Source organism: Patagioenas fasciata, chromosome Z (genome assembly GCF_037038585.1).
Source record: "Patagioenas fasciata isolate bPatFas1 chromosome Z, bPatFas1.hap1, whole genome shotgun sequence".
Taxonomy (NCBI): domain Eukaryota; kingdom Metazoa; phylum Chordata; class Aves; order Columbiformes; family Columbidae; genus Patagioenas; species Patagioenas fasciata.
This window is the reverse complement of record NC_092560.1, coordinates 41,760,292-41,831,648: the sequence shown is the minus strand read 5'-3', so window position 1 is coordinate 41,831,648 and position 71,357 is coordinate 41,760,292.

Genomic DNA, 71,357 nt, shown 5'->3' with positions numbered 1-71,357 from the left:
GTGCCTCAATGCGGTCACAGAGGCAGCAGCTTTTGCACAGATGCTCTGGTGATTCTGGCACTTTCCACGCACACTCCTGAAAGTCGCGCACACTGCTGTTCACTCGCTAAACGACCTCTTGGGAAACACGTCTCCGGTCGATGGACCGCTCAGATTGCTTCTCGTGTAACTGTGAACTGTGTCAGCGCAGGGAATCCGTCTCTGTTGAGCAGATGTCAATCCTGCCTCGCTTTTGCTTTGTTGCCTCTACCAAGATGATTTCCCGTTTCTCTCTTCACTGGAGCACGCAGACACAGCCAACGCACATCAAGTGTCAAGAGACACGCTCTGCTGAGCTCAACACTTGTGCAGATGCACATGTGCGACGAAGTCAACACACGTGCTTGTGGAGAGAAAGAAAGGGACTCCCAGGCGTGTGGAGCGACGGGGAGAAAGAGCGGGCGCTGAGGAACACAGTTTCAAACAGACTGTCTCCACACAAACAGGCACCTGTCTGCAGGTATCCTAGATCTTGATTCTTGAACTTGAGGAAACACGCGTCTGAGCAAAACTCCCAAACGCTTCCAGGAAAGACACAGGCTCTCCCACAAGCACACAAGTGTTTGCCCTCAGCTATAGATCAGGGACAAGCTTGTGAAGAGATGCCCTGCTATTCTTTCGCCTTATGGCATCATGTGTTTCGTTTCTCTTGGAGATCGATTGTTAAACGTCTTTCCTCGGGCGACTGTGAAGCATTTGCCAGCGGAGGAGAAGTAGCACGGAGCAGCATTCAGTACTGCCTACGAGTGTCTTTGCTACCCTACTAGCGGAGCTCCAAGAACAGGCACACATCTTCAGGTACCTTCCAAATGTGGATTCCCCTGCAGCCCCGTAGGCGGGCGTGCAGTACGCCAACCATCAACGGACGTTTTTCCCCTCAAGCCTGTCAGGACGTTGCTCGTCCGTCTTTCCCTCAATAGATGGGAGTAGGCGCGCTTGCGGATGTGTGCGTGTGTGTGGCCACGCGTTTGCTTAGGCATCAGTGTGTGAAAAGGTAGGTGCTTTTCTCTAGCTGCGTGTGCGTGCACGTGGTGCTGGGTGCACATCCCTGGGTGCTCGAGGTAAGGTTTCTGCATGGTTTTCGCTGAGGAATCGTGTGTGTGCACATGGACAAAGAGAAGGCGCAGCAACCAGGTTCCAGCGCCGAAGAAGGCAAAAGGCAAGGTTTCCGGCGCTATCTCCTTCACTCCCCAGTCCTAGTCGCGCAAAGCAAGCCGCTAAGCCGGCGACCGGCAAGAGAGCTACAACGAAGCATGCCGAACGGAGAAAATAGCAGCAGCTCATCTGTTCACACCTTGTTTCTGCCATGTGCTTGAACGCCAAGACGTTCGCGCTTCTGTGAGATGAAAGACGTCCTTCTGCATATGTGGTTGCTCACACCGGTGCACTTGTTAGTGTATCCATTCAGTCCTGGGCTGCGGGGCATTCAGAAGTGGCTCTGTGGAGACGTCTGCATAGAGGCAGCTGTCAGAACACGCACACTCGATTGTTCACCAAAACATATGCAGACGCGTCCTTAGCCTGTAGATTTGGATGCACAGAGTTCCCTGTGTTCGCAAGAGACAAGGGAATCGCGTCTGTACGCACAGAAGCAATAGCGGACCGTTTCCCTCGGAGCGAACGCGAAAGAGCCGTCTATATACTCGCAGACACGGGAACGTGCCTCAATGCGGTCACAGAGGCAGCAGCTTTTGCACAGATGCTCTGGTGATTCTGGTACTTTCCACGCACACTCCTGAAAGTCGCGCACACTGCTGTTCACTCGCTAAACGACCTCTTGGGAAACACGTCTCCGGTCGATGGACCGCTCAGATTGCTTCTCGTGTAACTGTGAACTGTGTCAGCGCAGGGAATCCGTCTCTGTTGAGCAGATGTCAATCCTGCCTCGCTTTTGCTTTGTTGCCTCTACCAAGATGATTTCCCGTTTCTCTCTTCACTGGAGCACGCAGACACAGCCAACGCACATCAAATGTCAAGAGACACGCTCTGCTGAGCTCAACGCTTGTGCAGATGCACATGTGCGACGAAGTCAACACACGTGCTTGTGGAGAGAAAGAAAGGGACTCCCAGGCGTGTGGAGCGACGGGGAGAAAGAGCGGGCGCTGAGGAACACAGTTTCAAACAGACTGTCTCCACACAAACAGGCACCTGTCTGCAGGTATCCTAGATCTTGATTCTTGAACTTGAGGAAACACGCGTCTGAGCAAAACTCCCAAAACGCTTCCAGGAAAGACACAGGCTCTCCCACAAGCACACAAGTGTTTGCCCTCAGCTATAGATCAGGGACAAGCTTGTGAAGAGATGCCCTGCTATTCTTTCGCCTTATGGCATCATGTGTTTCGTTTCTCTTGGAGATCGATTGTTAAACGTCTTTCCTCGGGCGACTGTGAAGCATTTGCCAGCGGAGGAGAAGTAGCACGGAGCAGCATTCAGTACTGCCTACGAGTGTCTTTGCTACCCTACTAGCGGAGCTCCAAGAACAGGCACACATCTTCAGGTACCTTCCAAATGTGGATTCCCCTGCAGCCCCGTAGGCGGGCGTGCAGTACGCCAACCATCAACGGACGTTTTTCCCCTCAAGCCTGTCAGGACGTTGCTCGTCCGTCTTTCCCTCAATAGATGGGAGTAGGCGCGCTTGCGGATGTGTGCGTGTGTGTGGCCACGCGTTTGCTTAGGCATCAGTGTGTGAAAAGGTAGGTGCTTTTCTCTAGCTGCGTGTGCGTGCACGTGGTGCTGGGTGCACATCCCTGGGTGCTCGAGGTAAGGTTTCTGCATGGTTTTCGCTGAGGAATCGTGTGTGTGCACATGGACAAAGAGAAGGCGCAGCAACCAGGTTCCAGCGCCGAAGAAGGCAAAAGGCAAGGTTTCCGGCGCTATCTCCTTCACTCCCCAGTCCTAGTCGCGCAAAGCAAGCCGCTAAGCCGGCGACCGGCAAGAGAGCTACAACGAAGCATGCCGAACGGAGAAAATAGCAGCAGCTCATCTGTTCACACCTTGTTTCTGCCATGTGCTTGAACGCCAAGACGTTCGCGCTTCTGTGAGATGAAAGACGTCCTTCTGCATATGTGGTTGCTCACACCGGTGCACTTGTTAGTGTATCCATTCAGTCCTGGGCTGCGGGGCATTCAGAAGTGGCTCTGTGGAGACGTCTGCATAGAGGCAGCTGTCAGAACACGCACACTCGATTGTTCACCAAAACATATGCAGACGCGTCCTTAGCCTGTAGATTTGGATGCACAGAGTTCCCTGTGTTCGCAAGAGACAAGGGAATCACGTCTGTACGCACAGAAGCAATAGCGGACCGTTTCCCTCGGAGCGAACGCGAAAGAGCCGTCTATATACTCGCAGACACGGGAACGTGCCTCAATGCGGTCACAGAGGCAGCAGCTTTTGCACAGATGCTCTGGTGATTCTGGCACTTTCCAGGCACACTCCTGAAAGTCGCGCACACTGCTGTTCACTCGCTAAACGACCTCTTGGGAAACACGTCTCCGGTCGATGGACCGCTCAGATTGCTTCTCGTGTAACTGTGAACTGTGTCAGCGCAGGGAATCCCTCTCTGTTGAGCAGATGTCAATCCTGCCTCGCTTTTGCTTTGTTGCCTCTACCAAGATGATTTCCCGTTTCTCTCTTCACTGGAGCACGCAGACACAGCCAACGCACATCAAGTGTCAAGAGACACGCTCTGCTGAGCTCAAGGCTTGTGCAGATGCACATGTGCGACGAAGTCAACACACGTGCTTGTGGAGAGAAAGAAAGGGACTCCCAGGCGTGTGGAGCGACGGGGAGAAAGAGCGGGCGCTGAGGAACACAGTTTCAAACAGACTGTCTCCACACAAACAGGCACCTGTCTGCAGGTATCCTAGATCTTGATTCTTGAACTTGAGGAAACACGCGTCTGAGCAAAACTCCCAAACGCTTCCAGGAAAGACACAGGCTCTCCCACAAGCACACAAGTGTTTGCCCTCAGCTATAGATCAGGGACAAGCTTGTGAAGAGATGCCCTGCTATTCTTTCGCCTTATGGCATCATGTGTTTCGTTTCTCTTGGAGATCGATTGTTAAACGTCTTTCCTCGGGCGACTGTGAAGCATTTGCCAGCGGAGGAGAAGTAGCACGGAGCAGCATTCAGTACTGCCTACGAGTGTCTTTGCTACCCTACTAGCGGAGCTCCAAGAACAGGCACACATCTTCAGGTACCTTCCAAATGTGGATTCCCCTGCAGCCCCGTAGGCGGGCGTGCAGTACGCCAACCATCAACGGACGTTTTTCCCCTCAAGCCTGTCAGGACGTTGCTCGTCCGTCTTTCCCTCAATAGATGGGAGTAGGCGCGCTTGCGGATGTGTGCGTGTGTGTGGCCACGCGTTTGCTTAGGCATCAGTGTGTGAAAAGGTAGGTGCTTTTCTCTAGCTGCGTGTGCGTGCACGTGGTGCTGGGTGCACATCCCTGGGTGCTCGAGGTAAGGTTTCTGCATGGTTTTCGCTGAGGAATCGTGTGTGTGCACATGGACAAAGAGAAGGCGCAGCAACCAGGTTCCAGCGCCGAAGAAGGCAAAAGGCAAGGTTTCCGGCGCTATCTCCTTCACTCCCCAGTCCTAGTCGCGCAAAGCAAGCCGCTAAGCCGGCGACCGGCAAGAGAGCTACAACGAAGCATGCCGAACGGAGAAAATAGCAGCAGCTCATCTGTTCACACCTTGTTTCTGCCATGTGCTTGAACGCCAAGACGTTCGCGCTTCTGTGAGATGAAAGACGTCCTTCTGCATATGTGGTTGCTCACACCGGTGCACTTGTTAGTGTATCCATTCAGTCCTGGGCTGCGGGGCATTCAGAAGTGGCTCTGTGGAGACGTCTGCATAGAGGCAGCTGTCAGAACACGCACACTCGATTGTTCACCAAAACATATGCAGACGCGTCCTTAGCCTGTAGATTTGGATGCACAGAGTTCCCTGTGTTCGCAAGAGACAAGGGAATCGCGTCTGTACGCACAGAAGCAATAGCGGACCGTTTCCCTCGGAGCGAACGCGAAAGAGCCGTCTATATACTCGCAGCCACGGGAACGTGCCTCAATGCGGTCACAGAGGCAGCAGCTTTTGCACAGATGCTCTGGTGATTCTGGCACTTTCCACGCACACTCCTGAAAGTCGCGCACACTGCTGTTCACTCGCTAAACGACCTCTTGGGAAACACGTCTCCGGTCGATGGACCGCTCAGATTGCTTCTCGTGTGACTGTGAACTGTGTCAGCGCAGGGAATCCGTCTCTGTTGAGCAGATGTCAATCCTGCCTCGCTTTTGCTTTGTTGCCTCTACCAAGATGATTTCCCGTTTCTCTCTTCACTGGAGCACGCAGACACAGCCAACGCACATCAAGTGTCAAGAGACACGCTCTGCTGAGCTCAACGCTTGTGCAGATGCACATGTGCGACGAAGTCAACACACGTGCTTGTGGAGAGAAAGAAAGGGACTCCCAGGCGTGTGGAGCGACGGGGAGAAAGAGCGGGCGCTGAGGAACACAGTTTCAAACAGACTGTCTCCACACAAACAGGCACCTGTCTGCAGGTATCCTAGATCTTGATTCTTGAACTTGAGGAAACACGCGTCTGAGCAAAACTCCCAAACGCTTCCAGGAAAGACACAGGCTCTCCCACAAGCACACAAGTGTTTGCCCTCAGCTATAGATCAGGGACAAGCTTGTGAAGAGATGCCCTGCTATTCTTTCGCCTTATGGCATCATGTGTTTCGTTTCTCTTGGAGATCGATTGTTAAACGTCTTTCCTCGGGCGACTGTGAAGCATTTGCCAGCGGAGGAGAAGTAGCACGGAGCAGCATTCAGTACTGCCTACGAGTGTCTTTGCTACCCTACTAGCGGAGCTCCAAGAACAGGCACACATCTTCAGGTACCTTCCAAATGTGGATTCCCCTGCAGCCCCGTAGGCGGGCGTGCAGTACGCCAACCATCAACGGACGTTTTTCCCCTCAAGCCTGTCAGGACGTTGCTCGTCCGTCTTTCCCTCAATAGATGGGAGTAGGCGCGCTTGCGGATGTGTGCGTGTGTGTGGCCACGCGTTTGCTTAGGCATCAGTGTGTGAAAAGGTAGGTGCTTTTCTCTAGCTGCGTGTGCGTGCACGTGGTGCTGGGTGCACATCCCTGGGTGCTCGAGGTAAGGTTTCTGCATGGTTTTCGCTGAGGAATCGTGTGTGTGCACATGGACAAAGAGAAGGCGCAGCAACCAGGTTCCAGCGCCGAAGAAGGCAAAAGGCAAGGTTTCCGGCGCTATCTCCTTCACTCCCCAGTCCTAGTCGCGCAAAGCAAGCCGCTAAGCCGGCGACCGGCAAGAGAGCTACAACGAAGCATGCCGAACGGAGAAAATAGCAGCAGCTCATCTGTTCACACCTTGTTTCTGCCATGTGCTTGAACGCCAAGACGTTCGCGCTTCTGTGAGATGAAAGACGTCCTTCTGCATATGTGGTTGCTCACACCGGTGCACTTGTTAGTGTATCCATTCAGTCCTGGGCTGCGGGGCATTCAGAAGTGGCTCTGTGGAGACGTCTGCATAGAGGCAGCTGTCAGAACACGCACACTCGATTGTTCACCAAAACATATGCAGACGCGTCCTTAGCCTGTAGATTTGGATGCACAGAGTTCCCTGTGTTCGCAAGAGACAAGGGAATCGCGTCTGTACGCACAGAAGCAATAGCGGACCGTTTCCCTCGGAGCGAACGCGAAAGAGCCGTCTATATACTCGCAGCCACGGGAACGTGCCTCAATGCGGTCACAGAGGCAGCAGCTTTTGCACAGATGCTCTGGTGATTCTGGCACTTTCCACGCACACTCCTGAAAGTCGCGCACACTGCTGTTCACTCGCTAAACGACCTCTTGGGAAACACGTCTCCGGTCGATGGACCGCTCAGATTGCTTCTCGTGTAACTGTGAACTGTGTCAGCGCAGGGAATCCCTCTCTGTTGAGCAGATGTCAATCCTGCCTCGCTTTTGCTTTGTTGCCTCTACCAAGATGATTTCCCGTTTCTCTCTTCACTGGAGCACGCAGACACAGCCAACGCACATCAAATGTCAAGAGACACGCTCTGCTGAGCTCAACGCTTGTGCAGATGCACATGTGCGACGAAGTCAACACACGTGCTTGTGGAGAGAAAGAAAGGGACTCCCAGGCGTGTGGAGCGACGGGGAGAAAGAGCGGGCGCTGAGGAACACAGTTTCAAACAGACTGTCTCCACACAAACAGGCACCTGTCTGCAGGTATCCTAGATCTTGATTCTTGAACTTGAGGAAACACGCGTCTGAGCAAAACTCCCAAAACGCTTCCAGGAAAGACACAGGCTCTCCCACAAGCACACAAGTGTTTGCCCTCAGCTATAGATCAGGGACAAGCTTGTGAAGAGATGCCCTGCTATTCTTTCGCCTTATGGCATCATGTGTTTCGTTTCTCTTGGAGATCGATTGTTAAACGTCTTTCCTCGGGCGACTGTGAAGCATTTGCCAGCGGAGGAGAAGTAGCACGGAGCAGCATTCAGTACTGCCTACGAGTGTCTTTGCTACCCTACTAGCGGAGCTCCAAGAACAGGCACACATCTTCAGGTACCTTCCAAATGTGGATTCCCCTGCAGCCCCGTAGGCGGGCGTGCAGTACGCCAACCATCAACGGACGTTTTTCCCCTCAAGCCTGTCAGGACGTTGCTCGTCCGTCTTTCCCTCAATAGATGGGAGTAGGCGCGCTTGCGGATGTGTGCGTGTGTGTGGCCACGCGTTTGCTTAGGCATCAGTGTGTGAAAAGGTAGGTGCTTTTCTCTAGCTGCGTGTGCGTGCACGTGGTGCTGGGTGCACATCCCTGGGTGCTCGAGGTAAGGTTTCTGCATGGTTTTCGCTGAGGAATCGTGTGTGTGCACATGGACAAAGAGAAGGCGCAGCAACCAGGTTCCAGCGCCGAAGAAGGCAAAAGGCAAGGTTTCCGGCGCTATCTCCTTCACTCCCCAGTCCTAGTCGCGCAAAGCAAGCCGCTAAGCCGGCGACCGGCAAGAGAGCTACAACGAAGCATGCCGAACGGAGAAAATAGCAGCAGCTCATCTGTTCACACCTTGTTTCTGCCATGTGCTTGAACGCCAAGACGTTCGCGCTTCTGTGAGATGAAAGACGTCCTTCTGCATATGTGGTTGCTCACACCGGTGCACTTGTTAGTGTATCCATTCAGTCCTGGGCTGCGGGGCATTCAGAAGTGGCTCTGTGGAGACGTCTGCATAGAGGCAGCTGTCAGAACACGCACACTCGATTGTTCACCAAAACATATGCAGACGCGTCCTTAGCCTGTAGATTTGGATGCACAGAGTTCCCTGTGTTCGCAAGAGACAAGGGAATCGCGTCTGTACGCACAGAAGCAATAGCGGACCGTTTCCCTCGGAGCGAACGCGAAAGAGCCGTCTATATACTCGCAGACACGGGAACGTGCCTCAATGCGGTCACAGAGGCAGCAGCTTTTGCACAGATGCTCTGGTGATTCTGGCACTTTCCACGCACACTCCTGAAAGTCGCGCACACTGCTGTTCACTCGCTAAACGACCTCTTGGGAAACACGTCTCCGGTCGATGGACCGCTCAGATTGCTTCTCGTGTAACTGTGAACTGTGTCAGCGCAGGGAATCCCTCTCTGTTGAGCAGATGTCAATCCTGCCTCGCTTTTGCTTTGTTGCCTCTACCAAGATGATTTCCCGTTTCTCTCTTCACTGGAGCACGCAGACACAGCCAACGCACATCAAGTGTCAAGAGACACGCTCTGCTGAGCTCAAGGCTTGTGCAGATGCACATGTGCGACGAAGTCAACACACGTGCTTGTGGAGAGAAAGAAAGGGACTCCCAGGCGTGTGGAGCGACGGGGAGAAAGAGCGGGCGCTGAGGAACACAGTTTCAAACAGACTGTCTCCACACAAACAGGCACCTGTCTGCAGGTATCCTAGATCTTGATTCTTGAACTTGAGGAAACACGCGTCTGAGCAAAACTCCCAAACGCTTCCAGGAAAGACACAGGCTCTCCCACAAGCACACAAGTGTTTGCCCTCAGCTATAGATCAGGGACAAGCTTGTGAAGAGATGCCCTGCTATTCTTTCGCCTTATGGCATCATGTGTTTCGTTTCTCTTGGAGATCGATTGTTAAACGTCTTTCCTCGGGCGACTGTGAAGCATTTGCCAGCGGAGGAGAAGTAGCACGGAGCAGCATTCAGTACTGCCTACGAGTGTCTTTGCTACCCTACTAGCGGAGCTCCAAGAACAGGCACACATCTTCAGGTACCTTCCAAATGTGGATTCCCCTGCAGCCCCGTAGGCGGGCGTGCAGTACGCCAACCATCAACGGACGTTTTTCCCCTCAAGCCTGTCAGGACGTTGCTCGTCCGTCTTTCCCTCAATAGATGGGAGTAGGCGCGCTTGCGGATGTGTGCGTGTGTGTGGCCACGCGTTTGCTTAGGCATCAGTGTGTGAAAAGGTAGGTGCTTTTCTCTAGCTGCGTGTGCGTGCACGTGGTGCTGGGTGCACATCCCTGGGTGCTCGAGGTAAGGTTTCTGCATGGTTTTCGCTGAGGAATCGTGTGTGTGCACATGGACAAAGAGAAGGCGCAGCAACCAGGTTCCAGCGCCGAAGAAGGCAAAAGGCAAGGTTTCCGGCGCTATCTCCTTCACTCCCCAGTCCTAGTCGCGCAAAGCAAGCCGCTAAGCCGGCGACCGGCAAGAGAGCTACAACGAAGCATGCCGAACGGAGAAAATAGCAGCAGCTCATCTGTTCACACCTTGTTTCTGCCATGTGCTTGAACGCCAAGACGTTCGCGCTTCTGTGAGATGAAAGACGTCCTTCTGCGTATGTGGTTGCTCACACCGGTGCACTTGTTAGTGTATCCATTCAGTCCTGGGCTGCGGGGCATTCAGAAGTGGCTCTGTGGAGACGTCTGCATAGAGGCAGCTGTCAGAACACGCACACTCGATTGTTCACCAAAACATATGCAGACGCGTCCTTAGCCTGTAGATTTGGATGCACAGAGTTCCCTGTGTTCGCAAGAGACAAGGGAATCGCGTCTGTACGCACAGAAGCAATAGCGGACCGTTTCCCTCGGAGCGAACGCGAAAGAGCCGTCTATATACTCGCAGACACGGGAACGTGCCTCAATGCGGTCACAGAGGCAGCAGCTTTTGCACAGATGCTCTGGTGATTCTGGCACTTTCCACGCACACTCCTGAAAGTCGCGCACACTGCTGTTCACTCGCTAAACGACCTCTTGGGAAACACGTCTCCGGTCGATGGACCGCTCAGATTGCTTCTCGTGTGACTGTGAACTGTGTCAGCGCAGGGAATCCGTCTCTGTTGAGCAGATGTCAATCCTGCCTCGCTTTTGCTTTGTTGCCTCTACCAAGATGATTTCCCGTTTCTCTCTTCACTGGAGCACGCAGACACAGCCAACGCACATCAAGTGTCAAGAGACACGCTCTGCTGAGCTCAAGGCTTGTGCAGATGCACATGTGCGACGAAGTCAACACACGTGCTTGTGGAGAGAAAGAAAGGGACTCCCAGGCGTGTGGAGCGACGGGGAGAAAGAGCGGGCGCTGAGGAACACAGTTTCAAACAGACTGTCTCCACACAAACAGGCACCTGTCTGCAGGTATCCTAGATCTTGATTCTTGAACTTGAGGAAACACGCGTCTGAGCAAAACTCCCAAACGCTTCCAGGAAAGACACAGGCTCTCCCACAAGCACACAAGTGTTTGCCCTCAGCTATAGATCAGGGACAAGCTTGTGAAGAGATGCCCTGCTATTCTTTCGCCTTATGGCATCATGTGTTTCGTTTCTCTTGGAGATCGATTGTTAAACGTCTTTCCTCGGGCGACTGTGAAGCATTTGCCAGCGGAGGAGAAGTAGCACGGAGCAGCATTCAGTACTGCCTACGAGTGTCTTTGCTACCCTACTAGCGGAGCTCCAAGAACAGGCACACATCTTCAGGTACCTTCCAAATGTGGATTCCCCTGCAGCCCCGTAGGCGGGCGTGCAGTACGCCAACCATCAACGGACGTTTTTCCCCTCAAGCCTGTCAGGACGTTGCTCGTCCGTCTTTCCCTCAATAGATGGGAGTAGGCGCGCTTGCGGATGTGTGCGTGTGTGTGGCCACGCGTTTGCTTAGGCATCAGTGTGTGAAAAGGTAGGTGCTTTTCTCTAGCTGCGTGTGCGTGCACGTGGTGCTGGGTGCACATCCCTGGGTGCTCGAGGTAAGGTTTCTGCATGGTTTTCGCTGAGGAATCGTGTGTGTGCACATGGACAAAGAGAAGGCGCAGCAACCAGGTTCCAGCGCCGAAGAAGGCAAAAGGCAAGGCTTCCGGCGCTATCTCCTTCACTCCCCAGTCCTAGTCGCGCAAAGCAAGCCGCTAAGCCGGCGACCGGCAAGAGAGCTACAACGAAGCATGCCGAACGGAGAAAATAGCAGCAGCTCATCTGTTCACACCTTGTTTCTGCCATGTGCTTGAACGCCAAGACGTTCGCGCTTCTGTGAGATGAAAGACGTCCTTCTGCATATGTGGTTGCTCACACCGGTGCACTTGTTAGTGTATCCATTCAGTCCTGGGCTGCGGGGCATTCAGAAGTGGCTCTGTGGAGACGTCTGCATAGAGGCAGCTGTCAGAACACGCACACTCGATTGTTCACCAAAACATATGCAGACGCGTCCTTAGCCTGTAGATTTGGATGCACAGAGTTCCCTGTGTTCGCAAGAGACAAGGGAATCGCGTCTGTACGCACAGAAGCAATAGCGGACCGTTTCCCTCGGAGCGAACGCGAAAGAGCCGTCTATATACTCGCAGACACGGGAACGTGCCTCAATGCGGTCACAGAGGCAGCAGCTTTTGCACAGATGCTCTGGTGATTCTGGCACTTTCCACGCACACTCCTGAAAGTCGCGCACACTGCTGTTCACTCGCTAAACGACCTCTTGGGAAACACGTCTCCGGTCGATGGACCGCTCAGATTGCTTCTCGTGTAACTGTGAACTGTGTCAGCGCAGGGAATCCCTCTCTGTTGAGCAGATGTCAATCCTGCCTCGCTTTTGCTTTGTTGCCTCTACCAAGATGATTTCCCGTTTCTCTCTTCACTGGAGCACGCAGACACAGCCAACGCACATCAAGTGTCAAGAGACACGCTCTGCTGAGCTCAAGGCTTGTGCAGATGCACATGTGCGACGAAGTCAACACACGTGCTTGTGGAGAGAAAGAAAGGGACTCCCAGGCGTGTGGAGCGACGGGGAGAAAGAGCGGGCGCTGAGGAACACAGTTTCAAACAGACTGTCTCCACACAAACAGGCACCTGTCTGCAGGTATCCTAGATCTTGATTCTTGAACTTGAGGAAACACGCGTCTGAGCAAAACTCCCAAACGCTTCCAGGAAAGACACAGGCTCTCCCACAAGCACACAAGTGTTTGCCCTCAGCTATAGATCAGGGACAAGCTTGTGAAGAGATGCCCTGCTATTCTTTCGCCTTATGGCATCATGTGTTTCGTTTCTCTTGGAGATCGATTGTTAAACGTCTTTCCTCGGGCGACTGTGAAGCATTTGCCAGCGGAGGAGAAGTAGCACGGAGCAGCATTCAGTACTGCCTACGAGTGTCTTTGCTACCCTACTAGCGGAGCTCCAAGAACAGGCACACATCTTCAGGTACCTTCCAAATGTGGATTCCCCTGCAGCCCCGTAGGCGGGCGTGCAGTACGCCAACCATCAACGGACGTTTTTCCCCTCAAGCCTGTCAGGACGTTGCTCGTCCGTCTTTCCCTCAATAGATGGGAGTAGGCGCGCTTGCGGATGTGTGCGTGTGTGTGGCCACGCGTTTGCTTAGGCATCAGTGTGTGAAAAGGTAGGTGCTTTTCTCTAGCTGCGTGTGCGTGCACGTGGTGCTGGGTGCACATCCCTGGGTGCTCGAGGTAAGGTTTCTGCATGGTTTTCGCTGAGGAATCGTGTGTGTGCACATGGACAAAGAGAAGGCGCAGCAACCAGGTTCCAGCGCCGAAGAAGGCAAAAGGCAAGGTTTCCGGCGCTATCTCCTTCACTCCCCAGTCCTAGTCGCGCAAAGCAAGCCGCTAAGCCGGCGACCGGCAAGAGAGCTACAACGAAGCATGCCGAACGGAGAAAATAGCAGCAGCTCATCTGTTCACACCTTGTTTCTGCCATGTGCTTGAACGCCAAGACGTTCGCGCTTCTGTGAGATGAAAGACGTCCTTCTGCGTATGTGGTTGCTCACACCGGTGCACTTGTTAGTGTATCCATTCAGTCCTGGGCTGCGGGGCATTCAGAAGTGGCTCTGTGGAGACGTCTGCATAGAGGCAGCTGTCAGAACACGCACACTCGATTGTTCACCAAAACATATGCAGACGCGTCCTTAGCCTGTAGATTTGGATGCACAGAGTTCCCTGTGTTCGCAAGAGACAAGGGAATCGCGTCTGTACGCACAGAAGCAATAGCGGACCGTTTCCCTCGGAGCGAACGCGAAAGAGCCGTCTATATACTCGCAGACACGGGAACGTGCCTCAATGCGGTCACAGAGGCAGCAGCTTTTGCACAGATGCTCTGGTGATTCTGGCACTTTCCACGCACACTCCTGAAAGTCGCGCACACTGCTGTTCACTCGCTAAACGACCTCTTGGGAAACACGTCTCCGGTCGATGGACCGCTCAGATTGCTTCTCGTGTGACTGTGAACTGTGTCAGCGCAGGGAATCCGTCTCTGTTGAGCAGATGTCAATCCTGCCTCGCTTTTGCTTTGTTGCCTCTACCAAGATGATTTCCCGTTTCTCTCTTCACTGGAGCACGCAGACACAGCCAACGCACATCAAGTGTCAAGAGACACGCTCTGCTGAGCTCAAGGCTTGTGCAGATGCACATGTGCGACGAAGTCAACACACGTGCTTGTGGAGAGAAAGAAAGGGACTCCCAGGCGTGTGGAGCGACGGGGAGAAAGAGCGGGCGCTGAGGAACACAGTTTCAAACAGACTGTCTCCACACAAACAGGCACCTGTCTGCAGGTATCCTAGATCTTGATTCTTGAACTTGAGGAAACACGCGTCTGAGCAAAACTCCCAAACGCTTCCAGGAAAGACACAGGCTCTCCCACAAGCACACAAGTGTTTGCCCTCAGCTATAGATCAGGGACAAGCTTGTGAAGAGATGCCCTGCTATTCTTTCGCCTTATGGCATCATGTGTTTCGTTTCTCTTGGAGATCGATTGTTAAACGTCTTTCCTCGGGCGACTGTGAAGCATTTGCCAGCGGAGGAGAAGTAGCACGGAGCAGCATTCAGTACTGCCTACGAGTGTCTTTGCTACCCTACTAGCGGAGCTCCAAGAACAGGCACACATCTTCAGGTACCTTCCAAATGTGGATTCCCCTGCAGCCCCGTAGGCGGGCGTGCAGTACGCCAACCATCAACGGACGTTTTTCCCCTCAAGCCTGTCAGGACGTTGCTCGTCCGTCTTTCCCTCAATAGATGGGAGTAGGCGCGCTTGCGGATGTGTGCGTGTGTGTGGCCACGCGTTTGCTTAGGCATCAGTGTGTGAAAAGGTAGGTGCTTTTCTCTAGCTGCGTGTGCGTGCACGTGGTGCTGGGTGCACATCCCTGGGTGCTCGAGGTAAGGTTTCTGCATGGTTTTCGCTGAGGAATCGTGTGTGTGCACATGGACAAAGAGAAGGCGCAGCAACCAGGTTCCAGCGCCGAAGAAGGCAAAAGGCAAGGCTTCCGGCGCTATCTCCTTCACTCCCCAGTCCTAGTCGCGCAAAGCAAGCCGCTAAGCCGGCGACCGGCAAGAGAGCTACAACGAAGCATGCCGAACGGAGAAAATAGCAGCAGCTCATCTGTTCACACCTTGTTTCTGCCATGTGCTTGAACGCCAAGACGTTCGCGCTTCTGTGAGATGAAAGACGTCCTTCTGCATATGTGGTTGCTCACACCGGTGCACTTGTTAGTGTATCCATTCAGTCCTGGGCTGCGGGGCATTCAGAAGTGGCTCTGTGGAGACGTCTGCATAGAGGCAGCTGTCAGAACACGCACACTCGATTGTTCACCAAAACATATGCAGACGCGTCCTTAGCCTGTAGATTTGGATGCACAGAGTTCCCTGTGTTCGCAAGAGACAAGGGAATCGCGTCTGTACGCACAGAAGCAATAGCGGACCGTTTCCCTCGGAGCGAACGCGAAAGAGCCGTCTATATACTCGCAGACACGGGAACGTGCCTCAATGCGGTCACAGAGGCAGCAGCTTTTGCACAGATGCTCTGGTGATTCTGGCACTTTCCACGCACACTCCTGAAAGTCGCGCACACTGCTGTTCACTCGCTAAACGACCTCTTGGGAAACACGTCTCCGGTCGATGGACCGCTCAGATTGCTTCTCGTGTAACTGTGAACTGTGTCAGCGCAGGGAATCCCTCTCTGTTGAGCAGATGTCAATCCTGCCTCGCTTTTGCTTTGTTGCCTCTACCAAGATGATTTCCCGTTTCTCTCTTCACTGGAGCACGCAGACACAGCCAACGCACATCAAGTGTCAAGAGACACGCTCTGCTGAGCTCAAGGCTTGTGCAGATGCACATGTGCGACGAAGTCAACACACGTGCTTGTGGAGAGAAAGAAAGGGACTCCCAGGCGTGTGGAGCGACGGGGAGAAAGAGCGGGCGCTGAGGAACACAGTTTCAAACAGACTGTCTCCACACAAACAGGCACCTGTCTGCAGGTATCCTAGATCTTGATTCTTGAACTTGAGGAAACACGCGTCTGAGCAAAACTCCCAAACGCTTCCAGGAAAGACACAGGCTCTCCCACAAGCACACAAGTGTTTGCCCTCAGCTATAGATCAGGGACAAGCTTGTGAAGAGATGCCCTGCTATTCTTTCGCCTTATGGCATCATGTGTTTCGTTTCTCTTGGAGATCGATTGTTAAACGTCTTTCCTCGGGCGACTGTGAAGCATTTGCCAGCGGAGGAGAAGTAGCACGGAGCAGCATTCAGTACTGCCTACGAGTGTCTTTGCTACCCTACTAGCGGAGCTCCAAGAACAGGCACACATCTTCAGGTACCTTCCAAATGTGGATTCCCCTGCAGCCCCGTAGGCGGGCGTGCAGTACGCCAACCATCAACGGACGTTTTTCCCCTCAAGCCTGTCAGGACGTTGCTCGTCCGTCTTTCCCTCAATAGATGGGAGTAGGCGCGCTTGCGGATGTGTGCGTGTGTGTGGCCACGCGTTTGCTTAGGCATCAGTGTGTGAAAAGGTAGGTGCTTTTCTCTAGCTGCGTGTGCGTGCACGTGGTGCTGGGTGCACATCCCTGGGTGCTCGAGGTAAGGTTTCTGCATGGTTTTCGCTGAGGAATCGTGTGTGTGCACATGGACAAAGAGAAGACGCAGCAACCAGGTTCCAGCGCCGAAGAAGGCAAAAGGCAAGGTTTCCGGCGCTATCTCCTTCACTCCCCAGTCCTAGTCGCGCAAAGCAAGCCGCTAAGCCGGCGACCGGCAAGAGAGCTACAACGAAGCATGCCGAACGGAGAAAATAGCAGCAGCTCATCTGTTCACACCTTGTTTCTGCCATGTGCTTGAACGCCAAGACGTTCGCGCTTCTGTGAGATGAAAGACGTCCTTCTGCATATGTGGTTGCTCACACCGGTGCACTTGTTAGTGTATCCATTCAGTCCTGGGCTGCGGGGCATTCAGAAGTGGCTCTGTGGAGACGTCTGCATAGAGGCAGCTGTCAGAACACGCACACTCGATTGTTCACCAAAACATATGCAGACGCGTCCTTAGCCTGTAGATTTGGATGCACAGAGTTCCCTGTGTTCGCAAGAGACAAGGGAATCGCGTCTGTACGCACAGAAGCAATAGCGGACCGTTTCCCTCGGAGCGAACGCGAAAGAGCCGTCTATATACTCGCAGCCACGGGAACGTGCCTCAATGCGGTCACAGAGGCAGCAGCTTTTGCACAGATGCTCTGGTGATTCTGGCACTTTCCACGCACACTCCTGAAAGTCGCGCACACTGCTGTTCACTCGCTAAACGACCTCTTGGGAAACACGTCTCCGGTCGATGGACCGCTCAGATTGCTTCTCGTGTGACTGTGAACTGTGTCAGCGCAGGGAATCCGTCTCTGTTGAGCAGATGTCAATCCTGCCTCGCTTTTGCTTTGTTGCCTCTACCAAGATGATTTCCCGTTTCTCTCTTCACTGGAGCACGCAGACACAGCCAACGCACATCAAGTGTCAAGAGACACGCTCTGCTGAGCTCAACGCTTGTGCAGATGCACATGTGCGACGAAGTCAACACACGTGCTTGTGGAGAGAAAGAAAGGGACTCCCAGGCGTGTGGAGCGACGGGGAGAAAGAGCGGGCGCTGAGGAACACAGTTTCAAACAGACTGTCTCCACACAAACAGGCACCTGTCTGCAGGTATCCTAGATCTTGATTCTTGAACTTGAGGAAACACGCGTCTGAGCAAAACTCCCAAACGCTTCCAGGAAAGACACAGGCTCTCCCACAAGCACACAAGTGTTTGCCCTCAGCTATAGATCAGGGACAAGCTTGTGAAGAGATGCCCTGCTATTCTTTCGCCTTATGGCATCATGTGTTTCGTTTCTCTTGGAGATCGATTGTTAAACGTCTTTCCTCGGGCGACTGTGAAGCATTTGCCAGCGGAGGAGAAGTAGCACGGAGCAGCATTCAGTACTGCCTACGAGTGTCTTTGCTACCCTACTAGCGGAGCTCCAAGAACAGGCACACATCTTCAGGTACCTTCCAAATGTGGATTCCCCTGCAGCCCCGTAGGCGGGCGTGCAGTACGCCAACCATCAACGGACGTTTTTCCCCTCAAGCCTGTCAGGACGTTGCTCGTCCGTCTTTCCCTCAATAGATGGGAGTAGGCGCGCTTGCGGATGTGTGCGTGTGTGTGGCCACGCGTTTGCTTAGGCATCAGTGTGTGAAAAGGTAGGTGCTTTTCTCTAGCTGCGTGTGCGTGCACGTGGTGCTGGGTGCACATCCCTGGGTGCTCGAGGTAAGGTTTCTGCATGGTTTTCGCTGAGGAATCGTGTGTGTGCACATGGACAAAGAGAAGGCGCAGCAACCAGGTTCCAGCGCCGAAGAAGGCAAAAGGCAAGGTTTCCGGCGCTATCTCCTTCACTCCCCAGTCCTAGTCGCGCAAAGCAAGCCGCTAAGCCGGCGACCGGCAAGAGAGCTACAACGAAGCATGCCGAACGGAGAAAATAGCAGCAGCTCATCTGTTCACACCTTGTTTCTGCCATGTGCTTGAACGCCAAGACGTTCGCGCTTCTGTGAGATGAAAGACGTCCTTCTGCATATGTGGTTGCTCACACCGGTGCACTTGTTAGTGTATCCATTCAGTCCTGGGCTGCGGGGCATTCAGAAGTGGCTCTGTGGAGACGTCTGCATAGAGGCAGCTGTCAGAACACGCACACTCGATTGTTCACCAAAACATATGCAGACGCGTCCTTAGCCTGTAGATTTGGATGCACAGAGTTCCCTGTGTTCGCAAGAGACAAGGGAATCGCGTCTGTACGCACAGAAGCAATAGCGGACCGTTTCCCTCGGAGCGAACGCGAAAGAGCCGTCTATATACTCGCAGACACGGGAACGTGCCTCAATGCGGTCACAGAGGCAGCAGCTTTTGCACAGATGCTCTGGTGATTCTGGCACTTTCCACGCACACTCCTGAAAGTCGCGCACACTGCTGTTCACTCGCTAAACGACCTCTTGGGAAACACGTCTCCGGTCGATGGACCGCTCAGATTGCTTCTCGTGTGACTGTGAACTGTGTCAGCGCAGGGAATCCGTCTCTGTTGAGCAGATGTCAATCCTGCCTCGCTTTTGCTTTGTTGCCTCTACCAAGATGATTTCCCGTTTCTCTCTTCACTGGAGCACGCAGACACAGCCAACGCACATCAAGTGTCAAGAGACACGCTCTGCTGAGCTCAAGGCTTGTGCAGATGCACATGTGCGACGAAGTCAACACACGTGCTTGTGGAGAGAAAGAAAGGGACTCCCAGGCGTGTGGAGCGACGGGGAGAAAGAGCGGGCGCTGAGGAACACAGTTTCAAACAGACTGTCTCCACACAAACAGGCACCTGTCTGCAGGTATCCTAGATCTTGATTCTTGAACTTGAGGAAACACGCGTCTGAGCAAAACTCCCAAACGCTTCCAGGAAAGACACAGGCTCTCCCACAAGCACACAAGTGTTTGCCCTCAGCTATAGATCAGGGACAAGCTTGTGAAGAGATGCCCTGCTATTCTTTCGCCTTATGGCATCATGTGTTTCGTTTCTCTTGGAGATCGATTGTTAAACGTCTTTCCTCGGGCGACTGTGAAGCATTTGCCAGCGGAGGAGAAGTAGCACGGAGCAGCATTCAGTACTGCCTACGAGTGTCTTTGCTACCCTACTAGCGGAGCTCCAAGAACAGGCACACATCTTCAGGTACCTTCCAAATGTGGATTCCCCTGCAGCCCCGTAGGCGGGCGTGCAGTACGCCAACCATCAACGGACGTTTTTCCCCTCAAGCCTGTCAGGACGTTGCTCGTCCGTCTTTCCCTCAATAGATGGGAGTAGGCGCGCTTGCGGATGTGTGCGTGTGTGTGGCCACGCGTTTGCTTAGGCATCAGTGTGTGAAAAGGTAGGTGCTTTTCTCTAGCTGCGTGTGCGTGCACGTGGTGCTGGGTGCACATCCCTGGGTGCTCGAGGTAAGGTTTCTGCATGGTTTTCGCTGAGGAATCGTGTGTGTGCACATGGACAAAGAGAAGGCGCAGCAACCAGGTTCCAGCGCCGAAGAAGGCAAAAGGCAAGGTTTCCGGCGCTATCTCCTTCACTCCCCAGTCCTAGTCGCGCAAAGCAAGCCGCTAAGCCGGCGACCGGCAAGAGAGCTACAACGAAGCATGCCGAACGGAGAAAATAGCAGCAGCTCATCTGTTCACACCTTGTTTCTGCCATGTGCTTGAACGCCAAGACGTTCGCGCTTCTGTGAGATGAAAGACGTCCTTCTGCATATGTGGTTGCTCACACCGGTGCACTTGTTAGTGTATCCATTCAGTCCTGGGCTGCGGGGCATTCAGAAGTGGCTCTGTGGAGACGTCTGCATAGAGGCAGCTGTCAGAACACGCACACTCGATTGTTCACCAAAACATATGCAGACGCGTCCTTAGCCTGTAGATTTGGATGCACAGAGTTCCCTGTGTTCGCAAGAGACAAGGGAATCGCGTCTGTACGCACAGAAGCAATAGCGGACCGTTTCCCTCGGAGCGAACGCGAAAGAGCCGTCTATATACTCGCAGACACGGGAACGTGCCTCAATGCGGTCACAGAGGCAGCAGCTTTTGCACAGATGCTCTGGTGATTCTGGCACTTTCCAGGCACACTCCTGAAAGTCGCGCACACTGCTGTTCACTCGCTAAACGACCTCTTGGGAAACACGTCTCCGGTCGATGGACCGCTCAGATTGCTTCTCGTGTAACTGTGAACTGTGTCAGCGCAGGGAATCCCTCTCTGTTGAGCAGATGTCAATCCTGCCTCGCTTTTGCTTTGTTGCCTCTACCAAGATGATTTCCCGTTTCTCTCTTCACTGGAGCACGCAGACACAGCCAACGCACATCAAGTGTCAAGAGACACGCTCTGCTGAGCTCAAGGCTTGTGCAGATGCACATGTGCGACGAAGTCAACACACGTGCTTGTGGAGAGAAAGAAAGGGACTCCCAGGCGTGTGGAGCGACGGGGAGAAAGAGCGGGCGCTGAGGAACACAGTTTCAAACAGACTGTCTCCACACAAACAGGCACCTGTCTGCAGGTATCCTAGATCTTGATTCTTGAACTTGAGGAAACACGCGTCTGAGCAAAACTCCCAAACGCTTCCAGGAAAGACACAGGCTCTCCCACAAGCACACAAGTGTTTGCCCTCAGCTATACATCAGGGACAAGCTTGTGAAGAGATGCCCTGCTATTCTTTCGCCTTATGGCATCATGTGTTTCGTTTCTCTTGGAGATCGATTGTTAAACGTCTTTCCTCGGGCGACTGTGAAGCATTTGCCAGCGGAGGAGAAGTAGCACGGAGCAGCATTCAGTACTGCCTACGAGTGTCTTTGCTACCCTACTAGCGGAGCTCCAAGAACAGGCACACATCTTCAGGTACCTTCCAAATGTGGATTCCCCTGCAGCCCCGTAGGCGGGCGTGCAGTACGCCAACCATCAACGGACGTTTTTCCCCTCAAGCCTGTCAGGACGTTGCTCGTCCGTCTTTCCCTCAATAGATGGGAGTAGGCGCGCTTGCGGATGTGTGCGTGTGTGTGGCCACGCGTTTGCTTAGGCATCAGTGTGTGAAAAGGTAGGTGCTTTTCTCTAGCTGCGTGTGCGTGCACGTGGTGCTGGGTGCACATCCCTGGGTGCTCGAGGTAAGGTTTCTGCATGGTTTTCGCTGAGGAATCGTGTGTGTGCACATGGACAAAGAGAAGACGCAGCAACCAGGTTCCAGCGCCGAAGAAGGCAAAAGGCAAGGTTTCCGGCGCTATCTCCTTCACTCCCCAGTCCTAGTCGCGCAAAGCAAGCCGCTAAGCCGGCGACCGGCAAGAGAGCTACAACGAAGCATGCCGAACGGAGAAAATAGCAGCAGCTCATCTGTTCACACCTTGTTTCTGCCATGTGCTTGAACGCCAAGACGTTCGCGCTTCTGTGAGATGAAAGACGTCCTTCTGCATATGTGGTTGCTCACACCGGTGCACTTGTTAGTGTATCCATTCAGTCCTGGGCTGCGGGGCATTCAGAAGTGGCTCTGTGGAGACGTCTGCATAGAGGCAGCTGTCAGAACACGCACACTCGATTGTTCACCAAAACATATGCAGACGCGTCCTTAGCCTGTAGATTTGGATGCACAGAGTTCCCTGTGTTCGCAAGAGACAAGGGAATCGCGTCTGTACGCACAGAAGCAATAGCGGACCGTTTCCCTCGGAGCGAACGCGAAAGAGCCGTCTATATACTCGCAGCCACGGGAACGTGCCTCAATGCGGTCACAGAGGCAGCAGCTTTTGCACAGATGCTCTGGTGATTCTGGCACTTTCCACGCACACTCCTGAAAGTCGCGCACACTGCTGTTCACTCGCTAAACGACCTCTTGGGAAACACGTCTCCGGTCGATGGACCGCTCAGATTGCTTCTCGTGTGACTGTGAACTGTGTCAGCGCAGGGAATCCGTCTCTGTTGAGCAGATGTCAATCCTGCCTCGCTTTTGCTTTGTTGCCTCTACCAAGATGATTTCCCGTTTCTCTCTTCACTGGAGCACGCAGACACAGCCAACGCACATCAAGTGTCAAGAGACACGCTCTGCTGAGCTCAACGCTTGTGCAGATGCACATGTGCGACGAAGTCAACACACGTGCTTGTGGAGAGAAAGAAAGGGACTCCCAGGCGTGTGGAGCGACGGGGAGAAAGAGCGGGCGCTGAGGAACACAGTTTCAAACAGACTGTCTCCACACAAACAGGCACCTGTCTGCAGGTATCCTAGATCTTGATTCTTGAACTTGAGGAAACACGCGTCTGAGCAAAACTCCCAAACGCTTCCAGGAAAGACACAGGCTCTCCCACAAGCACACAAGTGTTTGCCCTCAGCTATAGATCAGGGACAAGCTTGTGAAGAGATGCCCTGCTATTCTTTCGCCTTATGGCATCATGTGTTTCGTTTCTCTTGGAGATCGATTGTTAAACGTCTTTCCTCGGGCGACTGTGAAGCATTTGCCAGCGGAGGAGAAGTAGCACGGAGCAGCATTCAGTACTGCCTACGAGTGTCTTTGCTACCCTACTAGCGGAGCTCCAAGAACAGGCACACATCTTCAGGTACCTTCCAAATGTGGATTCCCCTGCAGCCCCGTAGGCGGGCGTGCAGTACGCCAACCATCAACGGACGTTTTTCCCCTCAAGCCTGTCAGGACGTTGCTCGTCCGTCTTTCCCTCAATAGATGGGAGTAGGCGCGCTTGCGGATGTGTGCGTGTGTGTGGCCACGCGTTTGCTTAGGCATCAGTGTGTGAAAAGGTAGGTGCTTTTCTCTAGCTGCGTGTGCGTGCACGTGGTGCTGGGTGCACATCCCTGGGTGCTCGAGGTAAGGTTTCTGCATGGTTTTCGCTGAGGAATCGTGTGTGTGCACATGGACAAAGAGAAGGCGCAGCAACCAGGTTCCAGCGCCGAAGAAGGCAAAAGGCAAGGTTTCCGGCGCTATCTCCTTCACTCCCCAGTCCTAGTCGCGCAAAGCAAGCCGCTAAGCCGGCGACCGGCAAGAGAGCTACAACGAAGCATGCCGAACGGAGAAAATAGCAGCAGCTCATCTGTTCACACCTTGTTTCTGCCATGTGCTTGAACGCCAAGACGTTCGCGCTTCTGTGAGATGAAAGACGTCCTTCTGCATATGTGGTTGCTCACACCGGTGCACTTGTTAGTGTATCCATTCAGTCCTGGGCTGCGGGGCATTCAGAAGTGGCTCTGTGGAGACGTCTGCATAGAGGCAGCTGTCAGAACACGCACACTCGATTGTTCACCAAAACATATGCAGACGCGTCCTTAGCCTGTAGATTTGGATGCACAGAGTTCCCTGTGTTCGCAAGAGACAAGGGAATCGCGTCTGTACGCACAGAAGCAATAGCGGACCGTTTCCCTCGGAGCGAACGCGAAAGAGCCGTCTATATACTCGCAGACACGGGAACGTGCCTCAATGCGGTCACAGAGGCAGCAGCTTTTGCACAGATGCTCTGGTGATTCTGGCACTTTCCACGCACACTCCTGAAAGTCGCGCACACTGCTGTTCACTCGCTAAACGACCTCTTGGGAAACACGTCTCCGGTCGATGGACCGCTCAGATTGCTTCTCGTGTAACTGTGAACTGTGTCAGCGCAGGGAATCCGTCTCTGTTGAGCAGATGTCAATCCTGCCTCGCTTTTGCTTTGTTGCCTCTACCAAGATGATTTCCCGTTTCTCTCTTCACTGGAGCACGCAGACACAGCCAACGCACATCAAGTGTCAAGAGACACGCTCTGCTGATCTCAACGCTTGTGCAGATGCACATGTGCGACGAAGTCAACACACGTGCTTGTGGAGAGAAAGAAAGGGACTCCCAGGCGTGTGGAGCGACGGGGAGAAAGAGCGGGCGCTGAGGAACACAGTTTCAAACAGACTGTCTCCACACAAACAGGCACCTGTCTGCAGGTATCCTAGATCTTGATTCTTGAACTTGAGGAAACACGCGTCTGAGCAAAACTCCCAAACGCTTCCAGGAAAGACACAGGCTCTCCCACAAGCACACAAGTGTTTGCCCTCAGCTATAGATCAGGGACAAGCTTGTGAAGAGATGCCCTGCTATTCTTTCGCCTTATGGCATCATGTGTTTCGTTTCTCTTGGAGATCGATTGTTAAACGTCTTTCCTCGGGCGACTGTGAAGCATTTGCCAGCGGAGGAGAAGTAGCACGGAGCAGCATTCAGTACTGCCTACGAGTGTCTTTGCTACCCTACTAGCGGAGCTCCAAGAACAGGCACACATCTTCAGGTACCTTCCAAATGTGGATTCCCCTGCAGCCCCGTAGGCGGGCGTGCAGTACGCCAACCATCAACGGACGTTTTTCCCCTCAAGCCTGTCAGGACGTTGCTCGTCCGTCTTTCCCTCAATAGATGGGAGTAGGCGCGCTTGCGGATGTGTGCGTGTGTGTGGCCACGCGTTTGCTTAGGCATCAGTGTGTGAAAAGGTAGGTGCTTTTCTCTAGCTGCGTGTGCGTGCACGTGGTGCTGGGTGCACATCCCTGGGTGCTCGAGGTAAGGTTTCTGCATGGTTTTCGCTGAGGAATCGTGTGTGTGCACATGGACAAAGAGAAGGCGCAGCAACCAGGTTCCAGCGCCGAAGAAGGCAAAAGGCAAGGTTTCCGGCGCTATCTCCTTCACTCCCCAGTCCTAGTCGCGCAAAGCAAGCCGCTAAGCCGGCGACCGGCAAGAGAGCTACAACGAAGCATGCCGAACGGAGAAAATAGCAGCAGCTCATCTGTTCACACCTTGTTTCTGCCATGTGCTTGAACGCCAAGACGTTCGCGCTTCTGTGAGATGAAAGACGTCCTTCTGCATATGTGGTTGCTCACACCGGTGCACTTGTTAGTGTATCCATTCAGTCCTGGGCTGCGGGGCATTCAGAAGTGGCTCTGTGGAGACGTCTGCATAGAGGCAGCTGTCAGAACACGCACACTCGATTGTTCACCAAAACATATGCAGACGCGTCCTTAGCCTGTAGATTTGGATGCACAGAGTTCCCTGTGTTCGCAAGAGACAAGGGAATCGCGTCTGTACGCACAGAAGCAATAGCGGACCGTTTCCCTCGGAGCGAACGCGAAAGAGCCGTCTATATACTCGCAGACACGGGAACGTGCCTCAATGCGGTCACAGAGGCAGCAGCTTTTGCACAGATGCTCTGGTGATTCTGGCACTTTCCACGCACACTCCTGAAAGTCGCGCACACTGCTGTTCACTCGCTAAACGACCTCTTGGGAAACACGTCTCCGGTCGATGGACCGCTCAGATTGCTTCTCGTGTGACTGTGAACTGTGTCAGCGCAGGGAATCCGTCTCTGTTGAGCAGATGTCAATCCTGCCTCGCTTTTGCTTTGTTGCCTCTACCAAGATGATTTCCCGTTTCTCTCTTCACTGGAGCACGCAGACACAGCCAACGCACATCAAGTGTCAAGAGACACGCTCTGCTGAGCTCAACGCTTGTGCAGATGCACATGTGCGACGAAGTCAACACACGTGCTTGTGGAGAGAAAGAAAGGGACTCCCAGGCGTGTGGAGCGACGGGGAGAAAGAGCGGGCGCTGAGGAACACAGTTTCAAACAGACTGTCTCCACACAAACAGGCACCTGTCTGCAGGTATCCTAGATCTTGATTCTTGAACTTGAGGAAACACGCGTCTGAGCAAAACTCCCAAACGCTTCCAGGAAAGACACAGGCTCTCCCACAAGCACACAAGTGTTTGCCCTCAGCTATAGATCAGGGACAAGCTTGTGAAGAGATGCCCTGCTATTCTTTCGCCTTATGGCATCATGTGTTTCGTTTCTCTTGGAGATCGATTGTTAAACGTCTTTCCTCGGGCGACTGTGAAGCATTTGCCAGCGGAGGAGAAGTAGCACGGAGCAGCATTCAGTACTGCCTACGAGTGTCTTTGCTACCCTACTAGCGGAGCTCCAAGAACAGGCACACATCTTCAGGTACCTTCCAAATGTGGATTCCCCTGCAGCCCCGTAGGCGGGCGTGCAGTACGCCAACCATCAACGGACGTTTTTCCCCTCAAGCCTGTCAGGACGTTGCTCGTCCGTCTTTCCCTCAATAGATGGGAGTAGGCGCGCTTGCGGATGTGTGCGTGTGTGTGGCCACGCGTTTGCTTAGGCATCAGTGTGTGAAAAGGTAGGTGCTTTTCTCTAGCTGCGTGTGCGTGCACGTGGTGCTGGGTGCACATCCCTGGGTGCTCGAGGTAAGGTTTCTGCATGGTTTTCGCTGAGGAATCGTGTGTGTGCACATGGACAAAGAGAAGGCGCAGCAACCAGGTTCCAGCGCCGAAGAAGGCAAAAGGCAAGGTTTCCGGCGCTATCTCCTTCACTCCCCAGTCCTAGTCGCGCAAAGCAAGCCGCTAAGCCGGCGACCGGCAAGAGAGCTACAACGAAGCATGCCGAACGGAGAAAATAGCAGCAGCTCATCTGTTCACACCTTGTTTCTGCCATGTGCTTGAACGCCAAGACGTTCGCGCTTCTGTGAGATGAAAGACGTCCTTCTGCATATGTGGTTGCTCACACCGGTGCACTTGTTAGTGTATCCATTCAGTCCTGGGCTGCGGGGCATTCAGAAGTGGCTCTGTGGAGACGTCTGCATAGAGGCAGCTGTCAGAACACGCACACTCGATTGTTCACCAAAACATATGCAGACGCGTCCTTAGCCTGTAGATTTGGATGCACAGAGTTCCCTGTGTTCGCAAGAGACAAGGGAATCGCGTCTGTACGCACAGAAGCAATAGCGGACCGTTTCCCTCGGAGCGAACGCGAAAGAGCCGTCTATATACTCGCAGACACGGGAACGTGCCTCAATGCGGTCACAGAGGCAGCAGCTTTTGCACAGATGCTCTGGTGATTCTGGCACTTTCCACGCACACTCCTGAAAGTCGCGCACACTGCTGTTCACTCGCTAAACGACCTCTTGGGAAACACGTCTCCGGTCGATGGACCGCTCAGATTGCTTCTCGTGTGACTGTGAACTGTGTCAGCGCAGGGAATCCGTCTCTGTTGAGCAGATGTCAATCCTGCCTCGCTTTTGCTTTGTTGCCTCTACCAAGATGATTTCCCGTTTCTCTCTTCACTGGAGCACGCAGACACAGCCAACGCACATCAAGTGTCAAGAGACACGCTCTGCTGAGCTCAACGCTTGTGCAGATGCACATGTGCGACGAAGTCAACACACGTGCTTGTGGAGAGAAAGAAAGGGACTCCCAGGCGTGTGGAGCGACGGGGAGAAAGAGCGGGCGCTGAGGAACACAGTTTCAAACAGACTGTCTCCACACAAACAGGCACCTGTCTGCAGGTATCCTAGATCTTGATTCTTGAACTTGAGGAAACACGCGTCTGAGCAAAACTCCCAAACGCTTCCAGGAAAGACACAGGCTCTCCCACAAGCACACAAGTGTTTGCCCTCAGCTATAGATCAGGGACAAGCTTGTGAAGAGATGCCCTGCTATTCTTTCGCCTTATGGCATCATGTGTTTCGTTTCTCTTGGAGATCGATTGTTAAACGTCTTTCCTCGGGCGACTGTGAAGCATTTGCCAGCGGAGGAGAAGTAGCACGGAGCAGCATTCAGTACTGCCTACGAGTGTCTTTGCTACCCTACTAGCGGAGCTCCAAGAACAGGCACACATCTTCAGGTACCTTCCAAATGTGGATTCCCCTGCAGCCCCGTAGGTGGGCGTGCAGTACGCCAACCATCAACGGACGTTTTTCCCCTCAAGCCTGTCAGGACGTTGCTCGTCCGTCTTTCCCTCAATAGATGGGAGTAGGCGCGCTTGCGGATGTGTGCGTGTGTGTGGCCACGCGTTTGCTTAGGCATCAGTGTGTGAAAAGGTAGGTGCTTTTCTCTAGCTGCGTGTGCGTGCACGTGGTGCTGGGTGCACATCCCTGGGTGCTCGAGGTAAGGTTTCTGCATGGTTTTCGCTGAGGAATCGTGTGTGTGCACATGGACAAAGAGAAGGCGCAGCAACCAGGTTCCAGCGCCGAAGAAGGCAAAAGGCAAGGTTTCCGGCGCTATCTCCTTCACTCCCCAGTCCTAGTCGCGCAAAGCAAGCCGCTAAGCCGGCGACCGGCAAGAGAGCTACAACGAAGCATGCCGAACGGAGAAAATAGCAGCAGCTCATCTGTTCACACCTTGTTTCTGCCATGTGCTTGAACGCCAAGACGTTCGCGCTTCTGTGAGATGAAAGACGTCCTTCTGCATATGTGGTTGCTCACACCGGTGCACTTGTTAGTGTATCCATTCAGTCCTGGGCTGCGGGGCATTCAGAAGTGGCTCTGTGGAGACGTCTGCATAGAGGCAGCTGTCAGAACACGCACACTCGATTGTTCACCAAAACATATGCAGACGCGTCCTTAGCCTGTAGATTTGGATGCACAGAGTTCCCTGTGTTCGCAAGAGACAAGGGAATCGCGTCTGTACGCACAGAAGCAATAGCGGACCGTTTCCCTCGGAGCGAACGCGAAAGAGCCGTCTATATACTCGCAGCCACGGGAACGTGCCTCAATGCGGTCACAGAGGCAGCAGCTTTTGCACAGATGCTCTGGTGATTCTGGCACTTTCCACGCACACTCCTGAAAGTCGCGCACACTGCTGTTCACTCGCTAAACGACCTCTTGGGAAACACGTCTCCGGTCGATGGACCGCTCAGATTGCTTCTCGTGTGACTGTGAACTGTGTCAGCGCAGGGAATCCGTCTCTGTTGAGCAGATGTCAATCCTGCCTCGCTTTTGCTTTGTTGCCTCTACCAAGATGATTTCCCGTTTCTCTCTTCACTGGAGCACGCAGACACAGCCAACGCACATCAAGTGTCAAGAGACACGCTCTGCTGAGCTCAACGCTTGTGCAGATGCACATGTGCGACGAAGTCAACACACGTGCTTGTGGAGAGAAAGAAAGGGACTCCCAGGCGTGTGGAGCGACGGGGAGAAAGAGCGGGCGCTGAGGAACACAGTTTCAAACAGACTGTCTCCACACAAACAGGCACCTGTCTGCAGGTATCCTAGATCTTGATTCTTGAACTTGAGGAAACACGCGTCTGAGCAAAACTCCCAAACGCTTCCAGGAAAGACACAGGCTCTCCCACAAGCACACAAGTGTTTGCCCTCAGCTATAGATCAGGGACAAGCTTGTGAAGAGATGCCCTGCTATTCTTTCGCCTTATGGCATCATGTGTTTCGTTTCTCTTGGAGATCGATTGTTAAACGTCTTTCCTCGGGCGACTGTGAAGCATTTGCCAGCGGAGGAGAAGTAGCACGGAGCAGCATTCAGTACTGCCTACGAGTGTCTTTGCTACCCTACTAGCGGAGCTCCAAGAACAGGCACACATCTTCAGGTACCTTCCAAATGTGGATTCCCCTGCAGCCCCGTAGGCGGGCGTGCAGTACGCCAACCATCAACGGACGTTTTTCCCCTCAAGCCTGTCAGGACGTTGCTCGTCCGTCTTTCCCTCAATAGATGGGAGTAGGCGCGCTTGCGGATGTGTGCGTGTGTGTGGCCACGCGTTTGCTTAGGCATCAGTGTGTGAAAAGGTAGGTGCTTTTCTCTAGCTGCGTGTGCGTGCACGTGGTGCTGGGTGCACATCCCTGGGTGCTCGAGGTAAGGTTTCTGCATGGTTTTCGCTGAGGAATCGTGTGTGTGCACATGGACAAAGAGAAGGCGCAGCAACCAGGTTCCAGCGCCGAAGAAGGCAAAAGGCAAGGTTTCCGGCGCTATCTCCTTCACTCCCCAGTCCTAGTCGCGCAAAGCAAGCCGCTAAGCCGGCGACCGGCAAGAGAGCTACAACGAAGCATGCCGAACGGAGAAAATAGCAGCAGCTCATCTGTTCACACCTTGTTTCTGCCATGTGCTTGAACGCCAAGACGTTCGCGCTTCTGTGAGATGAAAGACGTCCTTCTGCATATGTGGTTGCTCACACCGGTGCACTTGTTAGTGTATCCATTCAGTCCTGGGCTGCGGGGCATTCAGAAGTGGCTCTGTGGAGACGTCTGCATAGAGGCAGCTGTCAGAACACGCACACTCGATTGTTCACCAAAACATATGCAGACGCGTCCTTAGCCTGTAGATTTGGATGCACAGAGTTCCCTGTGTTCGCAAGAGACAAGGGAATCGCGTCTGTACGCACAGAAGCAATAGCGGACCGTTTCCCTCGGAGCGAACGCGAAAGAGCCGTCTATATACTCGCAGACACGGGAACGTGCCTCAATGCGGTCACAGAGGCAGCAGCTTTTGCACAGATGCTCTGGTGATTCTGGCACTTTCCACGCACACTCCTGAAAGTCGCGCACACTGCTGTTCACTCGCTAAACGACCTCTTGGGAAACACGTCTCCGGTCGATGGACCGCTCAGATTGCTTCTCGTGTAACTGTGAACTGTGTCAGCGCAGGGAATCCGTCTCTGTTGAGCAGATGTCAATCCTGCCTCGCTTTTGCTTTGTTGCCTCTACCAAGATGATTTCCCGTTTCTCTCTTCACTGGAGCACGCAGACACAGCCAACGCACATCAAGTGTCAAGAGACACGCTCTGCTGAGCTCAACGCTTGTGCAGATGCACATGTGCGACGAAGTCAACACACGTGCTTGTGGAGAGAAAGAAAGGGACTCCCAGGCGTGTGGAGCGACGGGGAGAAAGAGCGGGCGCTGAGGAACACAGTTTCAAACAGACTGTCTCCACACAAACAGGCACCTGTCTGCAGGTATCCTAGATCTTGATTCTTGAACTTGAGGAAACACGCGTCTGAGCAAAACTCCCAAACGCTTCCAGGAAAGACACAGGCTCTCCCACAAGCACACAAGTGTTTGCCCTCAGCTATAGATCAGGGACAAGCTTGTGAAGAGATGCCCTGCTATTCTTTCGCCTTATGGCATCATGTGTTTCGTTTCTCTTGGAGATCGATTGTTAAACGTCTTTCCTCGGGCGACTGTGAAGCATTTGCCAGCGGAGGAGAAGTAGCACGGAGCAGCATTCAGTACTGCCTACGAGTGTCTTTGCTACCCTACTAGCGGAGCTCCAAGAACAGGCACACATCTTCAGGTACCTTCCAAATGTGGATTCCCCTGCAGCCCCGTAGGCGGGCGTGCAGTACGCCAACCATCAACGGACGTTTTTCCCCTCAAGCCTGTCAGGACGTTGCTCGTCCGTCTTTCCCTCAATAGATGGGAGTAGGCGCGCTTGCGGATGTGTGCGTGTGTGTGGCCACGCGTTTGCTTAGGCATCAGTGTGTGAAAAGGTAGGTGCTTTTCTCTAGCTGCGTGTGCGTGCACGTGGTGCTGGGTGCACATCCCTGGGTGCTCGAGGTAAGGTTTCTGCATGGTTTTCGCTGAGGAATCGTGTGTGTGCACATGGACAAAGAGAAGGCGCAGCAACCAGGTTCCAGCGCCGAAGAAGGCAAAAGGCAAGGTTTCCGGCGCTATCTCCTTCACTCCCCAGTCCTAGTCGCGCAAAGCAAGCCGCTAAGCCGGCGACCGGCAAGAGAGCTACAACGAAGCATGCCGAACGGAGAAAATAGCAGCAGCTCATCTGTTCACACCTTGTTTCTGCCATGTGCTTGAACGCCAAGACGTTCGCGCTTCTGTGAGATGAAAGACGTCCTTCTGCATATGTGGTTGCTCACACCGGTGCACTTGTTAGTGTATCCATTCAGTCCTGGGCTGCGGGGCATTCAGAAGTGGCTCTGTGGAGACGTCTGCATAGAGGCAGCTGTCAGAACACGCACACTCGATTGTTCACCAAAACATATGCAGACGCGTCCTTAGCCTGTAGATTTGGATGCACAGAGTTCCCTGTGTTCGCAAGAGACAAGGGAATCGCGTCTGTACGCACAGAAGCAATAGCGGACCGTTTCCCTCGGAGCGAACGCGAAAGAGCCGTCTATATACTCGCAGACACGGGAACGTGCCTCAATGCGGTCACAGAGGCAGCAGCTTTTGCACAGATGCTCTGGTGATTCTGGCACTTTCCACGCACACTCCTGAAAGTCGCGCACACTGCTGTTCACTCGCTAAACGACCTCTTGGGAAACACGTCTCCGGTCGATGGACCGCTCAGATTGCTTCTCGTGTAACTGTGAACTGTGTCAGCGCAGGGAATCCGTCTCTGTTGAGCAGATGTCAATCCTGCCTCGCTTTTGCTTTGTTGCCTCTACCAAGATGATTTCCCGTTTCTCTCTTCACTGGAGCACGCAGACACAGCCAACGCACATCAAGTGTCAAGAGACACGCTCTGCTGAGCTCAACGCTTGTGCAGATGCACATGTGCGACGAAGTCAACACACGTGCTTGTGGAGAGAAAGAAAGGGACTCCCAGGCGTGTGGAGCGACGGGGAGAAAGAGCGGGCGCTGAGGAACACAGTTTCAAACAGACTGTCTCCACACAAACAGGCACCTGTCTGCAGGTATCCTAGATCTTGATTCTTGAACTTGAGGAAACACGCGTCTGAGCAAAACTCCCAAACGCTTCCAGGAAAGACACAGGCTCTCCCACAAGCACACAAGTGTTTGCCCTCAGCTATAGATCAGGGACAAGCTTGTGAAGAGATGCCCTGCTATTCTTTCGCCTTATGGCATCATGTGTTTCGTTTCTCTTGGAGATCGATTGTTAAACGTCTTTCCTCGGGCGACTGTGAAGCATTTGCCAGCGGAGGAGAAGTAGCACGGAGCAGCATTCAGTACTGCCTACGAGTGTCTTTGCTACCCTACTAGCGGAGCTCCAAGAACAGGCACACATCTTCAGGTACCTTCCAAATGTGGATTCCCCTGCAGCCCCGTAGGCGGGCGTGCAGTACGCCAACCATCAACGGACGTTTTTCCCCTCAAGCCTGTCAGGACGTTGCTCGTCCGTCTTTCCCTCAATAGATGGGAGTAGGCGCGCTTGCGGATGTGTGCGTGTGTGTGGCCACGCGTTTGCTTAGGCATCAGTGTGTGAAAAGGTAGGTGCTTTTCTCTAGCTGCGTGTGCGTGCACGTGGTGCTGGGTGCACATCCCTGGGTGCTCGAGGTAAGGTTTCTGCATGGATTTCGCTGAGGAATCGTGTGTGTGCACATGGACAAAGAGAAGGCGCAGCAACCAGGTTCCAGCGCCGAAGAAGGCAAAAGGCAAGGTTTCCGGCGCTATCTCCTTCACTCCCCAGTCCTAGTCGCGCAAAGCAAGCCGCTAAGCCGGCGACCGGCAAGAGAGCTACAACGAAGCATGCCGAACGGAGAAAATAGCAGCAGCGCATCTGTTCACACCTTGTTTCTGCCATGTGCTTGAACGCCAAGACGTTCGCGCTTCTGTGAGATGAAAGACGTCCTTCTGCATATGTGGTTGCTCACACCGGTGCACTTGTTAGTGTATCCATTCAGTCCTGGGCTGCGGGGCATTCAGAAGTGGCTCTGTGGAGACGTCTGCATAGAGGCAGCTGTCAGAACACGCACACTCGATTGTTCACCAAAACATATGCAGACGCGTCCTTAGCCTGTAGATTTGGATGCACAGAGTTCCCTGTGTTCGCAAGAGACAAGGGAATCGCGTCTGTACGCACAGAAGCAATAGCGGACCGTTTCCCTCGGAGCGAACGCGAAAGAGCCGTCTATATACTCGCAGACACGGGAACGTGCCTCAATGCGGTCACAGAGGCAGCAGCTTTTGCACAGATGCTCTGGTGATTCTGGCACTTTCCAGGCACACTCCTGAAAGTCGCGCACACTGCTGTTCACTCGCTAAACGACCTCTTGGGAAACACGTCTCCGGTCGATGGACCGCTCAGATTGCTTCTCGTGTAACTGTGAACTGTGTCAGCGCAGGGAATCCGTCTCTGTTGAGCAGATGTCAATCCTGCCTCGCTTTTGCTTTGTTGCCTCTACCAAGATGATTTCCCGTTTCTCTCTTCACTGGAGCACGCAGACACAGCCAACGCACATCAAGTGTCAAGAGACACGCTCTGCTGAGCTCAACGCTTGTGCAGATGCACATGTGCGACGAAGTCAACACACGTGCTTGTGGAGAGAAAGAAAGGGACTCCCAGGCGTGTGGAGCGACGGGGAGAAAGAGCGGGCGCTGAGGAACACAGTTTCAAACAGACTGTCTCCACACAAACAGGCACCTGTCTGCAGGTATCCTAGATCTTGATTCTTGAACTTGAGGAAACACGCGTCTGAGCAAAACTCCCAAACGCTTCCAGGAAAGACACAGGCTCTCCCACAAGCACACAAGTGTTTGCCCTCAGCTATAGATCAGGGACAAGCTTGTGAAGAGATGCCCTGCTATTCTTTCGCCTTATGGCATCATGTGTTTCGTTTCTCTTGGAGATCGATTGTTAAACGTCTTTCCTCGGGCGACTGTGAAGCATTTGCCAGCGGAGGAGAAGTAGCACGGAGCAGCATTCAGTACTGCCTACGAGTGTCTTTGCTACCCTACTAGCGGAGCTCCAAGAACAGGCACACATCTTCAGGTACCTTCCAAATGTGGATTCCCCTGCAGCCCCGTAGGCGGGCGTGCAGTACGCCAACCATCAACGGACGTTTTTCCCCTCAAGCCTGTCAGGACGTTGCTCGTCCGTCTTTCCCTCAATAGATGGGAGTAGGCGCGCTTGCGGATGTGTGCGTGTGTGTGGCCACGCGTTTGCTTAGGCATCAGTGTGTGAAAAGGTAGGTGCTTTTCTCTAGCTGCGTGTGCGTGCACGTGGTGCTGGGTGCACATCCCTGGGTGCTCGAGGTAAGGTTTCTGCATGGTTTTCGCTGAGGAATCGTGTGTGTGCACATGGACAAAGAGAAGGCGCAGCAACCAGGTTCCAGCGCCGAAGAAGGCAAAAGGCAAGGTTTCCGGCGCTATCTCCTTCACTCCCCAGTCCTAGTCGCGCAAAGCAAGCCGCTAAGCCGGCGACCGGCAAGAGAGCTACAACGAAGCATGCCGAACGGAGAAAATAGCAGCAGCTCATCTGTTCACACCTTGTTTCTGCCATGTGCTTGAACGCCAAGACGTTCGCGCTTCTGTGAGATGAAAGACGTCCTTCTGCATATGTGGTTGCTCACACCGGTGCACTTGTTAGTGTATCCATTCAGTCCTGGGCTGCGGGGCATTCAGAAGTGGCTCTGTGGAGACGTCTGCATAGAGGCAGCTGTCAGAACACGCACACTCGATTGTTCACCAAAACATATGCAGACGCGTCCTTAGCCTGTAGATTTGGATGCACAGAGTTCCCTGTGTTCGCAAGAGACAAGGGAATCGCGTCTGTACGCACAGAAGCAATAGCGGACCGTTTCCCTCGGAGCGAACGCGAAAGAGCCGTCTATATACTCGCAGACACGGGAACGTGCCTCAATGCGGTCACAGAGGCAGCAGCTTTTGCACAGATGCTCTGGTGATTCTGGCACTTTCCACGCACACTCCTGAAAGTCGCGCACACTGCTGTTCACTCGCTAAACGACCTCTTGGGAAACACGTCTCCGGTCGATGGACCGCTCAGATTGCTTCTCGTGTAACTGTGAACTGTGTCAGCGCAGGGAATCCGTCTCTGTTGAGCAGATGTCAATCCTGCCTCGCTTTTGCTTTGTTGCCTCTACCAAGATGATTTCCCGTTTCTCTCTTCACTGGAGCACGCAGACACAGCCAACGCACATCAAGTGTCAAGAGACACGCTCTGCTGAGCTCAACGCTTGTGCAGATGCACATGTGCGACGAAGTCAACACACGTGCTTGTGGAGAGAAAGAAAGGGACTCCCAGGCGTGTGGAGCGACGGGGAGAAAGAGCGGGCGCTGAGGAACACAGTTTCAAACAGACTGTCTCCACACAAACAGGCACCTGTCTGCAGGTATCCTAGATCTTGATTCTTGAACTTGAGGAAACACGCGTCTGAGCAAAACTCCCAAACGCTTCCAGGAAAGACACAGGCTCTCCCACAAGCACACAAGTGTTTGCCCTCAGCTATAGATCAGGGACAAGCTTGTGAAGAGATGCCCTGCTATTCTTTCGCCTTATGGCATCATGTGTTTCGTTTCTCTTGGAGATCGATTGTTAAACGTCTTTCCTCGGGCGACTGTGAAGCATTTGCCAGCGGAGGAGAAGTAGCACGGAGCAGCATTCAGTACTGCCTACGAGTGTCTTTGCTACCCTACTAGCGGAGCTCCAAGAACAGGCACACATCTTCAGGTACCTTCCAAATGTGGATTCCCCTGCAGCCCCGTAGGCGGGCGTGCAGTACGCCAACCATCAACGGACGTTTTTCCCCTCAAGCCTGTCAGGACGTTGCTCGTCCGTCTTTCCCTCAATAGATGGGAGTAGGCGCGCTTGCGGATGTGTGCGTGTGTGTGGCCACGCGTTTGCTTAGGCATCAGTGTGTGAAAAGGTAGGTGCTTTTCTCTAGCTGCGTGTGCGTGCACGTGGTGCTGGGTGCACATCCCTGGGTGCTCGAGGTAAGGTTTCTGCATGGTTTTCGCTGAGGAATCGTGTGTGTGCACATGGACAAAGAGAAGGCGCAGCAACCAGGTTCCAGCGCCGAAGAAGGCAAAAGGCAAGGTTTCCGGCGCTATCTCCTTCACTCCCCAGTCCTAGTCGCGCAAAGCAAGCCGCTAAGCCGGCGACCGGCAAGAGAGCTACAACGAAGCATGCCGAACGGAGAAAATAGCAGCAGCTCATCTGTTCACACCTTGTTTCTGCCATGTGCTTGAACGCCAAGACGTTCGCGCTTCTGTGAGATGAAAGACGTCCTTCTGCATATGTGGTTGCTCACACCGGTGCACTTGTTAGTGTATCCATTCAGTCCTGGGCTGCGGGGCATTCAGAAGTGGCTCTGTGGAGACGTCTGCATAGAGGCAGCTGTCAGAACACGCACACTCGATTGTTCACCAAAACATATGCAGACGCGTCCTTAGCCTGTAGATTTGGATGCACAGAGTTCCCTGTGTTCGCAAGAGACAAGGGAATCGCGTCTGTACGCACAGAAGCAATAGCGGACCGTTTCCCTCGGAGCGAACGCGAAAGAGCCGTCTATATACTCGCAGACACGGGAACGTGCCTCAATGCGGTCACAGAGGCAGCAGCTTTTGCACAGATGCTCTGGTGATTCTGGCACTTTCCACGCACACTCCTGAAAGTCGCGCACACTGCTGTTCACTCGCTAAACGACCTCTTGGGAAACACGTCTCCGGTCGATGGACCGCTCAGATTGCTTCTCGTGTAACTGTGAACTGTGTCAGCGCAGGGAATCCGTCTCTGTTGAGCAGATGTCAATCCTGCCTCGCTTTTGCTTTGTTGCCTCTACCAAGATGATTTCCCGTTTCTCTCTTCACTGGAGCACGCAGACACAGCCAACGCACATCAAGTGTCAAGAGACACGCTCTGCTGAGCTCAACGCTTGTGCAGATGCACATGTGCGACGAAGTCAACACACGTGCTTGTGGAGAGAAAGAAAGGGACTCCCAGGCGTGTGGAGCGACGGGGAGAAAGAGCGGGCGCTGAGGAACACAGTTTCAAACAGACTGTCTCCACACAAACAGGCACCTGTCTGCAGGTATCCTAGATCTTGATTCTTGAACTTGAGGAAACACGCGTCTGAGCAAAACTCCCAAACGCTTCCAGGAAAGACACAGGCTCTCCCACAAGCACACAAGTGTTTGCCCTCAGCTATACATCAGGGACAAGCTTGTGAAGAGATGCCCTGCTATTCTTTCGCCTTATGGCATCATGTGTTTCGTTTCTCTTGGAGATCGATTGTTAAACGTCTTTCCTCGGGCGACTGTGAAGCATTTGCCAGCGGAGGAGAAGTAGCACGGAGCAGCATTCAGTACTGCCTACGAGTGTCTTTGCTACCCTACTAGCGGAGCTCCAAGAACAGGCACACATCTTCAGGTACCTTCCAAATGTGGATTCCCCTGCAGCCCCGTAGGCGGGCGTGCAGTACGCCAACCATCAACGGACGTTTTTCCCCTCAAGCCTGTCAGGACGTTGCTCGTCCGTCTTTCCCTCAATAGATGGGAGTAGGCGCGCTTGCGGATGTGTGCGTGTGTGTGGCCACGCGTTTGCTTAGGCATCAGTGTGTGAAAAGGTAGGTGCTTTTCTCTAGCTGCGTGTGCGTGCACGTGGTGCTGGGTGCACATCCCTGGGTGCTCGAGGTAAGGTTTCTGCATGGATTTCGCTGAGGAATCGTGTGTGTGCACATGGACAAAGAGAAGGCGCAGCAACCAGGTTCCAGCGCCGAAGAAGGCAAAAGGCAAGGTTTCCGGCGCTATCTCCTTCACTCCCCAGTCCTAGTCGCGCAAAGCAAGCCGCTAAGCCGGCGACCGGCAAGAGAGCTACAACGAAGCATGCCGAACGGAGAAAATAGCAGCAGCGCATCTGTTCACACCTTGTTTCTGCCATGTGCTTGAACGCCAAGACGTTCGCGCTTCTGTGAGATGAAAGACGTCCTTCTGCATATGTGGTTGCTCACACCGGTGCACTTGTTAGTGTATCCATTCAGTCCTGGGCTGCGGGGCATTCAGAAGTGGCTCTGTGGAGACGTCTGCATAGAGGCAGCTGTCAGAACACGCACACTCGATTGTTCACCAAAACATATGCAGACGCGTCCTTAGCCTGTAGATTTGGATGCACAGAGTTCCCTGTGTTCGCAAGAGACAAGGGAATCGCGTCTGTACGCACAGAAGCAATAGCGGACCGTTTCCCTCGGAGCGAACGCGAAAGAGCCGTCTATATACTCGCAGACACGGGAACGTGCCTCAATGCGGTCACAGAGGCAGCAGCTTTTGCACAGATGCTCTGGTGATTCTGGCACTTTCCACGCACACTCCTGAAAGTCGCGCACACTGCTGTTCACTCGCTAAACGACCTCTTGGGAAACACGTCTCCGGTCGATGGACCGCTCAGATTGCTTCTCGTGTAACTGTGAACTGTGTCAGCGCAGGGAATCCGTCTCTGTTGAGCAGATGTCAATCCTGCCTCGCTTTTGCTTTGTTGCCTCTACCAAGATGATTTCCCGTTTCTCTCTTCACTGGAGCACGCAGACACAGCCAACGCACATCAAGTGTCAAGAGACACGCTCTGCTGAGCTCAACGCTTGTGCAGATGCACATGTGCGACGAAGTCAACACACGTGCTTGTGGAGAGAAAGAAAGGGACTCCCAGGCGTGTGGAGCGACGGGGAGAAAGAGCGGGCGCTGAGGAACACAGTTTCAAACAGACTGTCTCCACACAAACAGGCACCTGTCTGCAGGTATCCTAGATCTTGATTCTTGAACTTGAGGAAACACGCGTCTGAGCAAAACTCCCAAACGCTTCCAGGAAAGACACAGGCTCTCCCACAAGCACACAAGTGTTTGCCCTCAGCTATAGATCAGGGACAAGCTTGTGAAGAGATGCCCTGCTATTCTTTCGCCTTATGGCATCATGTGTTTCGTTTCTCTTGGAGATCGATTGTTAAACGTCTTTCCTCGGGCGACTGTGAAGCATTTGCCAGCGGAGGAGAAGTAGCACGGAGCAGCATTCAGTACTGCCTACGAGTGTCTTTGCTACCCTACTAGCGGAGCTCCAAGAACAGGCACACATCTTCAGGTACCTTCCAAATGTGGATTCCCCTGCAGCCCCGTAGGCGGGCGTGCAGTACGCCAACCATCAACGGACGTTTTTCCCCTCAAGCCTGTCAGGACGTTGCTCGTCCGTCTTTCCCTCAATAGATGGGAGTAGGCGCGCTTGCGGATGTGTGCGTGTGTGTGGCCACGCGTTTGCTTAGGCATCAGTGTGTGAAAAGGTAGGTGCTTTTCTCTAGCTGCGTGTGCGTGCACGTGGTGCTGGGTGCACATCCCTGGGTGCTCGAGGTAAGGTTTCTGCATGGTTTTCGCTGAGGAATCGTGTGTGTGCACATGGACAAAGAGAAGGCGCAGCAACCAGGTTCCAGCGCCGAAGAAGGCAAAAGGCAAGGTTTCCGGCGCTATCTCCTTCACTCCCCAGTCCTAGTCGCGCAAAGCAAGCCGCTAAGCCGGCGACCGGCAAGAGAGCTACAACGAAGCATGCCGAACGGAGAAAATAGCAGCAGCTCATCTGTTCACACCTTGTTTCTGCCATGTGCTTGAACGCCAAGACGTTCGCGCTTCTGTGAGATGAAAGACGTCCTTCTGCATATGTGGTTGCTCACACCGGTGCACTTGTTAGTGTATCCATTCAGTCCTGGGCTGCGGGGCATTCAGAAGTGGCTCTGTGGAGACGTCTGCATAGAGGCAGCTGTCAGAACACGCACACTCGATTGTTCACCAAAACATATGCAGACGCGTCCTTAGCCTGTAGATTTGGATGCACAGAGTTCCCTGTGTTCGCAAGAGACAAGGGAATCGCGTCTGTACGCACAGAAGCAATAGCGGACCGTTTCCCTCGGAGCGAACGCGAAAGAGCCGTCTATATACTCGCAGACACGGGAACGTGCCTCAATGCGGTCACAGAGGCAGCAGCTTTTGCACAGATGCTCTGGTGATTCTGGCACTTTCCACGCACACTCCTGAAAGTCGCGCACACTGCTGTTCACTCGCTAAACGACCTCTTGGGAAACACGTCTCCGGTCGATGGACCGCTCAGATTGCTTCTCGTGTAACTGTGAACTGTGTCAGCGCAGGGAATCCGTCTCTGTTGAGCAGATGTCAATCCTGCCTCGCTTTTGCTTTGTTGCCTCTACCAAGATGATTTCCCGTTTCTCTCTTCACTGGAGCACGCAGACACAGCCAACGCACATCAAGTGTCAAGAGACACGCTCTGCTGAGCTCAACGCTTGTGCAGATGCACATGTGCGACGAAGTCAACACACGTGCTTGTGGAGAGAAAGAAAGGGACTCCCAGGCGTGTGGAGCGACGGGGAGAAAGAGCGGGCGCTGAGGAACACAGTTTCAAACAGACTGTCTCCACACAAACAGGCACCTGTCTGCAGGTATCCTAGATCTTGATTCTTGAACTTGAGGAAACACGCGTCTGAGCAAAACTCCCAAACGCTTCCAGGAAAGACACAGGCTCTCCCACAAGCACACAAGTGTTTGCCCTCAGCTATAGATCAGGGACAAGCTTGTGAAGAGATGCCCTGCTATTCTTTCGCCTTATGGCATCATGTGTTTCGTTTCTCTTGGAGATCGATTGTTAAACGTCTTTCCTCGGGCGACTGTGAAGCATTTGCCAGCGGAGGAGAAGTAGCACGGAGCAGCATTCAGTACTGCCTACGAGTGTCTTTGCTACCCTACTAGCGGAGCTCCAAGAACAGGCACACATCTTCAGGTACCTTCCAAATGTGGATTCCCCTGCAGCCCCGTAGGCGGGCGTGCAGTACGCCAACCATCAACGGACGTTTTTCCCCTCAAGCCTGTCAGGACGTTGCTCGTCCGTCTTTCCCTCAATAGATGGGAGTAGGCGCGCTTGCGGATGTGTGCGTGTGTGTGGCCACGCGTTTGCTTAGGCATCAGTGTGTGAAAAGGTAGGTGCTTTTCTCTAGCTGCGTGTGCGTGCACGTGGTGCTGGGTGCACATCCCTGGGTGCTCGAGGTAAGGTTTCTGCATGGATTTCGCTGAGGAATCGTGTGTGTGCACATGGACAAAGAGAAGGCGCAGCAACCAGGTTCCAGCGCCGAAGAAGGCAAAAGGCAAGGTTTCCGGCGCTATCTCCTTCACTCCCCAGTCCTAGTCGCGCAAAGCAAGCCGCTAAGCCGGCGACCGGCAAGAGAGCTACAACGAAGCATGCCGAACGGAGAAAATAGCAGCAGCGCATCTGTTCACACCTTGTTTCTGCCATGTGCTTGAACGCCAAGACGTTCGCGCTTCTGTGAGATGAAAGACGTCCTTCTGCATATGTGGTTGCTCACACCGGTGCACTTGTTAGTGTATCCATTCAGTCCTGGGCTGCGGGGCATTCAGAAGTGGCTCTGTGGAGACGTCTGCATAGAGGCAGCTGTCAGAACACGCACACTCGATTGTTCACCAAAACATATGCAGACGCGTCCTTAGCCTGTAGATTTGGATGCACAGAGTTCCCTGTGTTCGCAAGAGACAAGGGAATCGCGTCTGTACGCACAGAAGCAATAGCGGACCGTTTCCCTCGGAGCGAACGCGAAAGAGCCGTCTATATACTCGCAGACACGGGAACGTGCCTCAATGCGGTCACAGAGGCAGCAGCTTTTGCACAGATGCTCTGGTGATTCTGGCACTTTCCAGGCACACTCCTGAAAGTCGCGCACACTGCTGTTCACTCGCTAAACGACCTCTTGGGAAACACGTCTCCGGTCGATGGACCGCTCAGATTGCTTCTCGTGTAACTGTGAACTGTGTCAGCGCAGGGAATCCGTCTCTGTTGAGCAGATGTCAATCCTGCCTCGCTTTTGCTTTGTTGCCTCTACCAAGATGATTTCCCGTTTCTCTCTTCACTGGAGCACGCAGACACAGCCAACGCACATCAAGTGTCAAGAGACACGCTCTGCTGAGCTCAACGCTTGTGCAGATGCACATGTGCGACGAAGTCAACACACGTGCTTGTGGAGAGAAAGAAAGGGACTCCCAGGCGTGTGGAGCGACGGGGAGAAAGAGCGGGCGCTGAGGAACACAGTTTCAAACAGACTGTCTCCACACAAACAGGCACCTGTCTGCAGGTATCCTAGATCTTGATTCTTGAACTTGAGGAAACACGCGTCTGAGCAAAACTCCCAAACGCTTCCAGGAAAGACACAGGCTCTCCCACAAGCACACAAGTGTTTGCCCTCAGCTATAGATCAGGGACAAGCTTGTGAAGAGATGCCCTGCTATTCTTTCGCCTTATGGCATCATGTGTTTCGTTTCTCTTGGAGATCGATTGTTAAACGTCTTTCCTCGGGCGACTGTGAAGCATTTGCCAGCGGAGGAGAAGTAGCACGGAGCAGCATTCAGTACTGCCTACGAGTGTCTTTGCTACCCTACTAGCGGAGCTCCAAGAACAGGCACACATCTTCAGGTACCTTCCAAATGTGGATTCCCCTGCAGCCCCGTAGGCGGGCGTGCAGTACGCCAACCATCAACGGACGTTTTTCCCCTCAAGCCTGTCAGGACGTTGCTCGTCCGTCTTTCCCTCAATAGATGGGAGTAGGCGCGCTTGCGGATGTGTGCGTGTGTGTGGCCACGCGTTTGCTTAGGCATCAGTGTGTGAAAAGGTAGGTGCTTTTCTCTAGCTGCGTGTGCGTGCACGTGGTGCTGGGTGCACATCCCTGGGTGCTCGAGGTAAGGTTTCTGCATGGTTTTCGCTGAGGAATCGTGTGTGTGCACATGGACAAAGAGAAGGCGCAGCAACCAGGTTCCAGCGCCGAAGAAGGCAAAAGGCAAGGTTTCCGGCGCTATCTCCTTCACTCCCCAGTCCTAGTCGCGCAAAGCAAGCCGCTAAGCCGGCGACCGGCAAGAGAGCTACAACGAAGCATGCCGAACGGAGAAAATAGCAGCAGCTCATCTGTTCACACCTTGTTTCTGCCATGTGCTTGAACGCCAAGACGTTCGCGCTTCTGTGAGATGAAAGACGTCCTTCTGCATATGTGGTTGCTCACACCGGTGCACTTGTTAGTGTATCCATTCAGTCCTGGGCTGCGGGGCATTCAGAAGTGGCTCTGTGGAGACGTCTGCATAGAGGCAGCTGTCAGAACACGCACACTCGATTGTTCACCAAAACATATGCAGACGCGTCCTTAGCCTGTAGATTTGGATGCACAGAGTTCCCTGTGTTCGCAAGAGACAAGGGAATCGCGTCTGTACGCACAGAAGCAATAGCGGACCGTTTCCCTCGGAGCGAACGCGAAAGAGCCGTCTATATACTCGCAGACACGGGAACGTGCCTCAATGCGGTCACAGAGGCAGCAGCTTTTGCACAGATGCTCTGGTGATTCTGGCACTTTCCACGCACACTCCTGAAAGTCGCGCACACTGCTGTTCACTCGCTAAACGACCTCTTGGGAAACACGTCTCCGGTCGATGGACCGCTCAGATTGCTTCTCGTGTAACTGTGAACTGTGTCAGCGCAGGGAATCCGTCTCTGTTGAGCAGATGTCAATCCTGCCTCGCTTTTGCTTTGTTGCCTCTACCAAGATGATTTCCCGTTTCTCTCTTCACTGGAGCACGCAGACACAGCCAACGCACATCAAGTGTCAAGAGACACGCTCTGCTGAGCTCAACGCTTGTGCAGATGCACATGTGCGACGAAGTCAACACACGTGCTTGTGGAGAGAAAGAAAGGGACTCCCAGGCGTGTGGAGCGACGGGGAGAAAGAGCGGGCGCTGAGGAACACAGTTTCAAACAGACTGTCTCCACACAAACAGGCACCTGTCTGCAGGTATCCTAGATCTTGATTCTTGAACTTGAGGAAACACGCGTCTGAGCAAAACTCCCAAACGCTTCCAGGAAAGACACAGGCTCTCCCACAAGCACACAAGTGTTTGCCCTCAGCTATAGATCAGGGACAAGCTTGTGAAGAGATGCCCTGCTATTCTTTCGCCTTATGGCATCATGTGTTTCGTTTCTCTTGGAGATCGATTGTTAAACGTCTTTCCTCGGGCGACTGTGAAGCATTTGCCAGCGGAGGAGAAGTAGCACGGAGCAGCATTCAGTACTGCCTACGAGTGTCTTTGCTACCCTACTAGCGGAGCTCCAAGAACAGGCACACATCTTCAGGTACCTTCCAAATGTGGATTCCCCTGCAGCCCCGTAGGCGGGCGTGCAGTACGCCAACCATCAACGGACGTTTTTCCCCTCAAGCCTGTCAGGACGTTGCTCGTCCGTCTTTCCCTCAATAGATGGGAGTAGGCGCGCTTGCGGATGTGTGCGTGTGTGTGGCCACGCGTTTGCTTAGGCATCAGTGTGTGAAAAGGTAGGTGCTTTTCTCTAGCTGCGTGTGCGTGCACGTGGTGCTGGGTGCACATCCCTGGGTGCTCGAGGTAAGGTTTCTGCATGGTTTTCGCTGAGGAATCGTGTGTGTGCACATGGACAAAGAGAAGGCGCAGCAACCAGGTTCCAGCGCCGAAGAAGGCAAAAGGCAAGGTTTCCGGCGCTATCTCCTTCACTCCCCAGTCCTAGTCGCGCAAAGCAAGCCGCTAAGCCGGCGACCGGCAAGAGAGCTACAACGAAGCATGCCGAACGGAGAAAATAGCAGCAGCTCATCTGTTCACACCTTGTTTCTGCCATGTGCTTGAACGCCAAGACGTTCGCGCTTCTGTGAGATGAAAGACGTCCTTCTGCATATGTGGTTGCTCACACCGGTGCACTTGTTAGTGTATCCATTCAGTCCTGGGCTGCGGGGCATTCAGAAGTGGCTCTGTGGAGACGTCTGCATAGAGGCAGCTGTCAGAACACGCACACTCGATTGTTCACCAAAACATATGCAGACGCGTCCTTAGCCTGTAGATTTGGATGCACAGAGTTCCCTGTGTTCGCAAGAGACAAGGGAATCGCGTCTGTACGCACAGAAGCAATAGCGGACCGTTTCCCTCGGAGCGAACGCGAAAGAGCCGTCTATATACTCGCAGACACGGGAACGTGCCTCAATGCGGTCACAGAGGCAGCAGCTTTTGCACAGATGCTCTGGTGATTCTGGCACTTTCCACGCACACTCCTGAAAGTCGCGCACACTGCTGTTCACTCGCTAAACGACCTCTTGGGAAACACGTCTCCGGTCGATGGACCGCTCAGATTGCTTCTCGTGTAACTGTGAACTGTGTCAGCGCAGGGAATCCGTCTCTGTTGAGCAGATGTCAATCCTGCCTCGCTTTTGCTTTGTTGCCTCTACCAAGATGATTTCCCGTTTCTCTCTTCACTGGAGCACGCAGACACAGCCAACGCACATCAAGTGTCAAGAGACACGCTCTGCTGAGCTCAACGCTTGTGCAGATGCACATGTGCGACGAAGTCAACACACGTGCTTGTGGAGAGAAAGAAAGGGACTCCCAGGCGTGTGGAGCGACGGGGAGAAAGAGCGGGCGCTGAGGAACACAGTTTCAAACAGACTGTCTCCACACAAACAGGCACCTGTCTGCAGGTATCCTAGATCTTGATTCTTGAACTTGAGGAAACACGCGTCTGAGCAAAACTCCCAAACGCTTCCAGGAAAGACACAGGCTCTCCCACAAGCACACAAGTGTTTGCCCTCAGCTATACATCAGGGACAAGCTTGTGAAGAGATGCCCTGCTATTCTTTCGCCTTATGGCATCATGTGTTTCGTTTCTCTTGGAGATCGATTGTTAAACGTCTTTCCTCGGGCGACTGTGAAGCATTTGCCAGCGGAGGAGAAGTAGCACGGAGCAGCATTCAGTACTGCCTACGAGTGTCTTTGCTACCCTACTAGCGGAGCTCCAAGAACAGGCACACATCTTCAGGTACCTTCCAAATGTGGATTCCCCTGCAGCCCCGTAGGCGGGCGTGCAGTACGCCAACCATCAACGGACGTTTTTCCCCTCAAGCCTGTCAGGACGTTGCTCGTCCGTCTTTCCCTCAATAGATGGGAGTAGGCGCGCTTGCGGATGTGTGCGTGTGTGTGGCCACGCGTTTGCTTAGGCATCAGTGTGTGAAAAGGTAGGTGCTTTTCTCTAGCTGCGTGTGCGTGCACGTGGTGCTGGGTGCACATCCCTGGGTGCTCGAGGTAAGGTTTCTGCATGGTTTTCGCTGAGGAATCGTGTGTGTGCACATGGACAAAGAGAAGGCGCAGCAACCAGGTTCCAGCGCCGAAGAAGGCAAAAGGCAAGGTTTCCGGCGCTATCTCCTTCACTCCCCAGTCCTAGTCGCGCAAAGCAAGCCGCTAAGCCGGCGACCGGCAAGAGAGCTACAACGAAGCATGCCGAACGGAGAAAATAGCAGCAGCTCATCTGTTCACACCTTGTTTCTGCCATGTGCTTGAACGCCAAGACGTTCGCGCTTCTGTGAGATGAAAGACGTCCTTCTGCATATGTGGTTGCTCACACCGGTGCACTTGTTAGTGTATCCATTCAGTCCTGGGCTGCGGGGCATTCAGAAGTGGCTCTGTGGAGACGTCTGCATAGAGGCAGCTGTCAGAACACGCACACTCGATTGTTCACCAAAACATATGCAGACGCGTCCTTAGCCTGTAGATTTGGATGCACAGAGTTCCCTGTGTTCGCAAGAGACAAGGGAATCGCGTCTGTACGCACAGAAGCAATAGCGGACCGTTTCCCTCGGAGCGAACGCGAAAGAGCCGTCTATATACTCGCAGACACGGGAACGTGCCTCAATGCGGTCACAGAGGCAGCAGCTTTTGCACAGATGCTCTGGTGATTCTGGCACTTTCCACGCACACTCCTGAAAGTCGCGCACACTGCTGTTCACTCGCTAAACGACCTCTTGGGAAACACGTCTCCGGTCGATGGACCGCTCAGATTGCTTCTCGTGTAACTGTGAACTGTGTCAGCGCAGGGAATCCGTCTCTGTTGAGCAGATGTCAATCCTGCCTCGCTTTTGCTTTGTTGCCTCTACCAAGATGATTTCCCGTTTCTCTCTTCACTGGAGCACGCAGACACAGCCAACGCACATCAAGTGTCAAGAGACACGCTCTGCTGAGCTCAACGCTTGTGCAGATGCACATGTGCGACGAAGTCAACACACGTGCTTGTGGAGAGAAAGAAAGGGACTCCCAGGCGTGTGGAGCGACGGGGAGAAAGAGCGGGCGCTGAGGAACACAGTTTCAAACAGACTGTCTCCACACAAACAGGCACCTGTCTGCAGGTATCCTAGATCTTGATTCTTGAACTTGAGGAAACACGCGTCTGAGCAAAACTCCCAAACGCTTCCAGGAAAGACACAGGCTCTCCCACAAGCACACAAGTGTTTGCCCTCAGCTATACATCAGGGACAAGCTTGTGAAGAGATGCCCTGCTATTCTTTCGCCTTATGGCATCATGTGTTTCGTTTCTCTTGGAGATCGATTGTTAAACGTCTTTCCTCGGGCGACTGTGAAGCATTTGCCAGCGGAGGAGAAGTAGCACGGAGCAGCATTCAGTACTGCCTACGAGTGTCTTTGCTACCCTACTAGCGGAGCTCCAAGAACAGGCACACATCTTCAGGTACCTTCCAAATGTGGATTCCCCTGCAGCCCCGTAGGCGGGCGTGCAGTACGCCAACCATCAACGGACGTTTTTCCCCTCAAGCCTGTCAGGACGTTGCTCGTCCGTCTTTCCCTCAATAGATGGGAGTAGGCGCGCTTGCGGATGTGTGCGTGTGTGTGGCCACGCGTTTGCTTAGGCATCAGTGTGTGAAAAGGTAGGTGCTTTTCTCTAGCTGCGTGTGCGTGCACGTGGTGCTGGGTGCACATCCCTGGGTGCTCGAGGTAAGGTTTCTGCATGGTTTTCGCTGAGGAATCGTGTGTGTGCACATGGACAAAGAGAAGGCGCAGCAACCAGGTTCCAGCGCCGAAGAAGGCAAAAGGCAAGGTTTCCGGCGCTATCTCCTTCACTCCCCAGTCCTAGTCGCGCAAAGCAAGCCGCTAAGCCGGCGACCGGCAAGAGAGCTACAACGAAGCATGCCGAACGGAGAAAATAGCAGCAGCTCATCTGTTCACACCTTGTTTCTGCCATGTGCTTGAACGCCAAGACGTTCGCGCTTCTGTGAGATGAAAGACGTCCTTCTGCATATGTGGTTGCTCACACCGGTGCACTTGTTAGTGTATCCATTCAGTCCTGGGCTGCGGGGCATTCAGAAGTGGCTCTGTGGAGACGTCTGCATAGAGGCAGCTGTCAGAACACGCACACTCGATTGTTCACCAAAACATATGCAGACGCGTCCTTAGCCTGTAGATTTGGATGCACAGAGTTCCCTGTGTTCGCAAGAGACAAGGGAATCGCGTCTGTACGCACAGAAGCAATAGCGGACCGTTTCCCTCGGAGCGAACGCGAAAGAGCCGTCTATATACTCGCAGACACGGGAACGTGCCTCAATGCGGTCACAGAGGCAGCAGCTTTTGCACAGATGCTCTGGTGATTCTGGCACTTTCCAGGCACACTCCTGAAAGTCGCGCACACTGCTGTTCACTCGCTAAACGACCTCTTGGGAAACACGTCTCCGGTCGATGGACCGCTCAGATTGCTTCTCGTGTAACTGTGAACTGTGTCAGCGCAGGGAATCCGTCTCTGTTGAGCAGATGTCAATCCTGCCTCGCTTTTGCTTTGTTGCCTCTACCAAGATGATTTCCCGTTTCTCTCTTCACTGGAGCAGGCAGACACAGCCAACGCACATCAAGTGTCAAGAGACACGCTCTGCTGAGCTCAACGCTTGTGCAGATGCACATGTGCGACGAAGTCAACACACGTGCTTGTGGAGAGAAAGAAAGGGACTCCCAGGCGTGTGGAGCGACGGGGAGAAAGAGCGGGCGCTGAGGAACACAGTTTCAAACAGACTGTCTCCACACAAACAGGCACCTGTCTGCAGGTATCCTAGATCTTGATTCTTGAACTTGAGGAAACACGCGTCTGAGCAAAACTCCCAAACGCTTCCAGGAAAGACACAGGCTCTCCCACAAGCACACAAGTGTTTGCCCTCAGCTATACATCAGGGACAAGCTTGTGAAGAGATGCCCTGCTATTCTTTCGCCTTATGGCATCATGTGTTTCGTTTCTCTTGGAGATCGATTGTTAAACGTCTTTCCTCGGGCGACTGTGAAGCATTTGCCAGCGGAGGAGAAGTAGCACGGAGCAGCATTCAGTACTGCCTACGAGTGTCTTTGCTACCCTACTAGCGGAGCTCCAAGAACAGGCACACATCTTCAGGTACCTTCCAAATGTGGATTCCCCTGCAGCCCCGTAGGCGGGCGTGCAGTACGCCAACCATCAACGGACGTTTTTCCCCTCAAGCCTGTCAGGACGTTGCTCGTCCGTCTTTCCCTCAATAGATGGGAGTAGGCGCGCTTGCGGATGTGTGCGTGTGTGTGGCCACGCGTTTGCTTAGGCATCAGTGTGTGAAAAGGTAGGTGCTTTTCTCTAGCTGCGTGTGCGTGCACGTGGTGCTGGGTGCACATCCCTGGGTGCTCGAGGTAAGGTTTCTGCATGGTTTTCGCTGAGGAATCGTGTGTGTGCACATGGACAAAGAGAAGGCGCAGCAACCAGGTTCCAGCGCCGAAGAAGGCAAAAGGCAAGGTTTCCGGCGCTATCTCCTTCACTCCCCAGTCCTAGTCGCGCAAAGCAAGCCGCTAAGCCGGCGACCGGCAAGAGAGCTACAACGAAGCATGCCGAACGGAGAAAATAGCAGCAGCTCATCTGTTCACACCTTGTTTCTGCCATGTGCTTGAACGCCAAGACGTTCGCGCTTCTGTGAGATGAAAGACGTCCTTCTGCATATGTGGTTGCTCACACCGGTGCACTTGTTAGTGTATCCATTCAGTCCTGGGCTGCGGGGCATTCAGAAGTGGCTCTGTGGAGACGTCTGCATAGAGGCAGCTGTCAGAACACGCACACTCGATTGTTCACCAAAACATATGCAGACGCGTCCTTAGCCTGTAGATTTGGATGCACAGAGTTCCCTGTGTTCGCAAGAGACAAGGGAATCGCGTCTGTACGCACAGAAGCAATAGCGGACCGTTTCCCTCGGAGCGAACGCGAAAGAGCCGTCTATATACTCGCAGACACGGGAACGTGCCTCAATGCGGTCACAGAGGCAGCAGCTTTTGCACAGATGCTCTGGTGATTCTGGCACTTTCCACGCACACTCCTGAAAGTCGCGCACACTGCTGTTCACTCGCTAAACGACCTCTTGGGAAACACGTCTCCGGTCGATGGACCGCTCAGATTGCTTCTCGTGTAACTGTGAACTGTGTCAGCGCAGGGAATCCGTCTCTGTTGAGCAGATGTCAATCCTGCCTCGCTTTTGCTTTGTTGCCTCTACCAAGATGATTTCCCGTTTCTCTCTTCACTGGAGCACGCAGACACAGCCAACGCACATCAAGTGTCAAGAGACACGCTCTGCTGAGCTCAACGCTTGTGCAGATGCACATGTGCGACGAAGTCAACACACGTGCTTGTGGAGAGAAAGAAAGGGACTCCCAGGCGTGTGGAGCGACGGGGAGAAAGAGCGGGCGCTGAGGAACACAGTTTCAAACAGACTGTCTCCACACAAACAGGCACCTGTCTGCAGGTATCCTAGATCTTGATTCTTGAACTTGAGGAAACACGCGTCTGAGCAAAACTCCCAAACGCTTCCAGGAAAGACACAGGCTCTCCCACAAGCACACAAGTGTTTGCCCTCAGCTATAGATCAGGGACAAGCTTGTGAAGAGATGCCCTGCTATTCTTTCGCCTTATGGCATCATGTGTTTCGTTTCTCTTGGAGATCGATTGTTAAACGTCTTTCCTCGGGCGACTGTGAAGCATTTGCCAGCGGAGGAGAAGTAGCACGGAGCAGCATTCAGTACTGCCTACGAGTGTCTTTGTTACCCTACTAGCGGAGCTCCAAGAACAGGCACACATCTTCAGGTACCTTCCAAATGTGGATTCCCCTGCAGCCCCGTAGGCGGGCGTGCAGTACGCCAACCATCAACGGACGTTTTTCCCCTCAAGCCTGTCAGGACGTTGCTCGTCCGTCTTTCCCTCAATAGATGGGAGTAGGCGCGCTTGCGGATGTGTGCGTGTGTGTGGCCACGCGTTTGCTTAGGCATCAGTGTGTGAAAAGGTAGGTGCTTTTCTCTAGCTGCGTGTGCGTGCACGTGGTGCTGGGTGCACATCCCTGGGTGCTCGAGGTAAGGTTTCTGCATGGATTTCGCTGAGGAATCGTGTGTGTGCACATGGACAAAGAGAAGGCGCAGCAACCAGGTTCCAGCGCCGAAGAAGGCAAAAGGCAAGGTTTCCGGCGCTATCTCCTTCACTCCCCAGTCCTAGTCGCGCAAAGCAAGCCGCTAAGCCGGCGACCGGCAAGAGAGCTACAACGAAGCATGCCGAACGGAGAAAATAGCAGCAGCTCATCTGTTCACACCTTGTTTCTGCCATGTGCTTGAACGCCAAGACGTTCGCGCTTCTGTGAGATGAAAGACGTCCTTCTGCATATGTGGTTGCTCACACCGGTGCACTTGTTAGTGTATCCATTCAGTCCTGGGCTGCGGGGCATTCAGAAGTGGCTCTGTGGAGACGTCTGCATAGAGGCAGCTGTCAGAACACGCACACTCGATTGTTCACCAAAACATATGCAGACGCGTCCTTAGCCTGTAGATTTGGATGCACAGAGTTCCCTGTGTTCGCAAGAGACAAGGGAATCGCGTCTGTACGCACAGAAGCAATAGCGGACCGTTTCCCTCGGAGCGAACGCGAAAGAGCCGTCTATATACTCGCAGACACGGGAACGTGCCTCAATGCGGTCACAGAGGCAGCAGCTTTTGCACAGATGCTCTGGTGATTCTGGCACTTTCCACGCACACTCCTGAAAGTCGCGCACACTGCTGTTCACTCGCTAAACGACCTCTTGGGAAACACGTCTCCGGTCGATGGACCGCTCAGATTGCTTCTCGTGTAACTGTGAACTGTGTCAGCGCAGGGAATCCGTCTCTGTTGAGCAGATGTCAATCCTGCCTCGCTTTTGCTTTGTTGCCTCTACCAAGATGATTTCCCGTTTCTCTCTTCACTGGAGCACGCAGACACAGCCAACGCACATCAAGTGTCAAGAGACACGCTCTGCTGAGCTCAACGCTTGTGCAGATGCACATGTGCGACGAAGTCAACACACGTGCTTGTGGAGAGAAAGAAAGGGACTCCCAGGCGTGTGGAGCGACGGGGAGAAAGAGCGGGCGCTGAGGAACACAGTTTCAAACAGACTGTCTCCACACAAACAGGCACCTGTCTGCAGGTATCCTAGATCTTGATTCTTGAACTTGAGGAAACACGCGTCTGAGCAAAACTCCCAAACGCTTCCAGGAAAGACACAGGCTCTCCCACAAGCACACAAGTGTTTGCCCTCAGCTATAGATCAGGGACAAGCTTGTGAAGAGATGCCCTGCTATTCTTTCGCCTTATGGCATCATGTGTTTCGTTTCTCTTGGAGATCGATTGTTAAACGTCTTTCCTCGGGCAACTGTGAAGCATTTGCCAGCGGAGGAGAAGTAGCACGGAGCAGCATTCAGTACTGCCTACGAGTGTCTTTGCTACCCTACTAGCGGAGCTCCAAGAACAGGCACACATCTTCAGGTACCTTCCAAATGTGGATTCCCCTGCAGCCCCGTAGGCGGGCGTGCAGTACGCCAACCATCAACGGACGTTTTTCCCCTCAAGCCTGTCAGGACGTTGCTCGTCCGTCTTTCCCTCAATAGATGGGAGTAGGCGCGCTTGCGGATGTGTGCGTGTGTGTGGCCACGCGTTTGCTTAGGCATCAGTGTGTGAAAAGGTAGGTGCTTTTCTCTAGCTGCGTGTGCGTGCACGTGGTGCTGGGTGCACATCCCTGGGTGCTCGAGGTAAGGTTTCTGCATGGTTTTCGCTGAGGAATCGTGTGTGTGCACTTGGACAAAGAGAAGGCGCAGCAACCAGGTTCCAGCGCCGAAGAAGGCAAAAGGCAAGGTTTCCGGCGCTATCTCCTTCACTCCGCAGTCCTAGTCGCGCAAAGCAAGCCGCTAAGCCGGCGACCGGCAAGAGAGCTACAACGAAGCATGCCGAACGGAGAAAATAGCAGCAGCTCATCTGTTCACACCTTGTTTCTGCCATGTGCTTGAACGCCAAGACGTTCGCGCTTCTGTGAGATGAAAGACGTCCTTCTGCATATGTGGTTGCTCACACCGGTGCACTTGTTAGTGTATCCATTCAGTCCTGGGCTGCGGGGCATTCAGAAGTGGCTCTGTGGAGACGTCTGCATAGAGGCAGCTGTCAGAACACGCACACTCGATTGTTCACCAAAACATATGCAGACGCGTCCTTAGCCTGTAGATTTGGATGCACAGAGTTCCCTGTGTTCGCAAGAGACAAGGGAATCGCGTCTGTACGCACAGAAGCAATAGCGGACCGTTTCCCTCGGAGCGAACGCGAAAGAGCCGTCTATATACTCGCAGACACGGGAACGTGCCTCAATGCGGTCACAGAGGCAGCAGCTTTTGCACAGATGCTCTGGTGATTCTGGCACTTTCCACGCACACTCCTGAAAGTCGCGCACACTGCTGTTCACTCGCTAAACGACCTCTTGGGAAACACGTCTCCGGTCGATGGACCGCTCAGATTGCTTCTCGTGTAACTGTGAACTGTGTCAGCGCAGGGAATCCGTCTCTGTTGAGCAGATGTCAATCCTGCCTCGCTTTTGCTTTGTTGCCTCTACCAAGATGATTTCCCGTTTCTCTCTTCACTGGAGCACGCAGACACAGCCAACGCACATCAAGTGTCAAGAGACACGCTCTGCTGAGCTCAACGCTTGTGCAGATGCACATGTGCGACGAAGTCAACACACGTGCTTGTGGAGAGAAAGAAAGGGACTCCCAGGCGTGTGGAGCGACGGGGAGAAAGAGCGGGCGCTGAGGAACACAGTTTCAAACAGACTGTCTCCACACAAACAGGCACCTGTCTGCAGGTATCCTAGATCTTGATTCTTGAACTTGAGGAAACACGCGTCTGAGCAAAACTCCCAAACGCTTCCAGGAAAGACACAGGCTCTCCCACAAGCACACAAGTGTTTGCCCTCAGCTATAGATCAGGGACAAGCTTGTGAAGAGATGCCCTGCAATTCTTTCGCCTTATGGCATCATGTGTTTCGTTTCTCTTGGAGATCGATTGTTAAACGTCTTTCCTCGGGCGACTGTGAAGCATTTGCCAGCGGAGGAGAAGTAGCACGGAGCAGCATTCAGTACTGCCTACGAGTGTCTTTGTTACCCTACTAGCGGAGCTCCAAGAACAGGCACACATCTTCAGGTACCTTCCAAATGTGGATTCCCCTGCAGCCCCGTAGGCGGGCGTGCAGTACGCCAACCATCAACGGACGTTTTTCCCCTCAAGCCTGTCAGGACGTTGCTCGTCCGTCTTTCCCTCAATAGATGGGAGTAGGCGCGCTTGCGGATGTGTGCGTGTGTGTGGCCACGCGTTTGCTTAGGCATCAGTGTGTGAAAAGGTAGGTGCTTTTCTCTAGCTGCGTGTGCGTGCACGTGGTGCTGGGTGCACATCCCTGGGTGCTCGAGGTAAGGTTTCTGCATGGTTTTCGCTGAGGAATCGTGTGTGTGCACATGGACAAAGAGAAGGCGCAGCAACCAGGTTCCAGCGCCGAAGAAGGCAAAAGGCAAGGTTTCCGGCGCTATCTCCTTCACTCCCCAGTCCTAGTCGCGCAAAGCAAGCCGCTAAGCCGGCGACCGGCAAGAGAGCTACAACGAAGCATGCCGAACGGAGAAAATAGCAGCAGCTCATCTGTTCACACCTTGTTTCTGCCATGTGCTTGAACGCCAAGACGTTCGCGCTTCTGTGAGATGAAAGACGTCCTTCTGCATATGTGGTTGCTCACACCGGTGCACTTGTTAGTGTATCCATTCAGTCCTGGGCTGCGGGGCATTCAGAAGTGGCTCTGTGGAGACGTCTGCATAGAGGCAGCTGTCAGAACACGCACACTCGATTGTTCACCAAAACATATGCAGACGCGTCCTTAGCCTGTAGATTTGGATGCACAGAGTTCCCTGTGTTCGCAAGAGACAAGGGAATCGCGTCTGTACGCACAGAAGCAATAGCGGACCGTTTCCCTCGGAGCGAACGCGAAAGAGCCGTCTATATACTCGCAGACACGGGAACGTGCCTCAATGCGGTCACAGAGGCAGCAGCTTTTGCACAGATGCTCTGGTGATTCTGGCACTTTCCACGCACACTCCTGAAAGTCGCGCACACTGCTGTTCACTCGCTAAACGACCTCTTGGGAAACACGTCTCCGGTCGATGGACCGCTCAGATTGCTTCTCGTGTAACTGTGAACTGTGTCAGCGCAGGGAATCCGTCTCTGTTGAGCAGATGTCAATCCTGCCTCGCTTTTGCTTTGTTGCCTCTACCAAGATGATTTCCCGTTTCTCTCTTCACTGGAGCACGCAGACACAGCCAACGCACATCAAGTGTCAAGAGACACGCTCTGCTGAGCTCAACGCTTGTGCAGATGCACATGTGCGACGAAGTCAACACACGTGCTTGTGGAGAGAAAGAAAGGGACTCCCAGGCGTGTGGAGCGACGGGGAGAAAGAGCGGGCGCTGAGGAACACAGTTTCAAACAGACTGTCTCCACACAAACAGGCACCTGTCTGCAGGTATCCTAGATCTTGATTCTTGAACTTGAGGAAACACGCGTCTGAGCAAAACTCCCAAACGCTTCCAGGAAAGACACAGGCTCTCCCACAAGCACACAAGTGTTTGCCCTCAGCTATAGATCAGGGACAAGCTTGTGAAGAGATGCCCTGCTATTCTTTCGCCTTATGGCATCATGTGTTTCGTTTCTCTTGGAGATCGATTGTTAAACGTCTTTCCTCGGGCGACTGTGAAGCATTTGCCAGCGGAGGAGAAGTAGCACGGAGCAGCATTCAGTACTGCCTACGAGTGTCTTTGCTACCCTACTAGCGGAGCTCCAAGAACAGGCACACATCTTCAGGTACCTTCCAAATGTGGATTCCCCTGCAGCCCCGTAGGCGGGCGTGCAGTACGCCAACCATCAACGGACGTTTTTCCCCTCAAGCCTGTCAGGACGTTGCTCGTCCGTCTTTCCCTCAATAGATGGGAGTAGGCGCGCTTGCGGATGTGTGCGTGTGTGTGGCCACGCGTTTGCTTAGGCATCAGTGTGTGAAAAGGTAGGTGCTTTTCTCTAGCTGCGTGTGCGTGCACGTGGTGCTGGGTGCACATCCCTGGGTGCTCGAGGTAAGGTTTCTGCATGGTTTTCGCTGAGGAATCGTGTGTGTGCACTTGGACAAAGAGAAGGCGCAGCAACCAGGTTCCAGCGCCGAAGAAGGCAAAAGGCAAGGTTTCCGGCGCTATCTCCTTCACTCCGCAGTCCTAGTCGCGCAAAGCAAGCCGCTAAGCCGGCGACCGGCAAGAGAGCTACAACGAAGCATGCCGAACGGAGAAAATAGCAGCAGCTCATCTGTTCACACCTTGTTTCTGCCATGTGCTTGAACGCCAAGACGTTCGCGCTTCTGTGAGATGAAAGACGTCCTTCTGCATATGTGGTTGCTCACACCGGTGCACTTGTTAGTGTATCCATTCAGTCCTGGGCTGCGGGGCATTCAGAAGTGGCTCTGTGGAGACGTCTGCATAGAGGCAGCTGTCAGAACACGCACACTCGATTGTTCACCAAAACATATGCAGACGCGTCCTTAGCCTGTAGATTTGGATGCACAGAGTTCCCTGTGTTCGCAAGAGACAAGGGAATCGCGTCTGTACGCACAGAAGCAATAGCGGACCGTTTCCCTCGGAGCGAACGCGAAAGAGCCGTCTATATACTCGCAGACACGGGAACGTGCCTCAATGCGGTCACAGAGGCAGCAGCTTTTGCACAGATGCTCTGGTGATTCTGGCACTTTCCACGCACACTCCTGAAAGTCGCGCACACTGCTGTTCACTCGCTAAACGACCTCTTGGGAAACACGTCTCCGGTCGATGGACCGCTCAGATTGCTTCTCGTGTAACTGTGAACTGTGTCAGCGCAGGGAATCCGTCTCTGTTGAGCAGATGTCAATCCTGCCTCGCTTTTGCTTTGTTGCCTCTACCAAGATGATTTCCCGTTTCTCTCTTCACTGGAGCACGCAGACACAGCCAACGCACATCAAGTGTCAAGAGACACGCTCTGCTGAGCTCAACGCTTGTGTAGATGCACATGTGCGACGAAGTCAACACACGTGCTTGTGGAGAGAAAGAAAGGGACTCCCAGGCGTGTGGAGCGACGGGGAGAAAGAGCGGGCGCTGAGGAACACAGTTTCAAACAGACTGTCTCCACACAAACAGGCACCTGTCTGCAGGTATCCTAGATCTTGATTCTTGAACTTGAGGAAACACGCGTCTGAGCAAAACTCCCAAACGCTTCCAGGAAAGACACAGGCTCTCCCACAAGCACACAAGTGTTTGCCCTCAGCTATAGATCAGGGACAAGCTTGTGAAGAGATGCCCTGCTATTCTTTCGCCTTATGGCATCATGTGTTTCGTTTCTCTTGGAGATCGATTGTTAAACGTCTTTCCTCGGGCGACTGTGAAGCATTTGCCAGCGGAGGAGAAGTAGCACGGAGCAGCATTCAGTACTGCCTACGAGTGTCTTTGCTACCCTACTAGCGGAGCTCCAAGAACAGGCACACATCTTCAGGTACCTTCCAAATGTGGATTCCCCTGCAGCCCCGTAGGCGGGCGTGCAGTACGCCAACCATCAACGGACGTTTTTCCCCTCAAGCCTGTCAGGACGTTGCTCGTCCGTCTTTCCCTCAATAGATGGGAGTAGGCGCGCTTGCGGATGTGTGCGTGTGTGTGGCCACGCGTTTGCTTAGGCATCAGTGTGTGAAAAGGTAGGTGCTTTTCTCTAGTTGCGTGTGCGTGCACGTGGTGCTGGGTGCACATCCCTGGGTGCTCGAGGTAAGGTTTCTGCATGGATTTCGCTGAGGAATCGTGTGTGTGCACATGGACAAAGAGAAGGCGCAGCAACCAGGTTCCAGCGCCGAAGAAGGCAAAAGGCAAGGTTTCCGGCGCTATCTCCTTCACTCCCCAGTCCTAGTCGCGCAAAGCAAGCCGCTAAGCCGGCGACCGGCAAGAGAGCTACAACGAAGCATGCCGAACGGAGAAAATAGCAGCAGCTCATCTGTTCACACCTTGTTTCTGCCATGTGCTTGAACGCCAAGACGTTCGCGCTTCTGTGAGATGAAAGACGTCCTTCTGCATATGTGGTTGCTCACACCGGTGCACTTGTTAGTGTATCCATTCAGTCCTGGGCTGCGGGGCATTCAGAAGTGGCTCTGTGGAGACGTCTGCATAGAGGCAGCTGTCAGAACACGCACACTCGATTGTTCACCAAAACATATGCAGACGCGTCCTTAGCCTGTAGATTTGGATGCACAGAGTTCCCTGTGTTCGCAAGAGACAAGGGAATCGCGTCTGTACGCACAGAAGCAATAGCGGACCGTTTCCCTCGGAGCGAACGCGAAAGAGCCGTCTATATACTCGCAGACACGGGAACGTGCCTCAATGCGGTCACAGAGGCAGCAGCTTTTGCACAGATGCTCTGGTGATTCTGGCACTTTCCACGCACACTCCTGAAAGTCGCGCACACTGCTGTTCACTCGCTAAACGACCTCTTGGGAAACACGTCTCCGGTCGATGGACCGCTCAGATTGCTTCTCGTGTAACTGTGAACTGTGTCAGCGCAGGGAATCCGTCTCTGTTGAGCAGATGTCAATCCTGCCTCGCTTTTGCTTTGTTGCCTCTACCAAGATGATTTCCCGTTTCTCTCTTCACTGGAGCACGCAGACACAGCCAACGCACATCAAGTGTCAAGAGACACGCTCTGCTGAGCTCAACGCTTGTGCAGATGCACATGTGCGACGAAGTCAACACACGTGCTTGTGGAGAGAAAGAAAGGGACTCCCAGGCGTGTGGAGCGACGGGGAGAAAGAGCGGGCGCTGAGGAACACAGTTTCAAACAGACTGTCTCCACACAAACAGGCACCTGTCTGCAGGTATCCTAGATCTTGATTCTTGAACTTGAGGAAACACGCGTCTGAGCAAAACTCCCAAACGCTTCCAGGAAAGACACAGGCTCTCCCACAAGCACACAAGTGTTTGCCCTCAGCTATAGATCAGGGACAAGCTTGTGAAGAGATGCCCTGCTATTCTTTCGCCTTATGGCATCATGTGTTTCGTTTCTCTTGGAGATCGATTGTTAAACGTCTTTCCTCGGGCGACTGTGAAGCATTTGCCAGCGGAGGAGAAGTAGCACGGAGCAGCATTCAGTACTGCCTACGAGTGTCTTTGTTACCCTACTAGCGGAGCTCCAAGAACAGGCACACATCTTCAGGTACCTTCCAAATGTGGATTCCCCTGCAGCCCCGTAGGCGGGCGTGCAGTACGCCAACCATCAACGGACGTTTTTCCCCTCAAGCCTGTCAGGACGTTGCTCGTCCGTCTTTCCCTCAATAGATGGGAGTAGGCGCGCTTGCGGATGTGTGCGTGTGTGTGGCCACGCGTTTGCTTAGGCATCAGTGTGTGAAAAGGTAGGTGCTTTTCTCTAGCTGCGTGTGCGTGCACGTGGTGCTGGGTGCACATCCCTGGGTGCTCGAGGTAAGGTTTCTGCATGGTTTTCGCTGAGGAATCGTGTGTGTGCACTTGGACAAAGAGAAGGCGCAGCAACCAGGTTCCAGCGCCGAAGAAGGCAAAAGGCAAGGTTTCCGGCGCTATCTCCTTCACTCCGCAGTCCTAGTCGCGCAAAGCAAGCCGCTAAGCCGGCGACCGGCAAGAGAGCTACAACGAAGCATGCCGAACGGAGAAAATAGCAGCAGCTCATCTGTTCACACCTTGTTTCTGCCATGTGCTTGAACGCCAAGACGTTCGCGCTTCTGTGAGATGAAAGACGTCCTTCTGCATATGTGGTTGCTCACACCGGTGCACTTGTTAGTGTATCCATTCAGTCCTGGGCTGCGGGGCATTCAGAAGTGGCTCTGTGGAGACGTCTGCATAGAGGCAGCTGTCAGAACACGCACACTCGATTGTTCACCAAAACATATGCAGACGCGTCCTTAGCCTGTAGATTTGGATGCACAGAGTTCCCTGTGTTCGCAAGAGACAAGGGAATCGCGTCTGTACGCACAGAAGCAATAGCGGACCGTTTCCCTCGGAGCGAACGCGAAAGAGCCGTCTATATACTCGCAGACACGGGAACGTGCCTCAATGCGGTCACAGAGGCAGCAGCTTTTGCACAGATGCTCTGGTGATTCTGGCACTTTCCACGCACACTCCTGAAAGTCGCGCACACTGCTGTTCACTCGCTAAACGACCTCTTGGGAAACACGTCTCCGGTCGATGGACCGCTCAGATTGCTTCTCGTGTAACTGTGAACTGTGTCAGCGCAGGGAATCCGTCTCTGTTGAGCAGATGTCAATCCTGCCTCGCTTTTGCTTTGTTGCCTCTACCAAGATGATTTCCCGTTTCTCTCTTCACTGGAGCACGCAGACACAGCCAACGCACATCAAGTGTCAAGAGACACGCTCTGCTGAGCTCAACGCTTGTGCAGATGCACATGTGCGACGAAGTCAACACACGTGCTTGTGGAGAGAAAGAAAGGGACTCCCAGGCGTGTGGAGCGACGGGGAGAAAGAGCGGGCGCTGAGGAACACAGTTTCAAACAGACTGTCTCCACACAAACAGGCACCTGTCTGCAGGTATCCTAGATCTTGATTCTTGAACTTGAGGAAACACGCGTCTGAGCAAAACTCCCAAACGCTTCCAGGAAAGACACAGGCTCTCCCACAAGCACACAAGTGTTTGCCCTCAGCTATACATCAGGGACAAGCTTGTGAAGAGATGCCCTGCTATTCTTTCGCCTTATGGCATCATGTGTTTCGTTTCTCTTGGAGATCGATTGTTAAACGTCTTTCCTCGGGCAACTGTGAAGCATTTGCCAGCGGAGGAGAAGTAGCACGGAGCAGCATTCAGTACTGCCTACGAGTGTCTTTGCTACCCTACTAGCGGAGCTCCAAGAACAGGCACACATCTTCAGGTACCTTCCAAATGTGGATTCCCCTGCAGCCCCGTAGGCGGGCGTGCAGTACGCCAACCATCAACGGACGTTTTTCCCCTCAAGCCTGTCAGGACGTTGCTCGTCCGTCTTTCCCTCAATAGATGGGAGTAGGCGCGCTTGCGGATGTGTGCGTGTGTGTGGCCACGCGTTTGCTTAGGCATCAGTGTGTGAAAAGGTAGGTGCTTTTCTCTAGCTGCGTGTGCGTGCACGTGGTGCTGGGTGCACATCCCTGGGTGCTCGAGGTAAGGTTTCTGCATGGTTTTCGCTGAGGAATCGTGTGTGTGCACTTGGACAAAGAGAAGGCGCAGCAACCAGGTTCCAGCGCCGAAGAAGGCAAAAGGCAAGGTTTCCGGCGCTATCTCCTTCACTCCCCAGTCCTAGTCGCGCAAAGCAAGCCGCTAAGCCGGCGACCGGCAAGAGAGCTACAACGAAGCATGCCGAACGGAGAAAATAGCAGCAGCTCATCTGTTCACACCTTGTTTCTGCCATGTGCTTGAACGCCAAGACGTTCGCGCTTCTGTGAGATGAAAGACGTCCTTCTGCATATGTGGTTGCTCACACCGGTGCACTTGTTAGTGTATCCATTCAGTCCTGGGCTGCGGGGCATTCAGAAGTGGCTCTGTGGAGACGTCTGCATAGAGGCAGCTGTCAGAACACGCACACTCGATTGTTCACCAAAACATATGCAGACGCGTCCTTAGCCTGTAGATTTGGATGCACAGAGTTCCCTGTGTTCGCAAGAGACAAGGGAATCGCGTCTGTACGCACAGAAGCAATAGCGGACCGTTTCCCTCGGAGCGAACGCGAAAGAGCCGTCTATATACTCGCAGACACGGGAACGTGCCTCAATGCGGTCACAGAGGCAGCAGCTTTTGCACAGATGCTCTGGTGATTCTGGCACTTTCCAGGCACACTCCTGAAAGTCGCGCACACTGCTGTTCACTCGCTAAACGACCTCTTGGGAAACACGTCTCCGGTCGATGGACCGCTCAGATTGCTTCTCGTGTAACTGTGAACTGTGTCAGCGCAGGGAATCCGTCTCTGTTGAGCAGATGTCAATCCTGCCTCGCTTTTGCTTTGTTGCCTCTACCAAGATGATTTCCCGTTTCTCTCTTCACTGGAGCACGCAGACACAGCCAACGCACATCAAGTGTCAAGAGACACGCTCTGCTGAGCTCAACGCTTGTGCAGATGCACATGTGCGACGAAGTCAACACACGTGCTTGTGGAGAGAAAGAAAGGGACTCCCAGGCGTGTGGAGCGACGGGGAGAAAGAGCGGGCGCTGAGGAACACAGTTTCAAACAGACTGTCTCCACACAAACAGGCACCTGTCTGCAGGTATCCTAGATCTTGATTCTTGAACTTGAGGAAACACGCGTCTGAGCAAAACTCCCAAACGCTTCCAGGAAAGACACAGGCTCTCCCACAAGCACACAAGTGTTTGCCCTCAGCTATAGATCAGGGACAAGCTTGTGAAGAGATGCCCTGCTATTCTTTCGCCTTATGGCATCATGTGTTTCGTTTCTCTTGGAGATCGATTGTTAAACGTCTTTCCTCGGGCGACTGTGAAGCATTTGCCAGCGGAGGAGAAGTAGCACGGAGCAGCATTCAGTACTGCCTACGAGTGTCTTTGCTACCCTACTAGCGGAGCTCCAAGAACAGGCACACATCTTCAGGTACCTTCCAAATGTGGATTCCCCTGCAGCCCCGTAGGCGGGCGTGCAGTACGCCAACCATCAACGGACGTTTTTCCCCTCAAGCCTGTCAGGACGTTGCTCGTCCGTCTTTCCCTCAATAGATGGGAGTAGGCGCGCTTGCGGATGTGTGCGTGTGTGTGGCCACGCGTTTGCTTAGGCATCAGTGTGTGAAAAGGTAGGTGCTTTTCTCTAGCTGCGTGTGCGTGCACGTGGTGCTGGGTGCACATCCCTGGGTGCTCGAGGTAAGGTTTCTGCATGGTTTTCGCTGAGGAATCGTGTGTGTGCACATGGACAAAGAGAAGGCGCAGCAACCAGGTTCCAGCGCCGAAGAAGGCAAAAGGCAAGGTTTCCGGCGCTATCTCCTTCACTCCCCAGTCCTAGTCGCGCAAAGCAAGCCGCTAGGCCGGCGACCGGCAAGAGAGCTACAACGAAGCATGCCGAACGGAGAAAATAGCAGCAGCGCATCTGTTCACACCTTGTTTCTGCCATGTGCTTGAACGCCAAGACGTTCGCGCTTCTGTGAGATGAAAGACGTCCTTCTGCATATGTGGTTGCTCACACCGGTGCACTTGTTAGTGTATCCATTCAGTCCTGGGCTGCGGGGCATTCAGAAGTGGCTCTGTGGAGACGTCTGCATAGAGGCAGCTGTCAGAACACGCACACTCGATTGTTCACCAAAACATATGCAGACGCGTCCTTAGCCTGTAGATTTGGATGCACAGAGTTCCCTGTGTTCGCAAGAGACAAGGGAATCGCGTCTGTACGCACAGAAGCAATAGCGGACCGTTTCCCTCGGAGCGAACGCGAAAGAGCCGTCTATATACTCGCAGACACGGGAACGTGCCTCAATGCGGTCACAGAGGCAGCAGCTTTTGCACAGATGCTCTGGTGATTCTGGCACTTTCCACGCACACTCCTGAAAGTCGCGCACACTGCTGTTCACTCGCTAAACGACCTCTTGGGAAACACGTCTCCGGTCGATGGACCGCTCAGATTGCTTCTCGTGTAACTGTGAACTGTGTCAGCGCAGGGAATCCGTCTCTGTTGAGCAGATGTCAATCCTGCCTCGCTTTTGCTTTGTTGCCTCTACCAAGATGATTTCCCGTTTCTCTCTTCACTGGAGCACGCAGACACAGCCAACGCACATCAAGTGTCAAGAGACACGCTCTGCTGAGCTCAACGCTTGTGCAGATGCACATGTGCGACGAAGTCAACACACGTGCTTGTGGAGAGAAAGAAAGGGACTCCCAGGCGTGTGGAGCGACGGGGAGAAAGAGCGGGCGCTGAGGAACACAGTTTCAAACAGACTGTCTCCACACAAACAGGCACCTGTCTGCAGGTATCCTAGATCTTGATTCTTGAACTTGAGGAAACACGCGTCTGAGCAAAACTCCCAAACGCTTCCAGGAAAGACACAGGCTCTCCCACAAGCACACAAGTGTTTGCCCTCAGCTATAGATCAGGGACAAGCTTGTGAAGAGATGCCCTGCTATTCTTTCGCCTTATGGCATCATGTGTTTCGTTTCTCTTGGAGATCGATTGTTAAACGTCTTTCCTCGGGCGACTGTGAAGCATTTGCCAGCGGAGGAGAAGTAGCACGGAGCAGCATTCAGTACTGCCTACGAGTGTCTTTGTTACCCTACTAGCGGAGCTCCAAGAACAGGCACACATCTTCAGGTACCTTCCAAATGTGGATTCCCCTGCAGCCCCGTAGGCGGGCGTGCAGTACGCCAACCATCAACGGACGTTTTTCCCCTCAAGCCTGTCAGGACGTTGCTCGTCCGTCTTTCCCTCAATAGATGGGAGTAGGCGCGCTTGCGGATGTGTGCGTGTGTGTGGCCACGCGTTTGCTTAGGCATCAGTGTGTGAAAAGGTAGGTGCTTTTCTCTAGCTGCGTGTGCGTGCACGTGGTGCTGGGTGCACATCCCTGGGTGCTCGAGGTAAGGTTTCTGCATGGATTTCGCTGAGGAATCGTGTGTGTGCACATGGACAAAGAGAAGGCGCAGCAACCAGGTTCCAGCGCCGAAGAAGGCAAAAGGCAAGGTTTCCGGCGCTATCTCCTTCACTCCCCAGTCCTAGTCGCGCAAAGCAAGCCGCTAAGCCGGCGACCGGCAAGAGAGCTACAACGAAGCATGCCGAACGGAGAAAATAGCAGCAGCTCATCTGTTCACACCTTGTTTCTGCCATGTGCTTGAACGCCAAGACGTTCGCGCTTCTGTGAGATGAAAGACGTCCTTCTGCATATGTGGTTGCTCACACCGGTGCACTTGTTAGTGTATCCATTCAGTCCTGGGCTGCGGGGCATTCAGAAGTGGCTCTGTGGAGACGTCTGCATAGAGGCAGCTGTCAGAACACGCACACTCGATTGTTCACCAAAACATATGCAGACGCGTCCTTAGCCTGTAGATTTGGATGCACAGAGTTCCCTGTGTTCGCAAGAGACAAGGGAATCGCGTCTGTACGCACAGAAGCAATAGCGGACCGTTTCCCTCGGAGCGAACGCGAAAGAGCCGTCTATATACTCGCAGACACGGGAACGTGCCTCAATGCGGTCACAGAGGCAGCAGCTTTTGCACAGATGCTCTGGTGATTCTGGCACTTTCCACGCACACTCCTGAAAGTCGCGCACACTGCTGTTCACTCGCTAAACGACCTCTTGGGAAACACGTCTCCGGTCGATGGACCGCTCAGATTGCTTCTCGTGTAACTGTGAACTGTGTCAGCGCAGGGAATCCGTCTCTGTTGAGCAGATGTCAATCCTGCCTCGCTTTTGCTTTGTTGCCTCTACCAAGATGATTTCCCGTTTCTCTCTTCACTGGAGCACGCAGACACAGCCAACGCACATCAAGTGTCAAGAGACACGCTCTGCTGAGCTCAACGCTTGTGCAGATGCACATGTGCGACGAAGTCAACACACGTGCTTGTGGAGAGAAAGAAAGGGACTCCCAGGCGTGTGGAGCGACGGGGAGAAAGAGCGGGCGCTGAGGAACACAGTTTCAAACAGACTGTCTCCACACAAACAGGCACCTGTCTGCAGGTATCCTAGATCTTGATTCTTGAACTTGAGGAAACACGCGTCTGAGCAAAACTCCCAAACGCTTCCAGGAAAGACACAGGCTCTCCCACAAGCACACAAGTGTTTGCCCTCAGCTATAGATCAGGGACAAGCTTGTGAAGAGATGCCCTGCTATTCTTTCGCCTTATGGCATCATGTGTTTCGTTTCTCTTGGAGATCGATTGTTAAACGTCTTTCCTCGGGCGACTGTGAAGCATTTGCCAGCGGAGGAGAAGTAGCACGGAGCAGCATTCAGTACTGCCTACGAGTGTCTTTGCTACCCTACTAGCGGAGCTCCAAGAACAGGCACACATCTTCAGGTACCTTCCAAATGTGGATTCCCCTGCAGCCCCGTAGGCGGGCGTGCAGTACGCCAACCATCAACGGACGTTTTTCCCCTCAAGCCTGTCAGGACGTTGCTCGTCCGTCTTTCCCTCAATAGATGGGAGTAGGCGCGCTTGCGGATGTGTGCGTGTGTGTGGCCACGCGTTTGCTTAGGCATCAGTGTGTGAAAAGGTAGGTGCTTTTCTCTAGCTGCGTGTGCGTGCACGTGGTGCTGGGTGCACATCCCTGGGTGCTCGAGGTAAGGTTTCTGCATGGTTTTCGCTGAGGAATCGTGTGTGTGCACTTGGACAAAGAGAAGGCGCAGCAACCAGGTTCCAGCGCCGAAGAAGGCAAAAGGCAAGGTTTCCGGCGCTATCTCCTTCACTCCCCAGTCCTAGTCGCGCAAAGCAAGCCGCTAAGCCGGCGACCGGCAAGAGAGCTACAACGAAGCATGCCGAACGGAGAAAATAGCAGCAGCTCATCTGTTCACACCTTGTTTCTGCCATGTGCTTGAACGCCAAGACGTTCGCGCTTCTGTGAGATGAAAGACGTCCTTCTGCATATGTGGTTGCTCACACCGGTGCACTTGTTAGTGTATCCATTCAGTCCTGGGCTGCGGGGCATTCAGAAGTGGCTCTGTGGAGACGTCTGCATAGAGGCAGCTGTCAGAACACGCACACTCGATTGTTCACCAAAACATATGCAGACGCGTCCTTAGCCTGTAGATTTGGATGCACAGAGTTCCCTGTGTTCGCAAGAGACAAGGGAATCGCGTCTGTACGCACAGAAGCAATAGCGGACCGTTTCCCTCGGAGCGAACGCGAAAGAGCCGTCTATATACTCGCAGACACGGGAACGTGCCTCAATGCGGTCACAGAGGCAGCAGCTTTTGCACAGATGCTCTGGTGATTCTGGCACTTTCCAGGCACACTCCTGAAAGTCGCGCACACTGCTGTTCACTCGCTAAACGACCTCTTGGGAAACACGTCTCCGGTCGATGGACCGCTCAGATTGCTTCTCGTGTAACTGTGAACTGTGTCAGCGCAGGGAATCCGTCTCTGTTGAGCAGATGTCAATCCTGCCTCGCTTTTGCTTTGTTGCCTCTACCAAGATGATTTCCCGTTTCTCTCTTCACTGGAGCACGCAGACACAGCCAACGCACATCAAGTGTCAAGAGACACGCTCTGCTGAGCTCAACGCTTGTGCAGATGCACATGTGCGACGAAGTCAACACACGTGCTTGTGGAGAGAAAGAAAGGGACTCCCAGGCGTGTGGAGCGACGGGGAGAAAGAGCGGGCGCTGAGGAACACAGTTTCAAACAGACTGTCTCCACACAAACAGGCACCTGTCTGCAGGTATCCTAGATCTTGATTCTTGAACTTGAGGAAACACGCGTCTGAGCAAAACTCCCAAACGCTTCCAGGAAAGACACAGGCTCTCCCACAAGCACACAAGTGTTTGCCCTCAGCTATACATCAGGGACAAGCTTGTGAAGAGATGCCCTGCTATTCTTTCGCCTTATGGCATCATGTGTTTCGTTTCTCTTGGAGATCGATTGTTAAACGTCTTTCCTCGGGCGACTGTGAAGCATTTGCCAGCGGAGGAGAAGTAGCACGGAGCAGCATTCAGTACTGCCTACGAGTGTCTTTGCTACCCTACTAGCGGAGCTCCAAGAACAGGCACACATCTTCAGGTACCTTCCAAATGTGGATTCCCCTGCAGCCCCGTAGGCGGGCGTGCAGTACGCCAACCATCAACGGACGTTTTTCCCCTCAAGCCTGTCAGGACGTTGCTCGTCCGTCTTTCCCTCAATAGATGGGAGTAGGCGCGCTTGCGGATGTGTGCGTGTGTGTGGCCACGCGTTTGCTTAGGCATCAGTGTGTGAAAAGGTAGGTGCTTTTCTCTAGCTGCGTGTGCGTGCACGTGGTGCTGGGTGCACATCCCTGGGTGCTCGAGGTAAGGTTTCTGCATGGTTTTCGCTGAGGAATCGTGTGTGTGCACATGGACAAAGAGAAGGCGCAGCAACCAGGTTCCAGTGCCGAAGAAGGCAAAAGGCAAGGTTTCCGGCGCTATCTCCTTCACTCCCCAGTCCTAGTCGCGCAAAGCAAGCCGCTAAGCCGGCGACCGGCAAGAGAGCTACAACGAAGCATGCCGAACGGAGAAAATAGCAGCAGCTCATCTGTTCACATCTTGTTTCTGCCATGTGCTTGAACGCCAAGACGTTCGCGCTTCTGTGAGATGAAAGACGTCCTTCTGCATATGTGGTTGCTCACACCGGTGCACTTGTTAGTGTATCCATTCAGTCCTGGGCTGCGGGGCATTCAGAAGTGGCTCTGTGGAGACGTCTGCATAGAGGCAGCTGTCAGAACACGCACACTCGATTGTTCACCAAAACATATGCAGACGCGTCCTTAGCCTGTAGATTTGGATGCACAGAGTTCCCTGTGTTCGCAAGAGACAAGGGAATCGCGTCTGTACGCACAGAAGCAATAGCGGACCGTTTCCCTCGGAGCGAACGCGAAAGAGCCGTCTATATACTCGCAGACACGGGAACGTGCCTCAATGCGGTCACAGAGGCAGCAGCTTTTGCACAGATGCTCTGGTGATTCTGGCACTTTCCAGGCACACTCCTGAAAGTCGCGCACACTGCTGTTCACTCGCTAAACGACCTCTTGGGAAACACGTCTCCGGTCGATGGACCGCTCAGATTGCTTCTCGTGTAACTGTGAACTGTGTCAGCGCAGGGAATCCGTCTCTGTTGAGCAGATGTCAATCCTGCCTCGCTTTTGCTTTGTTGCCTCTACCAAGATGATTTCCCGTTTCTCTCTTCACTGGAGCACGCAGACACAGCCAACGCACATCAAGTGTCAAGAGACACGCTCTGCTGAGCTCAACGCTTGTGCAGATGCACATGTGCGACGAAGTCAACACACGTGCTTGTGGAGAGAAAGAAAGGGACTCCCAGGCGTGTGGAGCGACGGGGAGAAAGAGCGGGCGCTGAGGAACACAGTTTCAAACAGACTGTCTCCACGCAAACAGGCACCTGTCTGCAGGTATCCTAGATCTTGATTCTTGAACTTGAGGAAACACGCGTCTGAGCAAAACTCCCAAACGCTTCCAGGAAAGACACAGGCTCTCCCACAAGCACACAAGTGTTTGCCCTCAGCTATAGATCAGGGACAAGCTTGTGAAGAGATGCCCTGCTATTCTTTCGCCTTATGGCATCATGTGTTTCGTTTCTCTTGGAGATCGATTGTTAAACGTCTTTCCTCGGGCGACTGTGAAGCATTTGCCAGCGGAGGAGAAGTAGCACGGAGCAGCATTCAGTACTGCCTACGAGTGTCTTTGTTACCCTACTAGCGGAGCTCCAAGAACAGGCACAGATCTTCAGGTACCTTCCAAATGTGGATTCCCCTGCAGCCCCGTAGGCGGGCGTGCAGTACGCCAACCATCAACGGACGTTTTTCCCCTCAAGCCTGTCAGGACGTTGCTCGTCCGTCTTTCCCTCAATAGATGGGAGTAGGCGCGCTTGCGGATGTGTGCGTGTGTGTGGCCACGCGTTTGCTTAGGCATCAGTGTGTGAAAAGGTAGGTGCTTTTCTCTAGCTGCGTGTGCGTGCACGTGGTGCTGGGTGCACATCCCTGGGTGCTCGAGGTAAGGTTTCTGCATGGTTTTCGCTGAGGAATCGTGTGTGTGCACATGGACAAAGAGAAGGCGCAGCAACCAGGTTCCAGCGCCGAAGAAGGCAAAAGGCAAGGTTTCCGGCGCTATCTCCTTCACTCCCCAGTCCTAGTCGCGCAAAGCAAGCCGCTAAGCCGGCGACCGGCAAGAGAGCTACAACGAAGCATGCCGAACGGAGAAAATAGCAGCAGCTCATCTGTTCACACCTTGTTTCTGCCATGTGCTTGAACGCCAAGACGTTCGCGCTTCTGTGAGATGAAAGACGTCCTTCTGCATATGTGGTTGCTCACACCGGTGCACTTGTTAGTGTATCCATTCAGACCTGGGCTGCGGGGCATTCAGAAGTGGCTCTGTGGAGACGTCTGCATAGAGGCAGCTGTCAGAACACGCACACTCGATTGTTCACCAAAACATATGCAGACGCGTCCTTAGCCTGTAGATTTGGATGCACAGAGTTCCCTGTGTTCGCAAGAGACAAGGGAATCGCGTCTGTACGCACAGAAGCAATAGCGGACCGTTTCCCTCGGAGCGAACGCGAAAGAGCCGTCTATATACTCGCAGACACGGGAACGTGCCTCAATGCGGTCACAGAGGCAGCAGCTTTTGCACA